Here is a 71,321-nt window from a genome sequence, read left to right as displayed (position 1 = left end):
TTTGCTGTATTCCGATATCAGTTCTAGTAGTTTTGGGGTGGAGTCTTTAGGGTTTTTTATGTACAGTATCATGTCATCTGCAAATAGTGACAGTTTAACTTCTTCTTTACCAATCTGGATTCCTTGTATTTCTTTATTTTGTCTGATTGCCGTGGCTAGGACCTCCAGTACTATGTTAAATAACAGTGGAGAGAGTGGGCATCCCTGTCTAGTTCCCGATCTCAGAGGAAATGCTTTCAGCTTCTCGCTGTTCAATATAATGTTGGCTGTGGGTTTATCATAGATGGCCTTTATTATGTTGAGGTACTTGCCCTCTATTCCCATTTTGCTGAGAGTTTTTAACATGAATGGATGTTGAACTTTGTCAAATGCTTTTTCAGCATCTATGGAGATGATCATGTGGTTTTTGTCTTTCTTTTTGTTGATGTGGTGGATGATGTTGATGGACTTTCGAATGTTGTACCATCCTTGCATCCCTGGGATGAATCCCACTTGGTCATGGTGTATGATCCTTTTGATGTATTTTTGAATTCGGTTTGCTAATATTTTGTTGAGTATTTTTGCATCTACGTTCATCAGGGATATTGGTCTGTAGTTTTCTTTTTTGGTGGGGTCTTTGCCTGGTTTTGGTATTAGGGTGATGTTAGCTTCATAGAATGAGTTTGGGAGTATCCCCTCCTCCTCTATTTTTTGGAAGACTTTAAGGAGAATGGGTATTATGTCTTCCCTGTATGTCTGATAAAATTCCGAGGTAAATCCATCTGGCCCGGGGGTTTTGTTCTTTGGTAGTTTTTTGATTACCTCTTCAATTTCGTTGCTGGTAATTGGTCTGTTTAGATTTTCTGTTTCTTCCTGGGTCAATCTTGGAAGGTTATATTTTTCTAGGAAGTTGTCCATTTCTCCTAGGTTTCCCAGCTTGTTAGCATATAGGTTTTCATAGTATTCTCCAATAATTCTTTGCATTTCCGTGGGGTCCGTCGTGATTTTTCCTTTCTCGTTTCTGATACTGTTGATTTGTGTTGACTCTCTTTTCTTCTTAATAAGTCTGGCTAGAGGCTTATCTATTTTGTTTATTTTCTCGAAGAACCAGCTCTTGGTTTCATTGATTTTTGCTATTGTTTTATTCTTCTCAATTTTATTTATTTCTTCTCTGATCTTTATTATGTCCCTCCTTCTGCTGACCTTAGGCCTCATCTGTTCTTCTTTTTCCAATTTTGATAATTGTGACATTAGACCATTCATTTGGGATTGCTCTTCCTTTTTTAAATATGCTTGGATTGCTATATACTTTCCTCTTAAGACTGCTTTTGCTGTGTCCCACAGAAGTTGGGGCTTAGTGTTGTTGTTGTCATTTGTTTCCATATATTGCTGGATCTCCATTTTGATTTGGTCATTGATCCATTGATTATTTAGGAGCGTGTTGTTAAGCCTCCATGTGTTCGTGAGCCTCTTTGCTTTCTTTGTACAGTTTATTTCTAGTTTTATGCCTTTGTGGTCTGAAAAGTTGGTTGGTAGGATTTCAATCTTTTGGAATTTTCTGAGGCTCTTTTTGTGGCCTAGTATGTGGTCTATTCTGGAGAATGTTCCATGTGCACTTGAGAAGAATGTATATCCCGCTGCTTTTGGATGTAGAGTTCTATAGATGTCTATTAGGTCCATCTGCTCTACTGTGTTGTTCAGTGCTTCCGTGTCCTTACTTATTTTCTGCCCAGTGGATCTATCCTTTGGGGTGAGTGGTGTGTTGAAGTCTCCTAGAATGAATGCATTGCAGTCTATATCCCCCTTTAGTTCTGTTAGTATTTGTTTCACATATGCTGGTGCTCCTGTGTTGGGTGCATATATATTTAGAATGGTTATATCCTCTTGTTTGACTGAGCCCTTTATCATTATGTAGTGTCCTTCTTTATCTCTTGTTACTTTCTTTGTTTTGAAGTCTATTTTGTCTGATATTAGTACTGCAACCCCTGCTTTCTTCTCACTGTTGTTTGCTTGAAATATGTTTTTCCATCCCTTGACTTTTAGTCTGTACATGTCTTTGGGTTTGAGGTGAGTTTCTTGTAAGCAGCATATAGATGGGTCTTGCTTTTTTATCCATTCTGTTACTCTGTGTCTTTTGATTGGTGCATTCAACCCATTAACATTTAGGGTGACTATTGAAAGATATGTACTTATTGCCATTGCAGGCTTTAAATTCGTGGTTACCAAAGGTTCAAGGTTAGCCTCTTTAGTATCTTACTGCCTAACTTAGCTCGCTTATTGAGCTGTTATATACACTGTCTGGAGATTCTTTTCTTCTCTCCCTTCTTGTTCCTCCTCCTCGATTCTTCATATGTTGGGTGTTTTGTGCTGTGCTCTTTCTAGGAGTGCTCCCATCTAGAGCAGTCCCTGTAAGATGTTCTGTAGAGGTGGTTTGTGGAAAGCAAATTCCCTCAGCTTTTGTTTGTCTGGGAATTGTTTAATCCCACCGTCATATTTGAATGATAGTCGTGCTGGATACAGTATCCTTGGTTCAAGGCCCTTCTGTTTCATTGTATTAAATATATCATGCCATTCTCTTCTGGCCTGTAGGGTTTCTGTTGAGAAATCTGACGTTAGCCTGATGGGTTTCCCTTTATAGGTGACCTTTTTCTCTCTAGCTGCCTTTAACACTCTTTCCTTGTCCTTGATCTTTGCCATTTTAATTATTATGTGTCTTGGTGTTGCCCTTCTTGGATCCTTTCTGTTGGGGGTTCTGTGTATTTCCGTGGTCTGTTTGATTACTTCCTCCCCCAGTGTGGGGAAGTTTTCAGCAATTATTTCTTCTAAGATACTTTCCATCTCTTTGCCTCTCTCTTCTTCTTCTGGGACCCCTATAATACAGATATTGCTCCTTTTAGATTGGTCACACAGTTCTCTTAATATTGTTTCATTCCTGGAGATCCTTTTGTCTCTCTCTATGTCAGCTTCCATGCGTTCCTGTTCTCTGATTTCAATTCCATCAATGGCCTCTTGCATTCTATCCATTCTGCTTATAAACCCTTCCAGAGTTTGTTTCATTTCTGCGATCTCCTTTCTGGCATCTGTGATCTCTTTCCGGACTTCATCCCATTTTTCTTGCGTATTTCTCTGCATCTCTGTCAGCATGTTTATGATTCTTATTTTGAATTCTTTGTCAGGAAGACTGGTTAGGTCTGTCTCCTTCTCTGGTGTTGTCTCTGTGATCTTTGTCTGCCTGTAGCTTTGCCTTTTCATGGTGATAGGAATAGTCTGCAGAACTGGGACGAGTGACGGCTGGAAGGACTTCCTTTCTTGTTGGTTTGTGGCCCTCCTCTCCTGGGAGAACAGCGGCCTCTAGTGGCTTGTGCTGCGCAGCTGCGCGCAGACAGGGTTTCTGCTTCCTGCCCGGCTGCTATGGAGTTAATCTCCGCTGTTGCTGTGGGCGTGGCCTGGCTCGGGCAGCTACTCCAAAATGGTGGAGTCGCGTTGGAGCAGGAGCTGCTGGGAGGCTATTTATCTCCGTAAGGGGCCTCCCTGCTCCCTGCAGCCCAGGGGTTAGGGTGCCCAGAGATCCCGGATTCCCTACCTCTGGATTAAGTGGCCCGCCCTGCCCCTTTAAGACTTCCAAAAAGCACCCGCCAAAACAAAACAACGACCACAAAAAAAAACAAGAAAAAAAAATTTTTTTAATTAAAAAAAAAAAAAAATTTTTAATTAAAATAAAAAAAGGTGGTCGTTCGTTTTTCTTTATTCTCCGGTGCCAGCCTCAGGCCTCTGCTCACCGGTCTTTCTGCCCTGTTTCCCTAATATTGGGGTCCCTGTCCCTTTAAGACTTCCAAAAAGCGCTCGCCAAAACAAAGCAGCAAAAAAGGAAAAAAAAAAAAAATGGTCGCGCGCTTTTCTTATGTCCTCTGTCGCCCAGCCTCCAGTGCCTGCTCACTGTTCTTGCTGCCCTGTTTTCCCAGTATCGAGGGCCCTGCACTCTGGCCCGGATGGCGGGGGCTGGGTGTTCGGCAGCCCTGGGCTCCGTCTCCCTCCCGCTCTGCCTGCTCTTCTCCCGCCGGGAGCTGGGGGGAGGGGCGCTCGGCTCCCGCGGGGCCGGGGCTTGTATCTTACCCCCTTCGCGAGGCGCTGGGTTCTCTCAGGTGTGGATGTGGTCTGGATATTGTCCTGTGTCCTCTGGTCTTTATTCTAGGAAGGGTTGTCTTTGTTATATTTTCATAGATATATGTTGTTTTGGGAGGAGATTTCCGCTGCTCTACTCACGCCGCCATCTTCCGCCCCTCTCCTGGGAGGATTCTTTCCCAGTAGATCTACTAAGAAATGGTACATCAAGTCCTTCAGGATGAAGAGGGATAATGCAAGTGGTAAACTCAGATCTGTAAGAGGGACAGAGGAGATCTGGGAGCAGTAAATGAGAGGAATATTTCTTAAAGATAAAATGATCAGTCCATAAACAAGGCATAAAAAAATCCTAGTTCTCAAGCACCTACTAACAGAAATCCAAAATTCATGGTGGAAAGATCAATATGATCAACAGGAGAAAAACACATCACAATCAGGGTTGGAGATTTCAACACACCTGTTCTCAGCAACTGACAGAGTAAGTGAACAAAACTCAGAAAAGATGTGGAAGACTGGGTATGTTTTCTCTGGTCTCTCGTGTCCTGAGAAGTGACTGCAGTGGAAGCCTGCGCTGTACCCCCTGCCTTGTTGCCTGGCCTCAGGGCCTTATCTCCGGACCCATGTGACCATGAAAGCCAGACCCCAGGGGACCCATACAATGCCTCCTCTGCCCAAGTGTCGGTCGCTGTTTGTCTCTGGGGTTCCATTTCTTCCTTCTTTTATTCCTAGGGGGTTGTTCTTATTTCGGTGTGAATATCACTGTGCATTCAAACAGAATTAAAAGGCAATTTTTTGCCTTGCATTTCTGGGTGTTTGTATTACATGTCTTTTCAAGTTGGATAGTGTCCCATCCTGCCAGAAATACAATGCACGACAGTGTTTATATATTCACACACAGAAATCCAAACGTCCTGGGAGAGAACCGTGCTCTAGGTTTGAATGTGAGTTGGCAAGAGAGGCTGAGGTTGGATGCAATGGACAGGGAGGATGAGAAAACAGAGAGGAGGTCCTGGAAGCTGAGATGTAGGCTAAGTGGAGCCTGTTGGGAAGCCATGGAAGACGGAGAGAGAAGAAGGGAGACGCAGGGTGCGAAGGGAAGAACACGGGCTGGGAGGCAAGGGAGCGCAGCGGGACACGGAGTGTCAGGGCCAAAGTGATGGGAGAAACACTCAGTTCCTTCAGCCCACTTTACAGATAAGGACATTGAGCCGCAAACTGATCTGATTTCCCTACTTCACAGCGTCCAGCAGGTGCCCCTCAGGAATTCATCTGGACTCTTGGTCCGAAGCTCCTTTTAGCACAAGAGAGTTGCTGGGGGAGGTCAGAAGCACTGAGCCCCAGTGTGTGAAGAGCTGCTAGCAGCCAGAAAGCTGGGGGAAACTGGGCAGAGGAGGCGGGCAAGGAGCAGCTCAGCCAAGGGCACGTCGTTCCGAGAGGCAGTGGGTGTCTCCGACAGGGAACTCGAGGTTTCGGTGGGTGGGAAGGGAGGTGTCGCTCACAGGTGAATGTGTGAGGCTGAGTGGGGCGGGAGATCCCATCTGGGCTCTGAGGACATTCTTACAGAGGAGGGACACATGCAAGAGCCGTGATGGCACTGAGGGGGGCACCCAATACCAGCTGCTGGAAAGAACATGAGCATGCTCGTGGCCTGACCACCAGTGAATCAAGAGGGACCCCCAGGGAGGGCTGGTGACACAGGAAAGCATGTTGGACTCTCCTGCAGCCCTGGGACACCCTCTTGGCTGCACACTATCCAACATGAACGGACATATAATCCAGATCTTCCCCACTGACCCCAGATTTTCCTCTGGGGCTTCCTTGTCCAGGGAGCTCCTGACCGTCAGTGACCCAGGCAGCCATCCCCCCCCTCCTGGTTCTTCTGTCTTGGTCCTGCTCCCCTCCTGCACCCCTGCTCTCTCTCTCTCTCTCTCTCTCGATTGTCACCTCCAGTTCTGCTCTTAGTTCCCGGGTTCTCAGCACCCCCTCCGCCACCTCCTCCCGCCTCTTCCTTCAGATGTTGTCTTCATGCTCAGGAGCCCGGTGGGTGCAGGGGTGGGGGGCGGTTGGGCGGTGCAGGGACGCAGTGGGGCCGCCGCTCAGGCCCAGGAGGGCGAGGAAGACGGAGGAGAGAAGCGGCGGCCCAGGGACGCTCCCCTGCCCGCGCCGCCCACCGCACGCCGTGAGCGCCCCGGCGCGGAGCGCGGGCGCGGCGGCAGCGGGGGCGGGGACCCGAGCCCTGACAGGGGCAGGGGGCCGTCTGTCCCTGCTGGGGCCCCGCAGGGACGCGTGCGCTGCCCCCCGACGGGGACGCTCTCCCGGAGCAGCAGGGCGGCTGGGCGTCCGGGGCGCTGAGGCGGCCCCCAGGCCCTCCTGCCGGGAGCGAGCCGGCGGCGGCGCGGGGTCCCCGACGCGGCCTGGAGGGCAGCCGGGAACCGCCCCCCGGGGCGCCTGTGCGCACACGGGCCCCACCTCTCCCGGGGCGCTGGGATCGGCTGCGCTGGGACCCGGCCCGGCGGAGGCCCCGGCGATGCGCCGTCCCCGCGGGGGCCACAAGGCGGCGCTGCGGGCCTTTCCTCCGGAGGCCGGCCGAGGACTGGGTCTCCGCGGAGCCCCTTCCCTAGACGTGGGGGGTCGGAGGCAGCCCGGGGGAACCGACCCTCCTGTGGGGTCGGCACCCCCGGCACAGAGGCGCCCGGGCCTCCAGGCCTGGCTGCGGACACTCAGCCACTCGCACCAGGCCTCCCAACGCGTCTCCCGACGGGAGAGAAACCCGCTCCCCCGCGCCCTCCCGGCCGCGGTCGACCATTCCCGCGCCTGGGACCCTCTGGGGGCGAAGCGCCGGCAGGAGGCCAGGCCGCGGGGCCACGGGGCGCCGGCACCTCCCTCGGGAGCTTCCCGGGCCGCGGCGGGCGCTCGGGCCTGGCACCAGCCCCCGAGGGCGCGCGCGGCGGGCCTTTCTCAGCGCCAGGCCCGGGCCGCCCTCTCCTGCGCAGCCCCGACCGTGCCGGCGCCTCGGACGGCAGGGACCCGATGGCGGCCCCCTGGCGTCCCCGCGGCCCGGCTCCCCGTCCTTCCTGCCCCGCCGTCCCGGGCGCCTCGCCCCCGCGGTGTCCGGGCTCTGCCGCCGCCTCCTCAGGACTCGGGACCCAGACACAGGCACCTCAGAGGCCGCCGTGCTCGGGTGCAAAGTGGGCACCGCTCGGGGGCCCGACCAGGCCACTCCCCTGTCAAGGCCCCCCGGGCCTGGGGGGTACAGGCGGCGGTGCGCCCCGTAAATCCCCCACCGCGGGGGTCCTCACTGCGCAGGCGCCGGTGGCTGCGCAGACCGACGCTCCCTGGGTACCTGGTGGCGCCAGGAACTACCAGGGCCCAGGGTTGGACACCGAAATCAAAAGTTCTGGTTTTTATGTTTAGATGGAGTATTTTATTCACGATTTTAATTTCTAATGTTCCAATTTATTCCGATTTTATTCAGAATTTCTAACGCCTAAGTCTCCACTGCATAGTACAGTGCTGTCACATTAACATCAGGACTTCCCTCCTGGAAACGTCATCCTTTGCCCCAAATTCAGTAAAATTGCTGTCTGCCTTCTGATCTGTCAAGGACTAAACGGTAGTGGTGCTCACACTTCCGTTGTGCTTTTTGACCAGATTCTCTGAAACAACTTTGAACTTAAACGGAGAAGTTGCAAGACTGGTCCAAAGAACTCCTGTGGCACTTAAACAACTACAAATGTCCAGATAATCGGTCTAATCTCTTTTGAACTGAGCAAGAGAAAAACACCATCACAGGAATAAAAATGCTTTTATTTAAACACAGCATAGGGAACAAACTGAGGTTCCTTCATGAAACATTCCTCTTGATTCCTTAGATTTTACCGTGTTAGGACTAGGTTCACCTACAGTAACAGAAAACAAAGTAACAATAGCTGAAACACATAAAAATTAATTTTCTCATGTAATAGAAGCTGCGAGGTGGCAGTCTGCGCTTGATACGGCACTTCCTTGAAGCAAAGGAAACCCAGTCTTGTATCTTCTTGCTGTGCCAGAGTTCAAGTCACTTCACCATCCAAAATGGATTTTGGAGCCATGGCCATGTCAGACTCTCCAAAAGAAAAAGAAAAGAAAAGGAAAGACCAAAAGGGTTGTCTTTAGCAGTCTAGCTCTCTTTTAAATGAACTTTCTGGAATCCCTTCTAACAATTCTAACAATCTGTGCTCTATCTCATTGGCAGAACTGTCATGGACACACTCAAGAGTCAAGAGAGGTTGGGGAATGTGGTTTGTTTTTAAATCTGTGCATGTAGCTGCCTCATTAATATAGGGCTTCTCTTGGTTCAAAAAAAAAAAAAGCAGGGATAGATCATGAGCAACTAGTAACATCTTCCACAAACATCCATTCGCATTCTTTCAAACAGACTGGTGGTTGCCAGAGGTGGGCAGTGGGGGCATGGGTGAAATGGGTGAAGAGGGTCAAAGGTAAAACTTCCAGTTATAAAGCCCGCCAGTCATGGGGGCATAATGTACAGTGTGGTGACTGTAGTTCATAATACTGTGTGGCATATTGCTATGTTGCTAAGAGATAAGATGTCAGAAGTTCTATTCACAAGAAGAAAAATTGTAACTTATGTATAGTGAAGGATGTTAGCTAGACTTTTGAGATGAACATTTGCAATATCTAGAAACTGAATATGCTGCACACTGAAACTAATATGTTATAATGTCAATTACATGGGGAGGTTATCAATAACAGATATACACAAAGATGGAGATTTAAAAGCAGTATAGCACTTACATTTTTTTAGCTAACTGTGCTAATATCTTGTTTTCTCATGCCATTCTAAAGTAGATTTGGGCCCAATATAAATATTGGAAAATACTGAAACTATGAACATATTTTCTTGTATTAAGAAAAGCAATAAAAGACTTAATGTTTAGTGAAGTTGGTTCTTTTCATAATTAGTAAAAGCTAGCAAAAAGAAAACACTTCTTTCCCTTTCTAGAAAGTTTCTCCTTTAGCCATACTTAAAGACAAAGACTGCCATAGCTAGACCCTGCGGCGGTTAGAAAAATAATCTACTTCTGAAGAAGGTTACAAATTTGCTGCCAAGGAAACAGAATCTGGCTGTTCCATAAACTGGATAATCACTGTGACTTCCTACCTCTGACTGCAATTGCGCCTTCTCAGCCTTCACTCCCATTAAATTCTTTACTGAAATCAACGCAACAGATTAACCTGTCCATCAAATTTTCTTCCCCCTCATTGGCCTCTGTGACATGGTCGTGCTGTGTATGGTTTACTTCTCTGCCTCTTTTCAATCTCCTTTACCAGAGAATCTTCCTTTATCCTTTATCCACCCCTCAAAAGACAGTCCTCCTGCCTGTTTCCTGGGCCCAATCCTCTCCGCCATGTAGCTTCCGGTGGCACTTTCATCCCCACCCTTCCGTATACCTTCTGTGCATGGCTTCCACAGGTAGGTTCTAGCTAAAGGATGTGCCTGCAGTTCTCTTCATGGCCAGGGGTGGCGCCTCCAGAGGTTCTCCTTCGCGAGGCGGGCTCTCCTTGGGGCTTTGGACCTTGGGCTGCTGGAGACCCTCTGCTGATGAAACTTCCTTTCAGTATTGATACAGGTGTGGTGTCGCCATTAAGATCTCCACTGGAGGTGATTCTGTGACCTACGACCTATTTGGCAATGTGTAGACCTTTCTGGCTGCCTCAGCTTGAGGGGAGGTGCATCCAGGGAGGCCTCTTTCTCCTTCCTCCTCCGCCTCCTGCATCTGCTATGTGCTTGGTGTCCCTGTCCAGCTCCCAGCCCTTTGGCACCAGAACTGCATTCCTCGTTTAGTTAACCCTTCCCCCCTCCAAATGGTCTCCTCCTTGCTTTCCCCATGTCACACTCGGGGTGCGAGCTCCTGCAGTTATGTGATTGTTGGGGTCCAGTGCAAAATAAAAACGTGGGATTTCACATTAAAGAGCAAGAAACAAGTGCATCTGATGGGATGGTACTAAAACATAAAAATTTTTTCCTTTCTTTGAAGTCTTTCCCTCCCCCTCAAACTGCCTTGGTGTTTTTATTGTTGCTACTGGGCTTTCTTGTTTGTTTTGTTTTCATTTCTAAATGTCACTCTCCTTGGGGCACAAGAACTTAAAAGGCAAGTGCTGACCCTCTTAGGTGCTTAGAGGCTCCACTCCACTTGCTTTTTCAGTGTGTATCTAATGAGTTTTAGTAGTATATTCTTTTTCTTTTTGGACTGGAAATGGGCATGCCTTTTTTTGTCTTTCTTTCACTTGAAATGCAGTTGATATACAATATGATATTGGTTTGAGATGAACAATATAGTGATTCAACAATTATGTACATTACTAAATAGTCATCATAAGTGTATTTACCATCTGCCAACATAAAAAGGAAATTACAATATTATTGGCTATGTTCCCTCTGTTGTACTTCCATCCCTGTGACTCGTTTATTTTATAATTGGAAGTTTGTCCCTCTTTATCCCCCTCGCCTATTTCACCCATTCCTCCACAAATATTTAAGAGCCTCAAAAATGCTATATAAACATCATGAAGGAAAAGATCAGCATGTCTAGAAGAGACCAGCTCACGATAAGACAAGCACGGAACATTCAAGCAGGACCTATAAGAAAGGGATCGTGGAAAATGATTCCAAGATAGTCTGTTAACTTCTCATCCCACAAATTCTCACCAGTCTCTTCTTATAAGTAATGGGAAAGTGAGAGTAGGACCCTGTGTGTAAACTTCATGCTTATTAGTGTATGCTTTTATCCTAAATAAAACTGTATAAAAGTCTCATTTCACCAAGTACGTTTACAAATAATACTACCTGATGTCTTAAAATAATTTTATGTTGAAGACCTCCACAACTTTAAAAATAATTGAATGCCTGAGCCAAATTAATCATTCAAAAATATTTAGCAAGCACTTTCCATTTGCTAGATACTTTGTTAGCTGCTGGTGATCCAGTAAAATAGGATTATAGATCTACCAGCTCAACCAACCTCTGAATGGAAAACATAAATTAAGGGTCCCACTTTAGAAAATATCTTTTTAAGTAGGCTTGTTGTTGCCTGGAGTCTCTACATGGTGATAAAACTCATCACACCGAGGTGTACAGTTCTTGGTTTATGTGTTTTCTTCCCTAGTAGACTAAAAGCTCCTGGAATAATGTGATTACATTGTCAACCACACTATATTTACGAGGGTCACAAGATCCTTGGATTTGGGCAGGTGCTATGTGAATGTCTGGTGAGTGGAAATGTATCAATGCAAGTCAGATAGGGGATTTTTCTGTATAAGTTTCAATGTTCTGTGGTGTCTGGCGTGGCAACTGGTACTTCCCGACAAATAATGGAGAGTAGACAGTGGTTTATTCTCTACACAGGGCAATCCTAGAGGATTCTGAAAAAGCAAATAAAGCAGCCAGTGAGAAATTAGAGATGTGAATGAGGTGGGGTCTGGGGAAAGCGGGAGGAGAATGTTTGAAGTATATTTAAAAGGGAAAGAAAGACAGGACAGGGTGGCAGAGCAGGGACATGAGGACAGTAGGTAGGGTCCTGGGAGGCCATTTAGTTTTATGTTTTTATTGCACGAATGAGTGAAAACAGGCCTGAGAGGTAAGGTGACTTTTCCAGGCCACACAAGACTTGTTCCATAGCAATTAAGCTAGGGGACGGTGAACAGAATGGAAGCTGGTGACAAGGAGAGAAGCTGGAAGCCAGAGAGGGGAGTCAGAGCGAGAGGGGAAATGAGAATCTGAGTAGGCAGGGAGCAGACTGTCTTTGTTGCAGACGGTAACTGAAAGGGAGCGTTTGTCTGTTGGTAGAAGGAAGTCAGAGTAAAGAGCGGGGAGAGGTTTGTTTAGGACAGAAATCAAAGACTGATTTTTCTGAAAGACATAACATCTGAAGTGAAATGCTGTTTCTGCAACTTCTTTTGCTAGAGGTTGTCCTCGCCGGTGGTGACAATGAGGACGGTAAGAACCCTTTAGCTGGGTGCAAAAGGGTCTGTGTGTGTGTGTGTATGTGTGTGTGAGTGTGTGTATGCAGTGTGGAGTGTGAGACCGGCAGCCGGGTTCCGTTCTAGTGCCCCTGACTGCCGGCCCCTGGGTTCTCTGCAGGTTGTGGATAAAGCACAGAGCCTGGGGGCAGCTTAACTTCCCTTTCCTTCAGATGCCCGGTTCCTCTCTGGCATCTTTCTCCATTCCCTGTCCTCCCAATGCCCTTGTTCTCCTCATCCTATCTGTTCTCTTGCTACAGCCTTCCAGGAGCCGAACTCCTTCCACGTCATCCTGATCTCATCCTTTCATAACCGTTCCTGGGTACGATATCTGGGCTCAGGTTGGTTGGGTGAGCTTCAGATCCTTGGCTGGGAGAGCAAGTCTGGTGCCATCACTTTCCTGTGGCCTTGGTCCAAGGGCAACTTCAACATGGAGCAGTGGATGGAACTGGAAGAGTTATTTCATATAAACTCCATCACATTATTTCATAAATTTCAGATCTATGTCAGTCAGTGGCAACTTGAATGTGAGTTCAGTTCCCTCTAGGAAGGGGACATATGGGTGGGAGGCATATGTGTTTCCCCACGGGTTTCTTACGCTTCTGGAAAATGCTCTCCACCTGCTTGAACCTCACTTCTCCCCATCATAAAACTGCAGTTACGTACTTCAGGCAAGGTGTATAATCCAGACCCTGATTCTTAAAAAAGCTTCCAGTCTCCTACTCCTTACAAATAACTCTGTCACTGACTGTAGGCTGGTACTTACCATCTTCCATTAGTGATCTTGTGAGACCACCCCTTCCCCTGGCCTCCGTAAAGTGTGAGTTTCTGCCCCCTCCATCCATGTCCTCTGCAATCTCTGGCTACAGCATTCATTGCAACCCACTGAGTCCCATTCGCTGAGAGTATTAGAATCCCCACTGTCTCACACTAAGTCCTTCCTCCTTCTCTTGCTCACAGAATTCATGCCTTCTTTGAACGATACGTCCTTCCCTCACGTCGGTCCTCTCTTTCTCCACCAGCAGCTGCCATCTATTCCTCTTTCTCTGAACCTCTGATCAAACCAAACTTTGCTCTTTTCCCTCCCATCCCCTAAACGTCTCCCTTCTGCCTCTGCTGTCTTTTGCTTGCACTCATTTCATCTTTTTTCACTCCCCCTTTCCTCTAATTCATGACCCCTCTTTCCCCAGACCCCTTTGAGGTGCAGCTGGTGGGAGGCTGTGAGATGCACTCTGGGAAAAACTTGGTCAGCTTCCTAAACGTTGCTTATCAAGGATCGGACATTATGAGCTTCCAGAAAACCTCATGGCTGCCATCTCCAGAGGGGGGAAGCAGAGCTCAGCAAGTCGCCAGACTCTTCAACCAGTACTATTCCACCAATGAAGGCATCCGCAAGCTCCTCAGCGCCGTCTGCCCACAGTTCCTCTCGGGTCTCCTTGATGCAGGGAAGGCAGATCTCCAGCGACAAGGTCCGTACTGCGCCCTCCCTCTAAGAATTTCTATTTTAAAACGATCCATTCCTACCAGTCCCTCTTCAAAGGTGGGGAAAGGAGCCAAGAGGGAGAGGGGACAATGGGTGACAGATTTCTAGAGGCGGGAAAGATGTATCTATGTAAACTGATGTGAAGACCTGAACCTCTGAGCCTGCGACAGAGCCCTCATCTGAGCATCCTTCCTGTCGTCTGCAGTAAGGCCAGAGGCGTGGCTGTCCTCTGGCCCCAGTGCTGGTCCCGGCCGCCTGAAGCTGGTTTGTCACGCCGCTGGTTTCTACCCAAAGCCTATTTCGGTGATGTGGCTGCGGGGTGAGCAGGAGCAACAGGGCGCTCAGCGAGGTGACGTTCTGCCCAATGCCGACGGGACGTGGTATCTGCAGGTGTCCTTGGATGTGGGCGCCACCGAGGCATCCGGCCTGTCCTGCCGGGTGAGACACGGCAGTCTAGGCGGCCAGGACATCATCCTCCACTGGGGTGAGGAAGAACGGGGCCCCGGCTGGGAAAGGGAAAAGGAGGCCCTCACGCAGAGTGGGAGAGCCAGATGAAAACACTGGGATTCTAGGGTCTCCAGACCCCAGCGGAAGAAAAGTACGAAATCCAAGCAACAGAAGAGTCGTGAATGAGGGGCATGCGGATACAGGGGGTGCTCTGAGGAGGGAAGAGGGGAAAACAGGAAGAAAGGAGACTGGCGAGGCAGCCAGTCAAGTAGGCAAAGGAAGACCAAGGGGATGTCCCAAAGCAGGGGTGGGCGTGGAAGGTCACCCCGTGTGCCCCCAAATCCACAGGACACCGGACCTCCCCGGGCTTGATCTTCCTGGCGGTGGTTGCACCCCTGGTGCTTCTGGGAGGCTTGGCGTTTTGGCTTAGGAGGCGCTGGTGAGTCTGTGTGTCCGCCTTCCCTGCGCCTTCCCGCACTCCCGTCTGTCCTTCCGCCTCTCTCCTGAGTCCTTCTCCTGCCCGCCCCCGGCCCTTTGCCCCGCAGTTCTCTTCTCCGCCCCATGCAGGGTCTCCCATCTCTGTTCTCAGGACCCAGGACCGGCGTCCTCACACCGATTTCCCATTGGAACAGTCTTCCAGCAGCCCAGCCACCTGGCTCAGGACTCATCTCCAGACAGCTCGGCAATGACGTCCTCTCAACTCTCCTTGTGCGATGTCGTTGTTGTTGATTTCTGCTTAATGATCAGTTGTCAATATTAGCTAAATGCCATTTTGCAGTATATTGTTGTTCTGACCTGGGTTAGGACTTTAAGACTCAAAATGTAACTCTGCATGGAACGAGGTCCTAGCAACCTCCACCCGTTCAAACACTTGTGAGCATCAGGCTGTTTCCTGTGCCACTTCCTCCAGAGGGCCTTCCCTGATTGCTGAGGGGAGGCAGCCTCTGAACTCCTACCACTTTACCAGTCCCTTGCTGAATCCACTCCCTCCTCGCTTCCTACCCTTTGTGGCAGCTCAGTAGGTCCCTTTCCCCCTTTTAATTGTTAAGCTTTTTGAAAACAAAGCCCTTGTCTTTTTAGTGTTTGTATCTTTGGCAAGGTGTCTTACCTGTCAGTGGTGTGTTTTCAGTGAGGATCTGTGTTGAATTTGTGCCAGATGTATAGTCTTTTAAAATTCTTTTCCTTCCTGATGTATTGGTAGCAGTCGAGACATCTGATTCTCTTCTCCTGAAGCCTTCTCACTTGGCCCAGAGACTTCATACTTTCCCAGTTCCTTAGTGACTTCTCTGAGCCCCTGAAGAAAAACACAGTTTTGCCTCTGACCACTCTTATGATTGAACTATTGGGACTTAGTAGATGCAACGACTGTTCCAAGTGTTCCGACAAAAAGGGGAGGGCAGGGTGTGTCTTCTTGCCATCCAGGGTGGCTGAGGGACAAGCAGAAGTCATCATTTCTTGTCGGTTAGAAATGGAGCATCTTGAACTTCACCTTGGACTTGCTGAATCATAATTTGCATTTTAGCAAAAACAGTAGGAGACTCACAGGTGAGTTAAACTTGAGAAGTGCTAAAATAGGTGATACTTGAGAGGTAGTGGTGCCAGTGTGCCCCTGAAGAGAAAGGGAGGGGGTCAAGGAGAGAGATCAGGTGTGTGTTGGGCCTTAGGGTGGGGACAGGGAGAGGACCTGCAGTACATTCTCCCTGTTCACAGTTTAAGTCACTGTGAGCACTGAGTTAGCGAAAAATGAGCTGCTGCTCCTTGTAGGTGTGCAGGGTCAGATTCCTGTGAGCCTCTGGTCACATTTTAATCCAATGATGAATCTGTAGCCTTGCTTTGTGGGTGTTTCTGCCCAAAGTCACCTTATTTAGTATGTACACTTCCTAATAACATATTTTATTTTTATTTTTATTTTTATTTTATTGAAGGGTAGTTGACAACAGTATTGCATTACATTAGTTTCAGGTGTACAACACAGTGATTCAACATTTATATACATGATAATTCTAGATACCAGCTATCACCATATCAAGTTGTTACAATATTTTGACTATATTCCTTATGCTATACATTACATCCCGGTTACTTATTTATTTTACTATTGGAAGTGTGTTTAAATATATATATATATATATATATATTTTGTGAGGGCATCTCTCATATTTATTGATCAAATAGTTGTTAACCACAATAAATTTCTGTATAGGGGGGTCAATACTCAATGCACAATCATTAATCCACCCCAAGCCTAATTTTCGTCAGTCTCCAATCTTCTGATGCATAACGAACAAATTCTTACATGGAGTACAAATTCTTACATAGTGAATAAGTTACATGGTGAACAGTACAAGGGCAGTCATCACAGAAGCTTTCGGTTTTGTTCATGCGTTATGAACTATAAACAGTCAGTTCAAATATGAATACTCATTTGATTTTTAAACTTGATTTATATGTGGATACCACATTTCTCTATTATTATTATTTTTAATAAAATGCTGAAGTGGTAGGTAGATACGAGATAAAGGTAGAAAACAGAGTTTAGTGTTGTAAGAGAGCAAATGTAGATGATCAGGTGTGTGCCTGTAGACTATGTGTTAAAATAACATATTTATTATATGCAGTATTTTATTTTAAATTAAAGTATCATTGATAAATGATCTTATGTTGGTTTCAATTATACAACACAGTGGTTCCACAGTTACCCATATTATTGAATCCTCAGCCCCTCTAGTGGGGTCACTACCCATCAGTGTAGTAACATGTTACAGAATCTTAACTGTATTCTCCATGTTGTACTGCCATCCCCAAGACCAGCTTACGTTGTGATTGTGAATTATTGTGCCCCTTTATCCCTTGCATCCTTCCCCTTGGTAACCACTAGTCCTTTCTCAATGTCTATGAGTCTACTTATACACAGTATTTCGTTACAATAAAACACCAACCAAGAAGTGTCTAACCTTCTCCCGACCTGGTTAATGTGATTATACAGTCTTTTGACTTTGAGCCACCCGGCTGTTCTATCCACTATGCTTTTAAAAATAAGCAAACAAACAAAACACCATCATTATCTCACGAATCCACCACTCTGGTGCTTTTTCATCTTTTCCATCGCTTCATCATAGCATTATAGATGTGACTCTAACACTTGCTGGAGGGGCTCCACATACAGGTCAGGGAATTTCCTCTTCCTTTTTCTGGATTTGCTGCATTGCTGACTCATGAACCCTGAACGCATGGCCCCCGGTTCTCTAACTCATGCCTGAACGGAGGCTTACGTAAGCAGATATTTCCTCCGTAAGGCCCATCACAGCCTTGTGCTTAGGAGCACCAGACAGCAGTTCAGCACTATAGGGCCATTTCAACAGTGAATCTACCAAGAAAGAGCAGGCCAATGCAGACAGTGGGGCACTAATAGACCATGACAGAGACACTTATTTACAGCATGAGAACTGAAACAAAAAGGCAAAGCAGCTCCTCGTTCCACCTCAGCTGGGGTCCCCTGAGAAACACACACAAACTGCCCACATCTATGAACCGTCATGAAAGCACTGTGGTTTGGAATTACAGATAAATTTTAGCCGGGAGGTGAATTGGCACCTATGGAAACTGAGAAGCATGATGATCAACTCGTTATCTAATGACCCCAAAGGGCAGTGTTGAGTTGAGGTATTCATGGCTTGACTTCAGTTTCTTTAGGGGTCATTCATTAATTCCACAAATAATTCTTCAGCACTTACTATGCAGCAGGGGCTCACTGCGTACAAAGTGGGGGCCAGACATACCATCTCTGCCTTCTGAGCTGGACCGTTTTGCCTTGCTAATTTGATTCTACCAGTTTACCGTTTTCAATGTGCTAGTCTTTCTATCTGAGTTTCTTAGTACAGCAATTTATTTGGGTTGAATTGGGGGAAAGGGACTTGCTGCTCATTTGCTGAAGGGGCCCCGGCAGGGGGGTGGGATGGCAAGGAGAACTTCCAGAGGATCAAGGGCCGTGGCAGAACCTGCACATGTGGACATTTTTGGAAGATAAAACAGATGGGAGAGGGGGCAGAGGCAAAAAATGTGGGATGGGGGAGGCAGACAGCAGGGCCACTGCAATCACCCTGCCTGGCTTAGACTGGTCGGTTGCTTCTCTAGGTTCTCATCTGCCCTGTCACTCTTGCTAAGCAGGTTGATTGACTCCATCCTGATCTGAAGTCTGGGCTCTTGTCATCCCCAGTTCATCATGGAGAAAGCATCCTCGATGATGTGATTGGCTCAGGATGGAAAGGTGGCCTATAGTTTAAACCAATCACCCGAGAGGAACTACTTCTTGCTCAGAGTGGTGGTTCACCGCCAGGCACCTACTCTCAGGTGGTACAATTTAGGTGAAGCCTGATTCTTGTGTCTGTTGTGGGGAAAGAGATGTTCTCTCTTTTCCTGGATGCTATGGAGAGAGATATAAAGCTTGACACAATTGAAGCCATTTTTTCCGCATCGGAGGAGGAAGTCTAAGGATGAAATCATACATGCAACAAAGGCAGAAAAACTGTGTATTTGAAATGTGCTCAGAGGGTAGACCTTAAGGGTTTTCATCACATAAAGGAAATGGTAACTATATGTGGTGATGTTAATTTGCTTGATTGTGATTATTTCATAGTGTATTCATATATCAAAACATGAAGTTGTACACTTTTTTTAAAAAAAGAGCAGTCTTCATGGCCCTGCGATTAAAACTATACAAAAATGTGATCAATGTTGAATAAAATGTTAACTTTGATCATTTGCTTCAATTTATGTTTTCTTGACTAATTCTTCATGTTTCCTTCCAAAATGTTGCATGTCTCACTGGGGCCATGAGGAGCTTGTAAACACCCCAGCTGAGGATGTGGACACCCGTTTGCGGCTACCCGATGCTCCTTACAGGCAGCTGTGCTCCCCGTGTTTTTTTTTCACAGCCATCCTCTATGGGAACGTTTAGGAAAATATTTATCCTGACGCCCTTTCATCTTCAACTCACAGGTTCTGTTGCACCTGGAAGGACCTGGTGAGGGGGCCACGTGGCCGATGGAGCCTCAGGTGCCTTCTCCCTCCTGCGCGGGGCAGAAAGCTGTAAACTTTAAATATATACTATTTTCATGTGTCAATAATACCTCAATAAAGCCTAAAACCACCATGAAACATTTAAAAAGAATGAAGGCAGAGACAACAGACCCACAGAAGAGCCCAGATTAAACTGCAGCTAAAACCTGAATGATCCTGGACTTCATTGATGTCAGCCAATAAATCCCCTTTATTGTTTCCTCCCAACCAGTTGGATTTTCTCTCCCTAGTGACTGGAAGCGTCCTCTCTGGTCTACATGGGCCTCAGGCGACTCTCTGCTAAATTTGACTCTTCTCTTCCCTCCCCTCTTCCTTTCTCTGTGTTGTTTAAAATGAGTTTCTTGCCCTTTGGCTTTTTTTTTTTCTTTCCTTAAGTGCCCTTGTGTTGTTTCGTTGTTGCACTGTCTTGCTCTGTAGCTGGGACATCTGGACACCCCCTCTCCTGGACTCTTCATATACTTACAACAAACCACTGATAGGAATCAAAGTGTTGCCTCTGCCCTTACTGAGTGCCCGGGAAGGCTCTCTCGTCTGCATTTATTTTCTTTAGTTAAAGGGAGACAAGAACACACACCCTCAGGGTTTTCACACTGGGGAAAGACCAGCCAGCACCAGCATTTGCCAAAGCAGGAAATGTCCTGGAAAATGCCAGTTACGTAATCAAAATGCAAGACACTTTCCAGCAGGTCAAAATGCAAGACACTTTCCAGCAGGCCACCATTCCTCGCAAGGCAGTTTGTTCATTCATCACATATTTAGCTGGTCCTGCTGGTACGGTGCACGTAATCACCGAGAGTGGTTCCTAACTGTATGAGAAGCAGCGATGTCTCTGGGTGTTTAAAATTTAAGGAGTCATCTCTTTCCTCCAGGCTTGTTCCTTTTTTGGTGTCTATATTTTATTACCCGCAAACTTCAGCCTTTCTTCGCAAGCTTTTCTGTTTACCAAGTTATCCTCTATAGAACTTCTGAAATTAAAATTATTTCTTCTTTCCCTGTTGGTGGGCTTTCTGGACCTCAGCAAAGGGTAGACAGAGCTTTCCTCTCTCCTAGCACGCGTTCCCATCTGTGTCCCACACAAACAGTCCGCTCTAGCTACACCGTGCTCATGTTTAAGGGCAGAAATTTCTGTTGCTGAGAATCTCCTCAAGAAAGGATTGAGACCCTAGTATAAAATGTGAGGTAGGTTTGTAAACTGGAAAAAAGAGAAGCTGAAATACAAACTTCCCAGGGGTTCACAACTGCAAGGAGTGGCTGGATTGTCAGAGTCTGTAGGCTGACCAGGGATGCGCGTAAGTGAATGATGACCAAGCCCTCCGTGTCAGGTGCTGGGTACTGTACCTCCCTCCACCTGGGTCGCATCTCCTGGCTACTTGATATAAAAGTAATTTCATCAAGTTGAAAGATGAGAGAGTTTAAAATGCGAAATTTGTTGAATAGTAAACAGGGGCAAGTTAATATTTGTTGTTTTCCTAATTTATTCAATTTTAATTATTTTGCTCTAAATTTTTAATGGCATGTAAGAGGTGTTTTTTTTTGTTTTTAAGGAAACCCATACATGTGACCAGATAGATGGCTATCGTCAGCTTTGTAAATGAGAGATTTAACACATCACTGCATCATCACATTTTTAAGTATTTATATTAGCTATTTATAATTGTTTTATGAATTATTTATTGATTGTTGTAATATTTGAAAAAATCCTTTTTATATTGACACATGAAAGTGATATAGGGCAGGGACCTGGGAGAAGCATCATGGTTAACTTTTTCTTCCTATGATGAAAAAAGCTGAGATACAAACAGTGTAGTGAGAACAGGAAAGATTACATCTTAAGGCTAAGATTCCATTTCAAAAGCCAGGAAGTTCGGAGGAAATATTCCTAACATTCTTTAGCAAACAGACAATAACTCAACCCACTTTGGGGGCAGGACTGGTGGTCTGGATTGATACATTCCCAGAGACAAGCTGTTATCCTGGAGAGGAACTGATCAATTTCTTGTGTTAAGTAATTTTGCAGAATTACCTGTAGGATTGACAATAGAAGAAACTTAGTATCTCTCACAAGAGATAAGAATTTTGAGGCCACTTTACAAATCTATACCCCCTGGCCCTTCAAAAAATCCTTAAAAGAGGGAACCCCAACCTTTCAGCAGGCCTCCTCACTGAGGACACCTGCACTTTTTATCTCTTTAAGTCAGTACCTTTAAGTAAAGCTTTCTCACTGCTCTACTTACTGCATTTTGTCTTTTTGCTATTTCATTCTATTTCCAAGTCTCTATTTTATCCCTGGTAAGTAGGGAGGGGCTACTGAGAGCTCAGATTGGGAGCTGCAAGTTCCTGTCACCTAGGTGATCTGGAAGGAACTGCAGCTGCAGGAGCCTGCCTGGACACCTCCCTTCTTTGGGAAGTTCTCAGAACATGATCTCACTCCATCCCCTGCTCTGCGACTCTCCAAATCCAGGGCTGGTAGGGGTTAGTCCCTATGCAGTGCAGATCCGAGTGGACAGGGGACGCCAAGCAATGGCTTTAAGAGATGGCAATCTGCCCCAAGAAAGTGTTTAGCAAACTTTCCCTCTGCACCTCTGCATTTTCCTGCTCTCACCTGCCTGCAAGGCTGCTGCCATTCCTTTCTGCTCTCACTCTAATGAATTCCTTCCTTACCTGCACTCTTGCGACCTGCTCAGGAATTCTTTCAGAATCAAGAACCCTCCCCCTTCCAGGCTGAGGTTTCACCTGGTGCACAGGGTGTGAGATCAGTGCATGCATGTGCAAATAATTTGTACAACTGTAGCTTGCCCAGTATATTTAGTGTTTTGTGATCTTTCTTTGTTTACTTCTTGGCTTCTATCTTGTAAAAAAGGCATTTTTGTCTGTTGCTCATATATTTGCTCCCAGAAATCTAAGGGTCAAGTCATAAAGCAATGCTGCAGGTTCAAAAATGTAGCCCAGGTGATGAGCAGTGCAGAAAGAATGCGGAGGGAGATTAGGTAGCAGTGGTGACAAGATGGAGCTGAGACCCTGGGAACTCAACCGAAGGGTAGGTAAGGAACAATATGGAGCCGCACAAAAGCAAGAAATGAGGCCCAGGCAGCAGAGAAAGAAAAGACTATGTGAATGGAAATGAACTTGAACACAGACCATGTCAAAGAATGTTGGACTTGAGGCAGAATAGAGAATATCAAGCTCTTTCCACCCAGGCATTTTGCAGGGGGTGAAGCTGACCTAGAGCGGCACTCAGTGCCTTCTAGTAGGGGGTCCAGAGAAGAGCGTTCTGGCCCTCAGGCTGGGGTCCTGGGCACTGCCGCAGATCGGAGGAGGAGGAGGAGGAGGAGGAGGGCACAGCAGGGAGGAGGGAGGCTGATGGGGAACTGAAAGGCCTCGTAAAAGGCATGTGGTTGTGGGAGGCACTGGGGTTACTCAATAGGGAAGTGGGAAGAGGGCTGGCGAGGTGTTGGCTGGCACAGATGGCATGACTGAGTGGGAGACTGTGTGGGTGGGGGCTTGACGTCAGGTTCTGAGACGGGTTCTGTCTCCAGGGGGGTAGGTCACCTGCTGAGGTGAACTTCAGGGAGTGCCAGGTAAGGGCCCAGGCAAGGTGACCTTGAGGGCTCCTGAGGCCGGAGCTCCTGTGAGACCCAAAGAGGGAGTCTGGGGGAAGGCTGGAGACTGGGAAGAGCACCAGGCTCCACAGGGTGGCTCAGACTGGAGGTCCCACCCTCCTCAGATGATGCTTTTGGGATTGTGTGTGTCCAGAGGCGCCATATAACCATCTCCTTCTTCCCCGTTGCATTATTTGCACCTTTCAGGCTCTCAGATCTACATACGTGAAGTGCTCACTCCTACAAAAAGTTTGTCAAGGTCCTTTCTCACAGAACCCACACCCCCAGTGCCCCCCACCCCCCTTTTGTTTTGGACTGAGCTGTAACAGCCTTTGTGTATAAAATTGACATACTTAGAAATTTGGAGTATTTTCATTGAGTGATTGAAATGTTTTTGCTTGACATGGGTTTTACATTTTATGTAGACCCTCTGAAGCAGGGTTTGGATTGGGGTGAACAGCTGTGGGTTTGTGGCAGCAATCTAGGTCACCCACAATAAAAGCAGAAGCAAATGTCAGTGGGGTTAGAAAGGAAGAGGCACCTTTTGCAAATTACGGAGGGTCTGAGGGGATGAAAGGGGAATTAGGTTTCCAAAGAATGCAGGTTTCTAGATTTCAGTTTGGATAATTGGAGGGGTATTGTCAAGTCACGGGATGGAGCTGTTACGTTCTCGTCTAGCACCCCTGAAGGGTCATTTTGCATGTGTTTCTTTCCCCACTTTTCATTCTTTCCCATGAAAATAGAGTGAGTTATCTTCCTGGTAAGACCAGGAGAGAAACTGGGTGCAAAATACATCTCAGCACCTTCTTCCCACTCTTTACCTCTGGAGCCCCGTTGCTCTCAGAAATGTCTATTCTGGCCTCCTCCGTGGCCTGACTCACAGGAACAGGCCCTTAAGTTGGGGAGGCTACAAGGTTTTCCGGCATTGCCTGGGCCTGGTGAGTATGTTAGTTGGCCCGGGCTGCCAATCCATGCACCACAGCCTGTGTGGCTTAAAGCAGAGACACTTACTCTCTCACGGTTTTTGAGATTGGAGGTCCAAGACAGTTTGGTTTCTGTTGCAGGCTCTGTTCCTGACTTGCAGACAGCTGCTTTCTTAATATATTCAAACATGCCCTCCCTGTGGCACATGTGGATGGGGAGAGAGACAGACAGAGAGAAAGGGCGAGCTCACTCTCCGAGTCTCTTCATCCAAGGTCCTGCTTTGGGACCTCATTTAACCTCAGCTACACCCTTGGGGGCCCTGTCTTCAAATACTGCCACTCTGGGGCTAGGGCTTCGATATATGAATTTTGGGGGGACACAAATCATCAGTTTATAACAGTAAGGCCACTTCATTTGGGGTTCAATACCTGCAAGAGTACTTGAACTACATACTTCAGGGAACTTCTCTAGAAGCTTTATCAGAAGTAAAATTGGCAATTTGACCCATATACCTTCTGCTGCATATCTTTATCTCATTTGGTTCTAAATTTAGGAGGGGGGGAAAGGGTGCTGGTTACTGGGTTCTCTGTTACTAACTGGTCTAGCTAGGCTGGGTTGCAATTATACATAAACTTGAAAATCTTGGAGGCTCAACACAGGGAAGTTTATTTCCTCTGCAGGCAAACCCCGTGTAGTTCAGGCAGCCCTCCTCTGCCTCGTGGCTCTGCTGTCTGGAACAAGGGATCTCCATGTTGGCAGCACAGGTCAAGATGATCAGATGCGATATTTTACACGGCCATGACTGGAGGTGGCTCACACTTTCCATTGCCCAGAACCCAGTCACAAGGCCCTAACCCAATTACAAGGGAGTAGGTGGATTGATTTTCCTTTAGGCCCACAGAGGAAAAAATGTGCAAAGTAGTTAGCACTGTATCACATATAGTTTCCTAACATCACAAAAATAAGAAGACTTGGGCAAAGATGAGTTCTCAGCCTGTGAGTGACTTTGGTGGGGTTTACACCATGTATAGTTCTCAGAGAAGTTCGTAGCCAATAGAAATTGCCAAATGTCTGTAGCCCTAATAGGAAGAGCTTATTGAGAGAGTATAATTTCCAGTCTCAATGTTGACAAATCTGGAAGAGACGTAACGTTACAAATGATATTTTAAGTGACTGGTTCCTGCATTTAGTGAATTACTTCAAGTTATTAAAGGGATACTATAATAATGAACATATGGCTTGGGTCTTAAAAAGATTTTGTATTCGTGTTTTCACACACCTTAGCCAGTCAGAACCACTGACAGTCTCTAACTACTTCTCAAACGGATGACTTAGATTCCAAAGCAATGCTACCCTTTTTTTTTATCGGATCACCAAACTTAATTCCAACATGGATTTTTAATGTCTCCCCTTGTATGTATCCCCTTGAAAAGGTGTGTTTTCTGACTCCCATAATCCCACACAGTCATACACTGCACAGAAGCTTAACTTTCAGGTTAAAAGCATGCTGCTCTTCCAAGACTTGAAGTTATGAACCCCCGGCGGTAAGGGAATCGGTGTGTCTCCACAGAGCATACTGCGCTGGACAGACTGGTGTCTGGGATTCTAGACACTGAAATGGCAATTATCACAATGCAGTTTGATTCTTGGTTCAATATTCTTCTTCTGTAGTTCCAAGCTCCTGGATAGGAGTGAATCCATTGCCAATATCTGTATGTTCACATACCTACTAAAGTACTTGGTACCAAGCAGGTGTTGAGTGATTTTGGTGAGTGAATGTATGAATTAAATTCAGTAGGAGGGCTTTTAAAAAATATTTTTTCATGGTCCTATGCATTCTGGGATGTTGTAATTTCATCTCTAAGGATAATGGAGAGCTGGCTAGAGTTCATATAGGTGCATGGGGAAATCATGAGTGACCCAAGAAAGCAACTTCTCCAATTCATAAATGAACCACTGAGAATCAAGAAATGAGAATGGTAGAGGAATAAGGGGTGAAGTGGGAAAGAGAATAGTATCAGGGTATTAGAAAGGGGAACAGAAGAAGGGAGTATCCATCACGGCGGGGGAGGGGGCATGCTGGAGCCGGAGGCGAAACTGGGTGGATAGATTGGAAGAACTGTGATGTGTTCAAACAAGCAGAACCCAGGGAAATCATGCAGTTCTGTTTCTTATTTTAGAGATGAGAGGCAGGTCCCAGAGAGGTGAAGTGACCTTTCAGCGTCACACACCACTTTGTCCGTGGTGGCTGAGGAGGGAGTAGACAGCATGAAGGTCATCAATGAGGAGGGAGGCTGGCACCCAGACAGGAGAGAGAGCAATCGTAGGTCAGAGAAGGAGGGGAACTGAGGGGCTGAGTGGGAAGCTGGGGCTTTGGGAAAGCAGCAGATTTTCTGTGCTGCAGTCACCGGTCGGTGGGAAGGAAGTCAGAATAGGGACGCTGAGAGGCAGGTTTGCTGAGAACCCAGAGAAAGAAAGGACCACCTGTAACCGACATGCTGTTTCTGCAGCTTGTGTTGTTAACTGTTCTCCTCTTGGGTGGTGACAACGCAGACGGTACGAACATTCATCAGCTGCCCTGGGAGGCTCTGGGTAGGGTGTGGAGGACTTTTCCAAGACACATCTGATTCTCAGCGTACCCAAAGGCTTACACCCTGAGCATTCCTGTCTCCAGGTCCAGTTTACTGTTTTTGAAACGCTTTGTGTCAGGAAAATGCCATCATTAAGCTGGTCATAGTGTCTCCGTATCTCTGGTAACTGGTTAGCATTCCATCATCTCTCCTTCCTGCTTGTTTCCTTTTTCCTTTAAACTGCCTGACCTCCATAGCAGCCCAGGAACACATCTTGTTCCATGTCATCCAGATCTCATCCTTTGCCAACCAATCCTGGGCACACCATCAGAGTCCAGGTTGGCTGGATGGGTTGCAGACTCACGGCTGGGAGAGTGGATCAGGTACAATAATTTTCCTGCACACCTGGTCCAAGAGCAACCTCAGCAATGGGGAGTTGACAGATGTGGGGCAGCTGTTCTGTGTCTACATCATTGGATTAACTCGGGAGATTCAAGACTACACCAGTCAATTGCAATGAGAATGTAAGTTCAACCCACCCAGTGGAGGGAATCCTTCAAAGGTCTTCTATTTCTGGGGAACATTCTCACACCTTTCTGGGCCATTTTTCATCTCACCATAAAATTCTTCATGTGTTAAGTTCTTGGGGGTTATTCCAGGTGTTTGACTCCTCAAGATTTCCTAGACTTTTGCTTCTTTGAGACCCCTTTTTTCTCTTGGGCTTTATTTTTTTCTTCAGTCTTTCCCCAGTCACCTCCCTTCTATGGCCTAAAACCCAGGGACACACAACTGTTCTACTTTGCTTAACTCCCTTAAAATACTGTTTCTTCCTCCGTTCGATTTCCTTGAAAGTCTCTGTCTGCAGTCCAGCAACCCAGTCTGACCCATTTCATGCCCCCTGGAAATCCGTGCTTCCATCTTCCTCACCTGGGCCCCTCTCCCAGCTCCAACCTACATCATGCGCCTCACCTATCCTTCCCTCCACCCAAGGTCTTCAAACCAAAGTCTTATTTTTTGGCATGTATTCCTTATACCCTGTTTCCCACCCCACCAATTCTTCTCTTGCTTCCTGATCAAATACTTCTTTGGCTCACTCGCATGCCCATATAAAATCTTCTTGTGCCACTTTTTTTTTTAAAGCCCTTGGTTCTTGGATAGTTCCCTGCATTTTTTCATGAATCTCTCTTTCTCCTTCCTCCTTTGTCCCAGGTCCCTTTGAATTACTGATGACAGCTGGTTGTGAACTGCTTTCTAGGGCCACCACAAAAACCTACTTCCAGGTAGCTAATCAAGGATCAGATTTCCTGAGTTTGCAAAACTCATCTCCAGAGGGTGACAGTAGGGCCCAGAGTGTTTGTGATCTAACCAATCAGTGTGAAGGCATCAAGGGAACAGTGCATAGGCTTATCAGGAACACCTGTCCTCGATTTGCCTTGATGCTGGGAAAATGGATCTCCAGAGGCAAGGTTAGTTCAGCCCCTTCCTCTACCCTTTTTCTATATAGTTTGCCCTTTCTCACCATCCCCTTCAAAGTTAGGACACAGAAGAGTTCAGGAGGGAGAATGGTTGCTGGGCAAAAGCCCCTAGAAGAAAATACTGCATGCATACTAATGTGGGTAACTTACCCTTAAGCTGTGTGTTAGAGTCCTCATCTGAGAGCCTTCGTGTCCTCTGCAGTGAGACCAGAGGCCTGGCTGCCCAATGTTCCCATCGTTGGGTCTAGCCACCTGTTGCTGGTGTGCCGTGTCTCTGGTTTTAACCCAAAGCCCATGTGGGTGATGTGGATGCGGGGTGAGCAGGAGCAGCCGGGCACCAGGGAGAAGAAGTCCTGCCCAGTGCTGATGGGACGTGGCATCTTAGGGTGGTCCTGGACATGGAGGCTGAGGAGGAGGCTGGCCTGTCTTGTGGGTAAGGCACGGCAGTCTAGGAGACCAGGACATTGTTCTCCACTGGGGTAAGATGGATCTGTAGGTGTGAGAAGGTGAATCTTGAGCCTTTAAGGGTAGGGCAGAGGAGAGTTTCGTGATGCCAGAATTAAGTGAGGGAGATGTCCGGAGGGAATGAATGCAGGTGCTTTCAGGACTGTAGGACTGGACCATGAGGGACGCTCAGACGTAAGAGGTCTGGCGGGAGATGAGGAACCCTTCCCCGAGCAGGCATGAGAACAGAGTGCCTAAGCGGGATGACTGATGGGACGCACGCCCAATGCACACGTGAAGGTCGGGACCTCAGAGGAGGGGGCAGAACTGGCAGTGGGTTGGAAAACGACATCTACGTGTCTCTTCAATATCCACAGGTCATCACTTTTCCATGAAATCGGTCCCACTGGCAGTGATAATGCCCCCACTGCTTCTAGAAGTCCTTGCATTAGGCTTAGGAAGTGCTGCTGAGTTCTTTGTATTTCCTCCTCTCTTCCCAATTTCTTATTCATCTTCCATTTTTACCTCTCTTGCCTCTTGCCTCTGGACCACTTCCCCGTATCTGCAATCACTCCCTCCAACTTACCTAGAGTTTCTCCCCATTCCTCTTCTTTCACCGCTTCTATCAAGGCATCCCGGGAGAGTCCCCACCACACCTCCCGTTGTCACGTCGACGGCCCAGGAGCCCAGGCCCACAGAGTTTCTACTCTTCATTAAACTTCTTCTTCTGTTTCTGCTTTATAACCGTTTGTTAATACACACTCATTTAATTTCTGTAACTGTATGGAAAGCCTCCCTTGCACCCTCTCCATTTGTTCAGTTCCAGTAGTACTTAACCTTCACAGCCCATTTCTGATGCCGTATCCTCCAGAGGTCTTCCTGTTCCTTAGGAGGGAAGCAGTCTCCCCCTCGTTTACACCCAGACAGCGCTTCAGCTGGACCCAGCCGCACGTTCGCACTACTTCTTACTCTGCCCTGCAGTTACTTAGGCTTTTCTTCCCCTTCCAATATTTAAGCTCCTTTGGACAATGATCATGGCCAAGGTGCCTTCCCTGCGTGGAATGGGTGCTCAGTGAAAATCAAACCAGCGGGCAAGCTGGGTGACCTAACATGTTGACGGTCTCTTCTCAGTGTGTTCATTCTTGACATCATCGTCCTATTTGAACCACTGATGTTTCCCGTCCTGTTCAAATGTTTTTTCACGTGGCCAAGAAATTCCACATTCCTTTATTAGCTCCCTCATTTCTCTCTGAATTCTTAAAGAAGAATACAGCTTTGCGTCTTCTGAAATACCGTGAGTCAACTCTTTCCGACTTATTCCAAACAAAGAGAGAAAGGGTGCAGGCTATGGGTGAAGGGTCGTGGGGGCAGATGAGTCACTAACTGGCTAACAAAAAGGAGCAAGAATTCTGGTCCTCAGGATTAGGGTGGGATCCAGGCAAGGGATGTATATGGAAGACAAATCCCCCGAGGGTGGTGGTGCTGTCTGAGGTACCCTTGCCTAGACTTGGGTTCCTGTAATCTTCATTCGCTAATTCAAGTGGTATTTGTTAAGCACCGAACATGAGAGAGACACACAGTTTGCACATTGGTGGGGGAGAAAACAATTGAGATTATACTCGCCTTCCTAGAGTTTCATTCTTTAATTCTCCTGACTGTCCATTCCTTCTTACTGGTTATAGGTTTTTGTTCTTTTTACAAAATTTGAATCAGCTTTATGGATGTATAATTTCCATACAATAAAATGCAACTTTTTTAAGTGTACAGTTCCATTAATTTTGACAAATGTGTGCATCCAGCTAATCATGACCCCAATCAGTATAGAGACCACTTGCATTACCCCAAGGCTCTTCCTACCCATTTGTAGTTAAATCTACCTCCAGCCGGGCACCCCTACAACTACTGGTATGCTTTATGCTAGTTAGGCTTAGATTTGTCTTGTCTATAATTTTGTTAAAATGGAATAGACTGTATATACTTTTTGAATTGGGTGTTTGTTTTCTTTCCACCGAGCATATGGCTATAATTCATCATGTTGCTTATCAATGTCTCCGTAGTCTATTCCTCTTCATGGTGCAGAACAATTTCATGTATGAATATACCACATATTTTTTCTCTTTTATTCATCCACTCTTTGAGGGTCCTTTGATTTGTTTTCTTATATGTGATTTTAAGGCTAAAAATCTCCTTTAGGCACTGCTTTAGCAGCATATCAGAGAGTTTGAAACACTGCATTGGCTTTATCGGTTCAATATGTTTTCTAATGACCATTTTGACACATTAGTTATTTAGAATTTGTTCTTCTGGCTTTTCAGACATGGAAGAGTTTCTGGTTCTCTTTAAATCCTGGATTTTTAGCTTGATTCCACTTTTCAGAAAAGAATATTTTGTATGGTTTCAAACTTTTGAAATTTATTCACATTGCTTCATGGACAAACATGTCATCATTTCTTTTTAGCTTTATTGAGGTAAAATTGATAGACAAAAAAATCACACACAATTAATGCATATATACTTATGAGTTGGGACATATGAGTATATCCATGATATCACCACCACCACCAAAGTACTAAGCACAGCCAGCACCTCCAAAAATTTCCCTGTGTTCCTTTGTGTGTATGTGTGTGTGTGTGTTTGGTAAGAACACTAAACATGAGATCTATCCTTTTAGTGTATTTTAAAGTGCACAGTACCACACAGTTAGCTATATGCTCTATGTAAAGCAGACCTCTAGGACTTACCCATCTTGCATAACAGAAGCTTTATACCCATTAAAAATAATTCCCCATTTTCCCCTTCTCTAGCACCTGGCAACCACTATTCTATTCTCTGCTTCTATGGGTCTGACTATTTTAGTGACTTCACCTAAGTGGATTCATGCATTATTTGTTCTGTTCTGACTGGCTTATGTCACTTCACATCATGTCTTCTACGTTCATCTGTGCTGCTGCAAATTGCAGGATTTCCTTCCTTTTCAAAGGCTGAATAATATACCATTGTATGTATTATAGGTGCCAAGGGCAGGCCACCCCAACATGTGGCACTTTGGCATGATGATTATTTTGGGTTAAAAGTTACTTAAGCAACAGCCAGAGCAAGAACACTCTGAACCTCCTCTGCCCCCCTGGAAGCAGGAAATAATTCTCCCAGGTGAAAGGTGCCCTCCCTGTGTTAGATTAGGTCAATGGTTAGACATAAGCAGGAAGAGGGACGGGAACTTCAGCAGGATGCCTGCTTACATTTTACACATTGTATACAAGCTGTACCGCCAGGGACGAGGGGTAGGAGTATAGATAGCACACTAGCCCAAACCAGCTGGTTCCAACATCTAGGAGAGACAGACTCAAACCTCACCCCCAAATTCATCAACATAGCAAAAACCACTCCCCCATCATTAGCATAGTAACAAACCACCCCTTGACAGTTCTGATGGGGGCCAAATGTAGTCAAAAACCCCTCTGTCCCAAGTGAGTGTGGAGCGAGCCTGAACCCCAAAAATACTCCACCTGCTCTCTTTAAAACCTAACCCTACTTTATGAATATTCATTCCATTCATATAAAGAGACTCCCTGTTGTTCTCTTGGCATGACCCACTCTGGGTCTGCCCGAGCCCCACTTTCTGGGCATGTGCCCTTGTCTTTGTCCAAACCTTATTCTCTAAATACACTTAGTGCTCAACTGCTTTTTTTGCAACCTTTCTGAATTCCTTCTCCCAGTGAGACCACGGATGCATTTCTTTAACACCTGTGCTAGGAGGTCAATAAACATCTTACCATCACAGGGTGAGTCAGAGCCCAGACTTTATAAACAACCTTTGTTACTTAATAACTTACTACTCCAGTCCAGAGGCTAGTTAGAGTTCTGTACTAATTGAAGTTCCAAACATGTTTCCTTTGTCCTATCCATTCCTCACAGATTTTTTGTCTCAAATGTACAAAAACTGCTGGCCTGTGTCATTTCTTCAGGTCTCAGTTTCATAAGTGGGCCTCCAGTGGGCACCTGAGTAGGCTTTGCGTTTTTCTCCTGTTAACCTGTCTTACGTCAGTTTGATGCTTAGACCAGCTAGAAGAACCTGGAAGGGTAGAGGAAAATTCCTCCTCCCCAACAGTTGTCTTAGGCAGATTAACTTCCACTGGATATTTGCTTTGAAAATGTTGCAGCCTTGGGATCCAGGGCCATCTGATAGCCAGCAGGCAGAACGTAAGATTTCTGACCCTGTCAGCTTCCAGGAATCTCTGCAGAATCTGGTGGAGAGGAGTAGTGAGAGGTCCTTCTTCTTTTTTTTTTTTCTTCTCTCAATTTGGATTAGCAGAAGAAAATATTTGTCACACTAATTCCTTGGGCCTAGAGACTCTTTGTAAATTTGGTTGAGTGCTTTTGTCCTGGTGATGCATTTCTTCCCAGAGATGGTCTTTGTTTCTCTTTGTCTGTGTCTTTGTGTTGTTTGTCGTAAAAATCACCAGAGGGAAAGAAGGCAGACCTAGGCCCTATCAGCTGCTGCTCCAGTCGGCCTTAGACTGGGAGTTCACGGCTCTCACCAGAGCAGCATCTGTCTAGACAAACTTTCTTGTGGGTGAATGTACACGTGAGGTAAATGGGCTGTCGCTAAGGGACATCTTGGAAACTTAATCCAAAATATTGGTAGACATGAGTAGAGCACTTAGAAGCTGTTAGAGAGCTTTCCACTAACCCAAGGCCTACCCTGATAGGGTAAGTTGCTGTTTGGGTTGACCCTTGGTCACCTGCCAACCTTAAGAAGACTTCCGTGCAACGAGGCACACCATAAGACCCCACACAGCCCTGAGCCCTCAGCGAGTCCTGTCCCTTCCAGGTTTTAGTTTGGCTTCAGGATACCCAAGGCTTAGCTAAAGCTGTTAGTGCAGACATAAACGTGTGTGCGTACACACACACACACACACACACACACACACACACACACACACACAGAACACATTCAAAAACCCCCAAATGGATGAGGTTTTCCTTCTTTCTTACATGTCTTGAGAACTTAGCTTTATGGCTGGTGAGAAAAACGCGTGTACCAGGGTGTACATGTGGGGGACAGCTGAAGAGGCTCCGCACCCCAATGTAGGGAATCTAAAAAAGAAAAAGTGTGTGAACTTTGGTTTAACGCGTCACCCTATTCTGTTCAAAAAGGGGGCAAAACATGTCCCTCCCTGTGTTTCGGAACAGCTGTTTAAAAACAGCGCCCCTCGCAGCTCTCGCCTGATTGTGGCAGCTCTCAGGGGGTTTGTCATAAGGGATCCCAGCCCGTAAGGAACTTCTGTCGTCTCAACACTTCATTACTTCTTAGTGCTGGAAAAGTCCCATTCCAGTAGCGCCTGCCCGGTGCCACAGATCAGTGGTCTGGACAGGAGGCTTCTCACGTTCTCATGGGCACCTGAGCCACCATTGCCACTACACCATCCTTACTGCCTGTGCAATGAAGGGCTTTGCTTTCTTATACTATTTTGGGAGTGAACTTAGGATCATAAAGCCTACATTGTCTATACCTTCTCCGGAGATGCCTCTTGCTTCCAGGATCCTAGCCTAGAAGTTGCCTCTGGGTCTTTCCTTAAAAAGGCTTGCTGGTTTGAGTCTCTGGAGATTAGTAAGAGCCTACTCATCACTGGCCGGAGAGTGGATCCTTTAGATTGGCTGTATTTGAGGGAAAAACGTTTGCAGAGAGCTCTCAATTATCTTATTAGTGTAAGGGCCAGCCTTAGGGACCCCCTTAATAAGATGGGAAAGCAGAAATGAGGTGTAGGACAAAAACCAAAGTCCTCTCAGACCCGTTTTTATTTGCCTTCAGACATTTGAAGATACTGTAAAAATTCAGGACACTGAAAGTACAGTTGTCCAGCACTTAAGAAAATTAAAAAAAGGAAAAAATTTTTTGAGAGCCACTGTACCTTAGGCCTCTCCTAACAAGCAAATATGCCCCCAAAACTCCATCTTGGAGAAAACACAGATGCTTTCTCCATTCCTTTGTGATGTAAAGTTTCTTCCCCCATCTTAACTCGTGCCTAAGAGCCATTCTGTAAAATGCAAACCTTAGGGAGACATTTCTCATCAGAAGGGGGAAAAAAAAGAATTTCATGTCTCCTGGACAGCAGCAGATCTTTTAAATTATAAAGCCATTTTCCCTCCACTTCCAGAAGATCCTGCCAAATTTAAAGAGAAATTAGAAGATTAGTGGGCATTCCCAACCCCCCAGGCCCCAGAGGAAACAGATGACCACAATTCCTCAGATGCTCAGCAAAAGGTCGATGTTTAGGGGCTCATAGAAGCCAAGGTTAAATTGTGCAACAGAAAGAAGGCTTTATTAAAAGCACTTCATACCGACTTTACACGGGCATACATCCTTTAATTCCCATTTTAGCTGAAAATCTCCCTGATACAACAACAAAAAAGCACGATATCATGGGCTGGGTAGCATGGGTGGAGAAGAGAAGGGGGTGTGGTGATGGAGCCTCCAGACGCCTTCAATGAGGCACCATAGTCAAGTGTGCACACGTGCCAGGAGCGTGGGCTTGGGTGAAACGGGGTCCACCTTCAGGGTTCAGATACCGAGGGGAGTCTGGACATGTTTGAATTATAGAAAGCCGTAAGGATATGGATAAACACTGAAGGCCACTATTTTCAGTTCAAATGTTACGTAAAAACCTGGACTGGATCGCTGACGCAGGAACCAAGCAGCACTCGGAGGCCTTGGAGAGCTGAGGTTTTATTCTACACTGGCGGGCTCAGAGGGGAGTCATCTCCCAAGGTCTGAGCCCTGAGCACAAGCAAGGGGAGCAATTTATATTATTTTGCTATGTGGCATTTTGGCATGTGCAGGGCAAAAGGGGAGCCTGGAGGAGGGGAGGGGGAGCTGGGAGGGCTTTGCCAACCAGAGGGAAAAGCGGTTTGCTGACCTTGACGGCTGTGTTCAGTATTTTCCTTATCAAAATGAACAACCTATTTTTGCAGCTCAGCAAACTAGAAAAAAAGAACAAAACAGCCAAGGTTAGCAGAAGGAAAGAAATAACAAATATGAGAGCAAAACTAAATGAAATAGACTAAAAAGACAAAAGTAAAGAAACTAATGACTAATAACTAGTTTTTGAACAGGTAAACAAAATAGACAAAACTTTAGTTAGACTCACCAAGAAGAAAAGAGCAAGGACTCAAATAAAACCAGATATCTGATAAGGGATTAATATCCCATATATATCCAAGGGATACATATAACTCCATAGCAGAAAAAGCAAATAAGCCATTAAAAAGTGGGCAAAGGATCTGAACAGACATTTTCCCACAGAAGATATACAAATGGTCAACAGTACATGAAAAGGTGCTCAGCGTCACTAATCATCAGGGAAATGCAAAACAAAACCACAATGAGATACCGCCTCAGACCTATTAGGGTGTCTGTTATGAAAAAGACAAGACAAGAGATAACAAATGCTTGTGAAGATGTGGAGACAAGTGTTAATAACATGTGGGTATAGTTGATAGCAGTGTTTCATATAATTGAAATTTTAAGAGTAGAACTTAAATGTCATCGCCAAAAAATCAAAAATAAAAAATAAATATGTGAGGTGATATTTATTTTAATTAACTAAACAGGAAGAATCCTTTCACAATGTATACATATATGAAATCACCACATTGTACATTTTAAATATCTCACAATTTTGTCAATTGTTCCTCAGTAAAGCTGGGGGAAAAAAGACAGAATGTTGGTGTATGCTTTCATTAAAATATTAATTCTTTAACATTTGTATTAAAATGTTTTCAGAAACAAAACATGGACATGAACAACAAATGGACAGTCCTATAGCCTCTCCTGTAAAGAAAGGCTTTCCTTTCCCCACAATAGAAATCTGATATTCACATCAATTCAAAGCAAAAGAAAACCATGACTTCTTTTTGAGGTATGCAATGGGCACTTTTGCAGACCACTTAACTGGAAGCAAAAAATTTAAATTGTTCTCCTTAAAATCAGCACTCTGGTTAAATGTAACATTTTATAGAACACTTCTGGGATTCTTCATTTTCAAGCATATATATATATATTCCGGGTCTTGGGGATTGAACCTGCCAGCGAGTGAACCAGCATTGCTGACGGTTCCGTAGGAACGGCCTTGCCAATGATAATTGTGAGCGGCAGAAGTGGCCATCAGCGCAGAGTGAACCAGACTTCTCCGCTTTTGTATGCAAACCAAACCGTTTGACTCTCCTTTAAATGCGTGAACCCCAGGATTTCTGTGAAATTCAACCTAGATGGCCTCAAGAAGGAAATAGGCAATTTCTTGCTAACAAGGTGTGTGGAGGATTTGAACTAGAACTTGGGAAAACAAGAGTTGCAGCTGCATGTGCAAAACTGTAAATGCCTCTTGAGTCAGATAGCACTTCAGAGAATTACATGGCCTTACACAGCATTTAAGGAAAATCAATCAACGATACAGGCACCATTTTAGCACAATTCACTTTTTTTTTTGCTTATTTTCTCTATCATCCTTAGAAGAAAATATTTTTGCATACTTGAAAACATATAATTGAGACCCCCCTCACCTGACTCAATAGGGTCAGGCAGTTGGTTGATTAATTCAACAAGCCTGAGAAAGTAGAAAGTCAAAAGAATGGCTCTCATGTAATTGAACTTGAATGCTAAAATATTTATAAATATTTTCATTTAGGGAAAGGATTTTACTTTGAGTATTGGAGTATGTGATTGGAGTGCCTTAGAGCACATCTAACATAAACCAATCTATAACTCATTAGAAAAATTCTGATGAATTTGAAGATGAGCAGGAACTTAGAGACACTTGCAAAACAATCTAAGTAAATAACACCCCTAGATTTTTATGATTTTTTTCTTCTGTGATTTTCTTTCTCATATTCCGTCTTTCTGAAGCACTCACCTAGCTGTATTAGGAAGAAATAACCTTTTTTGCAGTCATATTTCTCCAGGCTACATAGTGCAAACTTAGCATTCACGAATAAAATAATTAGAATAATAAATACAACTGTCATAGATGGTTTTGAGGACAAACATTTACTATTTAACTTGTAAGGGCTGAAATACGGAGGCACACTAGTAAGTAATAATCTGTTAAACCCGAAGTGTACCTTGTGTCATAGGTATCAGTGTTCTGCAGAGGGAATACCATGTGCCGGTTAATCTGTTATATAAAAAGGTTTTCCTTGTGTATAATGTAATTTTCAAAGTCATACATTTAATGATAACAGAGTTTTTCTTTTATGTGATGCAACATAATCTTAATACATCAGGAGGTTTTTATTCTAGTATGAGTTGGATCACTGGGCTGAAAAAGAGTCTAATTAACAGGATCTGACTCCCAGGCAGGAGACGAGCATTGTGCTAACTAGGTAAGGCACATATTCCCTCAAACAAAACAAAACAAAATCTCAGTTGTCCAGATGAAAAAACTTCAAGGCATATGAGTTTTAATAGTTTTAAGTGTCTCAAATTAACATGGCTTCAATACAGTAGAGTTGGGATTTAAAATCAATTCTGTTTAGTATTTGTAGCTCAAATTATAACAATAAAATGTTAGATTATGTACATTTTACAGTATGACCATTGTAGGGTTGGTCCACAGAAAGATGAAGGCAATTTCTGCCTCTTTAGAACGTTATGTTCCACATTAGCAGCTAATGTAAAGATGTCATTTTCCAATGTTTTAAGTGCATTATTAAAATAACATTATGTCCACTGAAAACTTAAACATATCACTATGAAAACAAAGCCCTATTACAACAAAAAGTGGAATGTGTTTAATTTATAATTAAGATAATAAAAAAACAAGCATTCAGTTTTGAGAAAATCTACAGTTCTGGTAATATTGACCAATGTTTTTGTCACCAGAAAACCAGTTGTTAGTATTGAAATCCTGTTTCCCATTTTAAGGACCAGTTCAAATTTTCTTTCCCTCTTTTGTTACTTATTCCAACTTCAAACTTTTTTTTTTTAATTTGAAAGGCATGAGTACTTGTTTTTTAGTTCTCATAATCCCTGTTTATATCTTTTTAATAGGTCTGATTACCTTGATTATCACGGTTTGTTTTTTGTTCATCTTTCTACCTACCCATTCCCCTACCTCCATAAACCTTTATTTTTCCACTTTTCATGAACCTGGTCCAGAATGGGTTTGCTACTAGGTGAAGGCCTGTGTCCTATTCTCTCTATCCAACCAAGAAAGCAATCCTCAGTCACTTTTCATTTTGAATATTGTGTTTTGCCTTAAGTTATTATTATTTTCTCTCTTTGCCATGTGTGAGGTTTTCTTTGTTTATTTATGTTTTGTTTGTTTTTGTTTTCTAACCAGGCATTGGACAATGTAGCATGTCGACTGACTTGCCCTTTTCTGGAGTACAAGGAAAGAAAAAAAGGCAACCACTAATCTCAGTCCTTGGATAGTGTCCAAGTCACGACTGGACTGATAAAAAGGATGGAGTAAATTTCACACCTTGGCTTCTGCTACTTTCTTAGTTAATTTAGGAGTTGCGTTTGTTGGCTGTCTTGGCGGCCACAGGCACTCCCAGGACTCTCCTCAGCGCCGTCTTCACCTCCTGGTTCCTCAGACTGTAGACAAGAGGATTAAGCAGGGGGGTAACCACGGTGTAGGTCACGGCTACCAGCTGGTCCTTGTCCGAGGCAGACTTGGACTTGGGCCGAAGGTAGATGACAGAGGCGCAGCCATAGTGGACGAAGACCACGGTGAGGTGCGAGGTGCAGGTGGCGAAGGCCTTCCTTTTGCCCTCAGCTGAGGGGATCTTCAGGATGGTGTTAACGATGAAGCCGTAAGATATGAGAATGAACAGGAAAGGCACCATGATTACCAGGATGCTGAGGCTGAACAGAGCCAGTTCTTTTACATGAGTGTCCGTGCAGGCCAGCTTGATAACAGGTGCCATGTCACAGAAGTAGTGGTTGACCCTGTGGGGGCCGCAGAAAGGCATGTCACAGATGAGGTTGGTGGCCACCAAAGCGATAAAGAAACCTGTGACTCCTGACAGGGAAACCAGGCCCACCCCTAGCCTTTTGTTCATGATGAGCGTGTACCTCAGGGGGTGGCAAATCGCCACATAGCGGTCGTAGCCCATCACAGCAATGAGAAAGCAGTTGGTGCAGGCAAAAGCAAGGAAGAAGAAGAGCTGGGTGGCGCAGGCTGCGAAGGAGATGCTCTTGGTGGCTGACAGCAGGTGGACCAGCAGCTGAGGGATGATGACCAAAGTGTAGCAGGACTCGGAAAAGGAAAGGATGAACAGGAAGCCGTACATGGGGGTGTGCAGGGTCCGGCTGAAGCGGATCACAGCCATGATGGTTGCATTGGCCACCAGGATTGTCAGGTACAGAAGAAGGAAGATGGCAAAAAGCAGCAGCTGGAGCTCCCCCAGGCTAGAGAAGCCCACCAGGGTGAAGTGGGCAACTGCAGTGGTTCTGTTGAAACCTGGCATCTGGACAGCGTCTTCCTGTGAATGAATCTGAGAGACCAAACGTTAATTGTCATTGTGATGTGAACATTTTCCCATTGTCATCCCTGAAAGTATTGTATTTTTACCCCCGAATGTTGATAGATCACTGTCTCTCTCTCTCTCTCTCTCTTTCTTTCAATCTATCTAGATATAGATATTCCCTTTGATGATTTTTTATAAGAAATTAATAATCTCCAGTAAGAGGAGAATAATCAGCTCTGTTATAGAAATATACAGAGATTAAAAGAAGCAACACTTGGATAATTCCCAAGATGATACGAACTAAGAAATTTCTCCTAGTATAGTAAGAGAAAAAGCAAGACATAAAGTTGTTATAATAAGGTTAGAGGTGATTTTGGTTTGCCTTCTGATATGTTTTATATTTTTCCAAGTATATAACAATAAGCATGTTTTAATTTGATGATCCTAAATATACTTCACTTTTATGCAGCCCAGAATATTTTCACCTCTTTTTGGGCTACTGTCTAAACATAAACAAGAATAATTTGTTACTTCCAAAAACGATGCTATTATTTCTCCAAAATAAAAATAATTATGTTTGGAATATCCACATATCTAACTTATGCATGACATTTGTAACATCTGTTCACACAGACGATTGTTGGTAGCAGGGCACACATGTCCTCCAGTCACTGGCGATCACACTGGATGACCTGCTGGGAGGAGGCCAAGGGAGAAAAGCGTGTATTAGGTTTGCACAGAGTATTTCTGAAAGAAAACATGAAAACTGGTAACAGTGACTGTTTCTGGAAAGGGCGGTTGGATGGCTATGAAACTGGGGAGTCTGGGCAGGGAGAGAGAGACCCAGTTTTCACTGTACACCTTTTTACCAATTTGAATTTTTCATCATATGCATGTAGTACCTTTTCTCAATAAAAATACTATTTACTTTAAAAAGAGAGAGAGAAAAGCACACATCCGTGACCAAGTACAATCAGCACACAGAAACAATGATAAAACCAAATAGTTATAGTTTTTAAGTTCAACAACAATTCCTGGCTGAGAATAGTGAGAGAATCCAACTCATCATTTGATTTACAGCAGAGGGCGTCTTAGAGGATTCAGGATGGGAGTGATAATTTGAAAGAAAAGAGATTTCGCATGCTGTAATTAGTAAACTCATGTCCATTATCCCTTTTCGAATGGGGATGTTTGTGTCCCTTTTGTTTTTAGAGAACAAAACAGTGACCTCGCGGATGCTGGTTTGCCTTAGGAAATGGACCGTGTCTCCGATGTTCTCTCCACATCACACCCTTGAAAATTTTTCTACCCATGCAGAGTTCAGTTAAAACATCAGAGGAAGCAGGATTAAGTGCCTCTTGAAAGCACAAAATTTCCCAGGAGCTAACTTCAAAGATTTCCTTCCTGTAATTTTATACAGTGCTATTTTATCATTTGTGTTTTCATTTAGAGAGAGATTGCTGTCATGTCGAAGCTATAGCACTGTAACTGTTAACAAAATACAAATAACACCCATTTCATAATCAAATAACATTCAGAGCTCTAATCATTTTTACGTTTGGAATTAGATTAAGAAATTAAGGAGAAACCCGGTGCAGTACCTTCAACTTCTCAACATCTCCCAAATTTATGGCTGTAAAATATAAGGAGTTACTTGACATGACACATTTAATGACATATCATCCATCATTGTTCCTTTGCCTAGATAGCTCCACACACCTGCTGCAGTTACCTTTTCCCGTTGCATCATATTTTGCAGAAAACTAGATGCTTTTATGTTAGCTACCTCATTTTGACCCTCACAACATGGCAGAAAGCACAATGTCTTTATCTCCAAGTCACAGGTAAGGGACCTGCCATTTCCTGAACAGAGTAACCTAGGAACACCCTTTTCTTTGCACTTAATGTGTTAAAATGAAGTAATTTCTTGTTTGGCTCGGCTCCTTCTATAGAGTGTAAACTTCTTATATGGGGACAATGCTTTTTATTAATAGCTGAATCCCTAGCACCATAGCATAGTTTCTAGTTCATCATGAGCTCAAAGTTTTTAAATTGAATAGAATCTAAAAAAGAAAGCCAGATAGTGTGCTCCAGTAGAGCCAGTATCAGATTTTAAATCTTGTAACTTCCAATCCACTTTCTATCTACCGTATCTTATGCCACCCATTCTTTAACTTGTCAGAAAAGTGTCTGTCCCCCACTTTTTTCAAGGGACCACAGCAAGCACGGGTCCATGCTGCTAGATTAGAGAAAACTCATTTTACTGCTTCTGACTTTTCTTGGCCAATTTAACTTTATAGTTTTCTTGAATTATCAAATTTTATAATATGAGATTCATTACTTTTAAACTTCAGATTAGGGAAATGGGAAAAAAGAACAAAAGGTAGACGGAAGCATAAGGATATAGGGAAGGCACTCAAAGGTAGGGAAGTTCAAGATGTCGCTGAATTTTAATTTTGTGAATCCAAGTGCTTTCAACATCCTCCTAAATCATTAGTTTCTTTTTCAGTGATCCAAACGAGAATTTGGTTATCTCTAAGATACCTTCCATTCTTGGCCACAGTCCTAGTATTGCTTTAAAACCTTTCCTCATGCTGTTTCATAGACTTGCACAGCCTATTATTTTCTGTATCCATTCCCTTCATGTCCCATATTCTCCAATACACCTTCCCTGGCTACTAGAGTCCACACAGATACTCTTTGAAATCATGTTTGTATGGTGACTCTTGTATCATTTTATAATCAATTTGTATATATATGTATAACTATTCCTCCGGAGATGACGTCTTTGGGGCAGGGACCATAGCAATGTATTCTACATGATCTGCAGCCCCAACCACAATACAAGGCACTTAGAAGACTATACAAAAACTTATTAAATTACCTTTTAATTCTCCTTTTTGTTTCTGAGTTTTCTATATATTATAATTTTTTCCCTAGAACATGTTCTCTGCTCTTTGACTGCAATCCTCATCGTTCTTAAGTTTTTTTTTATTACTCTCAAACTCACATTTTTTTAAAGGAGAAATTCACCTTGATTAATTTATGTTTATGAAAATAACTAAGCTCCCTCATGCTAAAAGAATACTTTTAGTCTTCAGTTACGTCTACTACTTGATTGCTCAGCATTCTCCTGTCATATAAGGTGTGGGATATGTATATATGTGTTTCTGACTGTGTGTGTTTGCACACTCAGACTGCAAGCCTTTCATTTTAAGATAAAGCCAATAAAGTGTTACTTTGGTGCCAAATCTCTTTAATTCTAGTAAAAATTATTATGCAAGTGTATTCGAATTTGAAATCCTGGGTGGAAAACATTCCCTTCTTCAGACAGTAGCTGACAAAGAAAATACACTCACCCACTTATATTCAAATCATCAAGGAGGTTGACATATGACTTTAAGTTTAGGGATTCACAGTCTTGCAGGTCTTTTGAATGTTGAAAGAGGCAGTAGGAGACAGTCATTTGTAAAAATAATGACATTTGTCCTGAAAGATTAAATGATGGGGAAAAAATGCCCGGAAACATTTCACAAAGAGTTTTACTTGGATGCTTAGATGTCCAAACCTTTTTAAGTCTTAAAAAAGAGGTTGAAAATAGCCCCGTCTATATTCATATGTCATTCAAAATTCTATAATTAGGTTTGAGAGTATTTATAGCCTCTGGGATTCTAAGGAGTAGGGCCCTCTGAGACTTAATGGGTCGCTAAATGAAGAAAGAAAATAAATGACTAAATTTGGATAAGGACATTTTATTTAATATCAGAAGAGAATAATTCACATTGCAAAAAAACTTTCCATATCTCTAAAGCACTAAAAACATTATTCTTATAGCATGAGGGAGTTTAGTTATTTTCAGATAGAAAAGGTTGCGAAGCATTGAGACACCAAGAGAAACCAAGTTCTCAAACCTGGATATTTACATGAAGGCTGACCTGACAAAGCATGAGAAGTGAAGGCAGGGGTTGGTGAATGGAGGTATGGTTGGCCCTTTGGGGTATTTCATACGTAATACCTGTCCTATTTCTATATGCAAAGTCTGAATATAAAGTCAAACAACTGGATTTCTTAATTTCCTCCAGGGAATTATTCTAAGGGAATGACTTTTATTCAGCAACTATTCATAGACTGTGGGGATTTAGAAAGCACTGCATTAGGATTTACAGTGATACAGACAAATCCCACGAATCAATCTGAGCTAGTAGGGGAAGCAATACAGGCATAATGAGGTGCGGCAGGAGGCATGCGCCGTTAACAACAGGATAGGCAAGAAGATGAGCACCCCACAGTGAGGATCGTCTTGAACAAAACCAGGGCTGAGATTAGGCCAACGACTTGACAAACAAGAACACTCGGAATGAGAAAGCTAAGTAGAAGCTCCTGTTTTGTGCTTAGGACATTCAAAGGAAACAGCGAGGAGGAAGGCTGACTACTGGTTATGGCTAGTCTGGTCACCAGAGCAAGCCATCTTTCTGAAAACAACTAAAATTGCTGGGGAAATATTTTCAAGATCTTCATAGATACGTTGATGAACTGAAAGTATAGTAAGAATTTTCAAGTCAACATCTGAGAGAAAGCAAAGAGATTACTGGAAGTTGCCTCTGAATAAATTGGTTTTAAACCCAAAATGCAAGGGACCTTTTTTTTGACATTAGGAAACTTTTAATGTGATTCTCCACTTTAACTGATTAAAGAAGGATGACAATATGATCATTCATAACAAAAACTTTTATCAGAGTAGAAATGGAAAGCTATCTCTTAATCTGATAATATTTATCTGCAAAGAGGCCAGAGCGAGTATCAAATCTAATAGTAAAATATTGGAGGTTTTCCCCTTGAGATAAATACCGATAACCTATTAATACAACTTCTATTTAAGTAGTCTTAAACAAGTATTTCACTTGAGGCTCCAGAGAGTACAATAAAAGATAAAAAGAAATAAAAGGAGTAACACTGGGAAAGAAGAATCAAATTGTTACTACTTGCATATGATGATGTTACTGCGTGTGTAGAAATTCAAAGGAATTTACAAAGATCTTATTTGAAATAATCAGAACGTTTAGTGATTTTGTTAGATAAGAAAAGTACTATAGACCAATTGCATTTCTAAATATTACAAGAATTTTAAAAACATGAAAGATGCTATTTATAAAAGCCTCAAGTTAGAAATCTACATAAAACAGTGGAGGAACCTGGGCTGCCTTGTGGGGGGGGCGGGGGGGGCTGGCGGGGTATCCTCAGTAGCAGACACCTGGGAGCCTTAAGAAATGGCTAGAGGGGAAAAACCAGGTGGGTTTATCCAGGTGGGTGAGTGAGTAGAAGAGAACAGAATTCATCAATACACTTACCACCTGGATATCACTTCTGTTAACATTTTGCCACACAGCTTCCTGACTTTTCTATATGCTCACTGTGCAGAAAAGAGTTAACACAGCAGGCCTGCACTGCTGGTGTCCTTAAAAACCCTTCTTGCAAGTTTGGCCCTTGGATGGCGTCTGGAAAGGTGGCTGGCCAACACCTACACAAATTGTCACTAATTGATAAGGATGGCTCCCTGTACCTCATCTATCTGTACAAAGAATGTGGCCTGTTGGGTCATACCAGGCTGAGGATGGCAATGTGACTGATGCCCAATAAAATCCCTGGGCATTGAGTTTCTAATGAGTTTCCCTGGGCATGAACGTGTCAGAGATGCTGCTGTAATTTCATTGTCGAGAGAAAGATACATTCTGTGTGATCCTTAAGGAAAAGAGACGTTACGAGGAGGTCTGCGCGTGGATTCCTGCAGATGCCACCTGGCTCTCATGATTTCCTCCGTGTATATTTTCACTAAACTCTTGCAATCAATCCTAGCTGTAAGTCCTCCAAAATGAAACTTCTAATGTGGACCTTCAACAAACACATATGATATTTTTCAGAAAGTGAGATCATATTATATGTGCCATTTTATTTTATTTTCCTCTACTGATGACTTTTTATTACACAGTTTGAAAGCAAACATGCTCATATGAAAACACCAGGAGTTTGATACAAATGATTGGATTGCTAAAGAATATGAGATAAGTCAAGAAAAAAAGAATTCGAGGTTCATTTTAAAGACTCTTTATCTCCTTCTTGAATAGCTTTACAACAACTCAATGATTAAATGGCCTTCTATTGCCTTTAGTCTTTCCTTAATGCCTCTTATTTGCCCCAACATGTCTCTACATGACTTACTGTCTTTTATTTTCTGGTCAGCACTCTTTGGGTTGCCAGGAACTAAAATCTACTCACTGTGTCATAAGAAAAAGTAAAAGTACATGTTCATATGTCCGGGGTATGGGTGGATATTTTAAAGATGTATCTGTCTTCTTGAGCCCAAGGAAAGGAAACAGGGTCCAGTCAAATTTCAGTGATCTGGGGACATGTCAAGAGCCGATGTTCTCTTGTCTGTCAGAGGCCACAGGCTTCTCGGTTGATTGTTTCCGGAGCCTGTTAGCTCTATATTTCTCTCTTCACACAGATCACCTTCTTTTCTTCAACTTGTGTTTGGCCAAAAAGTCATGTCAGCCCTTCAGTGAGCATGGTTTTTTAGCCATATTTTTCATGATGAACTTCTTTAGTGATTTATCCCAATTCAAAAACTCCAGTCAGCTGTGGCTTGAAAAGGAGAGTTTCAGTAGGCAGCAGGTATTGTGGGTGTGAACAGCCGACTCCAACAGATGGCGGTGACTGACATCTCTCAGTGAATTACTACCTGTGCCTGACACATAGGTAACACTCAATAAACTTATAACAGGTGAAAGACTCTTTGATGAGTATTTCGGAAGGTCTCATGGTCCACGCTGACTGTTAAGGGAAGTGACGAGTTTAGAATGTGGTCAAGGGTCACTTTTCATGTTCTTACAAACCAGCTCTGTCTATACCCTCTTGATAAGTGAGTGACTGTTCTAGAGAGTAGCCGAAGACTTACCCTAAGAGCTACCCATATTTTAGATGCTGTAGAGAGGTATTTTCCAAATTTTAGTCATTTGTGTACCTTCTCATGTTTTTTGTGATCCCCATATCCCTCTTGCACTATTAACTTAATCTTGAAAAAGGTGAGCTAACAAGCTTTTTATTTTTATTTAGATGTATTTACTAGCTTTATTCCCCTTGACATAGTTCTAGGATGCTGTAGGTCACAATGGCTTCATCTGTCCAGTAGAGAAGCTAACTTTTGTTCTACCAGTTGTATGTATACCACAGTTAGTCCATAAGCATAGGGAGAAGTATATGCACCATTTTGTAATCTGTCTTTTCACCTAGAATGTGCAGTGAATCTATTTCAATATCAGTGAATGCAGATCTACAATGACATAAATTTTTACATAGTATTATAATTTTGCACTTTTGAGTTTTTGTATTTTTTTTATTGCACTGTCACTTTAAAAAACACTTTGTGATGTGGCTCTTAATCCTTGTTCATGATTACTTTTGGGGACATTTTAGAAGTGGTAGTTTTGGGTCTATTAATATTTTAATTTTTGATGCATATTGTAAATTGACTTTAAAAAATACATACCAATGTCCACACTGACAGCATGTATAAGAGAAAAGCTTAAAGCTTATTTTCCTCTCTCAGAACAACAAAATCATTAATTAAAAAAATCTGAATGATTCAGCTATAGTTCTTTTTAAAATTGCTTTCATTCAATTGCTTGCACAAGTCAACATTTTCAAAAGTTTTTCTGTTTAGTGGCTGTATTTTCTCTTCATGATGTACTTGCCCATATTTTTCATTTTTTAAATTATTTGGCTCTATTTTTATGATATTTAAATTTCTTTATATATTTTATTTCTATAAAGAAGTGACTTTTTAATGTTTTTAAATATTATTCCTTATTTTGTCCTTTAATTAATAGGTAATTGATATTGTTATATAAATCATTTGTGCATTCAAATCATTTCATTTATGATTTGATTTCAACTTGTATTTGGCCAAAAGTCATGTCAGCCCTTCAGTGAGCATGGTTTTTTAGCCATTTTTTCCATGATGAACTTCTTTAGTGATTTATCCCAATTCAAAAACTCCAGCCAGCTGTGGCTTAAAAAGGAGAGTTTCAGTAGGCAGCAGGTATTCTGGGCATGAACAGTTATAATTCTTTTTTTAATTGCTTTCATTTCAATTGCTATTTTCATGTTTAGAAAGCTCCCCTAGATTGGATGTATTTATTTAAATTTTCTTTTAAATTTATTATAATTTAAGAACTATTGTAACATCAGATTGATTTTATTTTAGAATAAATTATGAAATAAAATCTAATCAGCACCTTTTAATATTAAATGATGTGAATGACTCCATTTCTTTTAAAAATAACCCTTACTCAATATTTTACTACATAATGATATTACTTTTGGATTTTCCTTTCTATGCTTTGATCTGTGGGTTTAATATTCCACTATTATAGTTAATGCAATTTTATAATACATTTTGCTTTCTGGCAGGGCAAGGGGCCAGCAACCCTTATCACTGCTCCTCAGAATATCCTGGGATTTTCATGCACAATTAGTCTTCCATCTGAAATTAGAAACATTTATCAGATATGACAAAATGGATATTTGCTTACAATTTATTTGAATTTAAAGATGAAATAAGGACTAATTGGTATTTCTACAAAACTGAGACATCCTGTCGGTGTATAAAGTCTCTATTTCATGCAGATGTTATTCTGTAGCCCTCAGAAGAGTTTCTTTACGGCTTCATTTTAATAAAGCTTGACTAGAAGTTGTTAAATATATTGCTACATGTTTTGTGAAGTCGATAATTTAAATTCCCCATTTTTGCACTGACCTTTTCACACAGATGTGTTAGCTCTCAAAGGTACTCATATAACTTATATTTCCTGTTGATATCCTCTTTTGCAGGCTGTTCAGGGATTCTGTCTTACACATGCAGCCCTGTGGGCACAGGCAGGATGTTTAAACATCTCCTTCCTCCCCTGGATAGTGACTCTGTAGAGCTCACTTCTAAACTCATTCTGAGCTGTTGCACCACTGATCATCAGCAATGATACCTCTTGCCAAGTACAGATGCAGCAGCTCCTCGGTAGTTGTGTTACCACATCCCCTGGGAATGAATATTGTACTGTGTTTTTATACAAGTTCTTTCCACCTTGCTAATAAAGATTCATCAGGGGAAATGAGCAACTTGCTTGACTCAGATGCAAGAGTGAAGAAGCAAAAAGTGAAATCTGGTTCCTAAAGGTTTTCCAGAAAGGAAAGTTCAAGATAAAGTGGAATGGTTGGGAAAATCATCTCAGGAAGTACAGTAGTTCTGGGGGAAAAGAGATAGGAAGTCATCCCACTGAGCATTGAATGAGTTTGAATGAACACATGAAAGTTGAGTCAGTGAAGAAAGGATAATTTGCTAGAAAATGGGGATTTCTCGAACCCTATTTTTGTCTTGAGCTGATCACTCTCTTCCTATTAGACATATAATTTGACTGCACCTCTGGTCATTGGGCTCAGTGCCCTATTGAAGCAGGTAGGCTTGTACCGCGATCACATTCTCATTGCAAGGCGAGCAGGAAGAGGACGGCTCCATACATAGAAAAATGTGCGTGGGTGCTTTTCTGAGAAATTATCTTCTCAAATGAAAGAAGCCCTGGAGAGATGTCCAGAGCTACGCTAGCCAGGTAGAATTAAATCTCTTATTTTACAGTGGTTGGTTTCCTGAAAATGTATGAAACTATCAACATATTGTTAAAAATCATCAGAGAGGATAAAAAAGTCATCAGGAATTTAGAAAAAATAATATACTGAATTCCTTTCTCTGAATGCATCTACTCAGCCTAATCAGCTCTTGAATTTTGTAGCTGTTAAGATTGTTATATATTAATAATTAGGAAATCAAACCTTGTGTGTTATATCATCTTTCACTGACTTATATGGAATATGTATCCCTGAGGAAGGAGAATCTTTGTTGGCTAAGCACAAATGTACTCATCTTTCTCAGTGTAAATGCCTCTGGGATTGCTATTCAACTCCTCTCTCAGCTGCGATTCACTCTTCTCCACTTTGTAGATAACTTAGGTTGATACTCTTCAAATTACATTCTCTGGAATTGTGACTGGTCTTCTCAGTGTTAAGAGTACCTTAGAAAATCAGTGCTCATCCACAAGGCCAGCCTGATAGGTTACAAATCCCTTGATATTGCTATTATATCATATATGGCCAAGGTCACAGAAATCCTCTAACGTCTAATTCTGCCTTGGTTTAGCCATTCCTATGATATATTCAAAAGACATATATACACAGAAGACAATGCTGGATGGGAAATAAAAACACCAATTTATTATCATTAGCTGAATTGATTCCTGAAACTCAAATGCAGATTTCTCTGTAAAGTCAGCCAGAACACACAGCCTCCTTTAAAGGTGCCTAATGGCCTTGGCTTTCTTGCTAAAGCCAACCCCAAATCTAAAGGGCGTATGCTTTCCTGAAAGTTACATATGACTAAAGGAGGAGCTAAAATTAACCCCGGATGTGTGTGCAGGTGTGTGAAAAGCAGAAGAAGGAGAGCAAGATGTTCAGGTCTAGCCCAAGAGGGCGGCCCAAGGTCAAGTTCATGATTTGGTTACATGAAAAAAAAAAAAAAAATGGCAGCAACAAATGCACCAGGAAAGTCATTCTAATATCCAAGGTTTTCAACACATGGTGATCCCACCCACTTGTCAGCATCCTAGTATCTGACCCCAAGTATCCACAAGTCTTGGGAAAGAACAAAGCAAAAGATGGCAGCTTTTCTTATTGTCTGTATTATGTTAGGATGGGGGTTAACTGCACAGTATGATATGAATGCCATTTCTCATTTACCTAAGAGTGTATCTTTTCCACAGATGTCACATGGCTTGGTCCTCTGCTGTTGAAGATGAATACTCAAGCATTCTACCCTGTATTAATTAAAAAGAGTCTTCTCAGAGGGTCAGGTGAGAGCATTAATAAAGGAAGCGGATGATGTGGGCTCAGTATCAATTCTACTCACGAGTAGGCAAGACATTTTAATTCTCTGAGTCAGTGTTCTTATCTATAAAACCTGGGTCATAATATATATGTCCTAGGGATGCTCTAAAATGCAAAGGAAGTGACATCTTTCAATGGTATCAATCAGAGCAGGTTTGAGCAACTAGCATATTAAGCTGATTCACATCAGGGGTTAATAGTTTATTTCCTTTTCATGAGACAACGTGATAGGCCGAAGGCCTGGGCTAAGCAGGAGAACTTGGTGACCAACAGAACTGATCTTGCTTTAGTCTCTGCTGATCCTCAGGCCCTTCAGCAAGTCTCAAGCCTCAAAGAAATGGAAGAGATGCAGCTGACTTACATTCCGAGCAGACAGGCCCAGCATCCCACCATAAAGCAGGGCCTGCGAAGGAAATATAGTTTCTCCCCACTTGCTTCAACCCCTGGAAGGTATATCTCCTTGATGAGAAGACCAGGGGAAGAAAACGAAGAGACTTAGAAACAAAATGATTCTGTCAGAAAACCCTTACTGACAAGTGGATCCTGAAAATAAATATAAAGCAAGGAGACCGGCACCCTGTCTGCTCTCACTTCTGCAGGAAGACGAGATAGAAAATAAAATGTCTAACTCAAATTCTGGCCTCACGTACATGCAGATGGCTGAGCCGTGCGCGGAAGAACTGTTTGCTCTTTACACAGAATTTTCTATAAGGTTTACACTTAGCCTGCCTTTCTTGGCAATTCGATGATTTTACATCTTTTCTTTAACCTAGGGCCCCGGGAGTCTCCTAAAGGAATGCTGACCAAATTTAGATGTGTGCTAGTACATAAGAAATTAGGAAAAAACAGCTCCATTAACACATTAGAAACATAAAAATGGACAATTTTCTTTCTTGAACATGAATTCGATATATTTTATGCACCAAACATTATAACAGGCACTTTGCAAATATTTCCTCATTTAAAAATTGTGATCTGACTATACTGAAAGGCTGTGACTTAAGAAACACTCAAAAAGGGAGAGATATAGAGACAGGAGCTTCCTGGGTCCCTGAAACAGGGTTAGGTGCAATATTTCCAGGGCTGGTTTCCAGTCTGGCTAAGATTGGGTAACAGTATCTTCCAGAGCCTAGAATTCTGAACCCGGATATGTTTTCCTACAATAACCGTCCATTATTTTCCCTGGGTTGAAAATGTCAGTGGGCAGTAATTTATGTGATCCTGGCAAGAAGCTGTGTTTTTTCTCAATTTAATATTGGAAACGAAGGCTAAATGATCTCTGATCTTGAACACTAAACTCAGTTGCTTGATCATTGCTGCTCTGGGACGTTCTCCCTGTATCCTTGTGCTTTACTGCTTGGAAAGAGCAGGGTCCAGATTAATGTTGTCGCAGGGAAATAGCTCTCCCCACAACTCTACGAAGAGCTGATCGCAACTCTTTATTTCTCAAGCTGTAAATTGTCGGATTGAACAACGGAGTGAGGATAGTATAGGACACCGATATAAGAGCATCTTGGCTTGAGGAGTAGTTGGACTTAGGCCGTAAGTAAATAAAGGAGGCACAGCCATAATGGACAGTGACAACAATGAGGTGAGAAGCACAGGTGGAGAAAGCTTTGCACCTGCCTAAGGGGGAAGGAAATTGGAGTACGGCAGAGATGATGCAAATATAGGAAACCAAAATCAGTAACAGGGGGATTACCAGGACCAGGGCACAGAGCATGAAGATGACAATCTGACTGAGGTGGGTCTGGTGAGAAGCCACCTTGAGGACAGGACGGATGTCACAGAAGAAGTGGTGAAGTTGGTTGGAGGAGTGGAAGGGCAGGTGAAATACCAGGGACGTGATGATCTGTGCAATTGTGAAGCCACAGGCACAGGCCGCAGCCACCAGCCCCACGCACGCCCCACGGCCCATGAGCACTGAGTAGCGCAGGGGGTCACAGATGGCCACGTAGCGATCGTAGCCCATGGCTGCCAGCAGGAAAGAGTGGGAGCAGCCGAGGAAGAGGAAGGCAGACATCTGGATGGCACAGCCCAGGAAGGAGATGGTCTTCTTCGGGGCCAGCAGGTCGACCAGCATCTTGGGTACAATGACGAAGGTGTAGCAAGTCTCGGAGCAGGAGAGGACGGCGAGGAAGGAGTACATGGGGATGTGAAGGGCTCTGTCCAGCACGGTGGTGGAAACGACGATGGCATTGGTGCCCAGCGTGAACAGGTAGAGGAGCAGGAAGATCACGAAGAGCAGCGGCTGCAGCCTGGCCAGGGATGAGAAGCCAAGGAAGATGAACTCTCTCACCAGGGTCTCGTTGACCCGCTCTATGGCAAGTACATCCTCAGAGACAATCTGAGAGAAAGGAGGCGATAGTGCCAAGAGAAATCCCTGAAAATTAAAATCACAGGAAAGCGATCATCATAGAGCATGCACTCAGATTTTGAGCTCTAAACTCATTATTCCTCTTCCTTCCAGTTTTTTAAGACATGAAGAAGGATCTAAAATCAGGCAAAATGTCTACCCAACACTGTCTCCACAGCAATTCTGACACAGCAGGCAAACCATTCTTGACATTTCTCAGATTCAAGTGTCCCTTCATCTCCATGCACAGGATGAGGCAGTTATTCAAATTCTTCACCTCTCATTTTTGTGCATTTGACTTTCCTGCCCATATACCCTCCCCCTTTCCCTCTAGTTGTAAAATAAATCATTGGAATGCACTACACTTACATACGACTTTATATATATCTTCAATACCTTTTCATTATCATTCTCTTTGTATCCCCACCCCCTAGACCTACTTTCTCTCCAACTGGGCTCCGCCCCCTTACACTCTCATCACGCCCACTCTTGCTGCTCTGTCTTTATTCTGTTCCCAGATCCGGGGAAAGTTCCCCAAGGTGCAATCTATCTACACATCCTTCACTGCCCATCTCAGAGGCCTTCCTCCTGCAGAGAGGACCGAACTTTCTTCAGGATTCTTGGCCACGTTCATCACTTCCCTTAACTCCTGCTGAAATCACACCATGCTGATCTCGCCCATCACCCCCACCCCGTCTCCTCAATCCCGTCTTTTACCTCAGGCCAGACTAATCGTCTGATCACAATATATATATAATATAAATTGTATTATATTCCTTCCCTTTTCAAAAAATTTACTCATAGCTATAGCATAAAGTTCAGACTCTTCATGGTTTTTCAAGTCCTGTTTTGGGAAACAAAGTATCTTCTGTGATCATCTTTAGATCTCTACAGGAGGGATCACGACTGTGCAGTTATCACATTCTTCCTTGCTTCTGTTCTTCGTTCATGTTAGTTTATTTACTATTTTTTATTTATAAATATTTTACCACTATTCATACTCACCCAAATCTACTTTCTGGGGTGCGTCCTCATTAAGGAATTGTTTCTTCTTCAGAATTCACATAGGTACTGATTGCCAATTTGATATGTCATTTATTTAATTTTGAAATTTTATATTCTCTCTTTTCCACTAGATTTTGTGCCCTTGAAGGGAAGATGTAAAGTGTATGGATCTCAGCCTGAATTCTCTTCAGCATCTAGAACCATGTTAAGTACATAATAGCTTCTCAAAAAAGAAATCTCAGTTTACAATAGGAAAATAATCCCGAAGCATCTTGGCACTGGAATTCTATGAACTTAGGTTTATTTCCAATTCCTAGCGTACCTGTTACTCTTTAGAGCATTTGGAATGTAAATACCAATGGAATGTAAATGTAAACAGGAGGGAAATCATTAGGTAATCTTGTGTTTATCCCATTTTAAGAAGTATATCATTCAAAAGTATTGTCTTAAGTACTATTAATAACAAAAATTAATGACAATGTACCCTACCTTAGCTGAAAACCACTGAATCAAGAATATTAGGTGCTAAACAAAAAGTATTTAGCAGTGTGATCACAACCATGTGTCAGGCACTAGGCACTGTATGTTAGGGATACACACATAAATAAGACCCAGCCCAACGCCTCAAGTTGCTCCAGTTCAAGGTGAGATGTACTCAGAAGAAGGCATTATACAGTAATGTGGGGATTGAAATGGTAGATATGCATTTGCAATTGTGAGAGCACAAGGAGACAGATCTTTTGTACATCATTGGAAAAGAATATTTTTGTATTTATCTCTGAGTTTCTTCACATCTGTTATCAAAATGTTGAGCTAAATAAAGCATTCTTGGGAAAATACCATGAGCCTAGGCACATTGTAGTTTCTACTACTTAAATCCAGATGTAGAGGCAGCTACAGAAGAATCTCCTGGCTTCTGGGAGCACTGTTTCAACCTGGTGTTTTCTGCTTCCATAGTTAACACCCCCTACCCTCAACTCAAACCTTGTGAAAGAGACAAATCTTTTCTTCCTCGATCTTATTCCCCTGATTCTTTGCTCAATTTTTATTGCATATAAGATACCCTTATTAGTAATATGCTGTTGTCTCCTCGAATTTCAGGATCTGACTACTAATGGATTTCTAAATATATGATCTTGGAGTTTACCTTTATAAGCATGTATACAGTTGAGTAATGTAGGAATAAAGTGGGTTTTGAACTTAGATATAGGCTTTACTCCTGACTCTGGCATGTTCTAGTGGTAAGATCTTAAATTCTCCACGTCCCATTTTCTCATTTGTATGGTGAGAAAAGTAATTCTTGCCTCTCAGGGCTATAGTGAAAATTACCTGCAATCATGTAAAGGAAAGTTTCTAATTCAATAAACAGTGAATGTTTATTAAATACTTCCTTTTATTACATTATTGTTGTTTTATGGGGACTGGAATCAAAAATATTTCATCAGTGATACAGTGAGCATCTGACTCATGGCAAGCTGTTGCAACTGCTTTTTCTGCACTTTCCCAGAGATAGAAAATTTTAAAGGGATTATCATTCCCTGGGGATCTCCAAGCCTGACTCTAAGTAACCTGCTTTTCCATGGAGATTTGTTCTGTACTGGAAGGGAGGTAAGGGTACCATTCTTGAAGTACCATGCAAATCCTTTGGCGTCTGGCTGCCCTGTAGTCAGTCATCCATGCAGGTTACACACACCTGGTAGAAAACAAAGGAAGTTTCCTAAATCTTCTGTTTATTTATTTTGGGGGGGTAGTGGTTTGGGATAAACTTAGAAGATAAAATTGTAGTTAATTTTAGTCCCATACAAACATAAACTTAGGAGTTTCTTATTATGGATGTTTTATAATTACTGATGATACATATTTTATACAACATGTTTTATCTACACATTTAGGTATCTAATGTCAACTATTTATCGAACTGTTAAAGACTGGAATAGATTGTTTCATAATTATCATATTTTATGGTTTCATGATTTCTATTATGTCCTAAGCACTACACATGTAAATATAAATGAAATCATTTTTCCTTTCTCAGAGAAGAATCAAATAGCTAGCCAGATCACAAGACAGACTATCATAAACATTATAAAAGAAGTACAAGCAAAATGTCCTGAAATTCTTGACAAAGCAAATTATTTCATGGAAGTCTTTGGAGAACAAATGGTATTTGAATATCATCTTGCATTTTGATAAAAGTATGAACCGATTCTTTGTGGCATTATGTATATAAACATTGTGATTGAGCTGATTTCTTTTTTTCTTAAATACTGATTAGCCCTTCAGAATTTAACAAGTACCTGCTATTTTACTGAATAAATATAAAGAGACATCCTGTTTATGAAGGAAACGCATGACTTTATACATGTCTGTGAAACAAGACACTCATTTTCCCCCTTTCCTTTCTTCTGTTTCTTGACCATAAACTTCACACTGGGGTCACAAAATAAAAATACTCACCCCAACCTAACTCAGTGAGGTTTATGGGGACCATCACTCCAGCCTATTAGTCAATCCCTATTACTTTTGATGTTTCCAGGGAGAAAAAATACATCACGATTTTGGTATTAGTTCGTTAGCAAAAACTTAAATCCATCCTTTAAAAGTTTAATGTGAACTAATACTTGTTACATGTTCTCCATATTCTCGATAGAGTGAAAAAACTATTATATGTTTTCTCATTTGGTCCTCCTAATGGCCCGATGAGGTAGATACTACTTTAAATATCTCTATGATGAAGATGTGACTTTGAGAATCAAAGAGTTTAAGGTATCTCTCAAGTTCACACAGCTGGTAAAACTAGCACTAGACAGTAGATCTTCTGATGGGTGTAGGAGGGTGTGTGTGTGTGTGCACGCACACGCACATGAGCACACATGTGTTGGTGAGAAAGGGAAAGCAGTGTTCTGTCGCCCTCTTTCCGGATGAAAGTATTTAAAGAACGGCACTTCTGCTCTGGGTTTAAGTCCCAACTCCACCATGTGCCAGTTCTGGGACCTTGCTCTTTCTGAATCAGTTTCCTTATCTTTATAATGGGGGTCATTCTGATATCAGCCAACTTAACTTTCTAGGTTTCTCCAGTATGAATGAGAAAATATTATTACAGTGGTTAAGTGTTACACAAATGTTACTTCTGTGGTTGTCCTTTGGAATGGAAAAGGGACAGACAATTTTGAGAATATTTACTTTGACACTTGCTGGTACCCTCCCTTGGCTTCAGAAAGGATTTAACAGGATATGATGATCTTCCTGGCAGGACTGAGAAAGGCATGTGTATTAGTCCTTGTTTCTTACCAAGGAGCATCCCCAGAAAGCCAGAATTATGAAGGTGATAGCCATAGGGGGTCTCAAAGACCCAGCTTAGTAATTTCATTTGACAGATGAAGAAATTGAGCTTCAGGGGGTAGTATGAAGATCACAGGGAAAGCAACAGAGAGGATGTGTTAGCAACACAGGACAGAGGTCTTTTGTCTTTCAGATGAGTGTGAGTCCCATAGAAATAACCTGCCTCCTGGAGATGTTTATTACAGATAATTACCTCCATTTTGGGTACAGTGGCTATTCTTTTCCCAAGCCTACCTGTTCTCTGTGAGCTTGTGCTAGTGTTTCTGTCTCTGATTTTATTTTTTGATTCTGATTTTTGCTCTGAATTCTCAAAGACCACAGTTTCCTTGTCTTATTAACAGTTAACTTTTATTATTTGCAGAGCACTCACTAAGGTTTTGTTTTAGGTGCAACTTTGTCTAGATCCCAGCTAACACAACCATTTCTGAAAAAAATGTTAAGATTTTATAGGTATATATGTACAAGGGAATATTATTCAGCCTTAAAAAAGGAAGTCCTGCCATTTGCAATAGCATGAATGAGACTGGAGGACATTATGCTAAGTGAACTAAGTCAGACAGGGAAAGATTATTCATGAATATCAAGTATCTAGAAGAGTCTAACTCGGAGAAACAGGAAGTGGAGTTGTTATTGCTTGGTGGGTGGGTGGATAATGGGAGTGGCTGTTTAATGAATATAAGGTGTCAGTTATGCAAGATGAGTATGTCCCAGAGATTGCTGTACAACACTGTGCCTTCAGTTAGTAATATGGTATTGTGTACTTCAACATTTATAAGGAAGGAAGATTTCATGTTAAGTGTTCTTACTATAATAAAATGATAGATTTTGTGATTAAAATATTGTTGAATGCCCTATTAAAAAACTAAATCAGAACCAAGACAGTGTCTTTGTAAATTTGGGAAGAGCAATGAGTCAGTTAATTTAGAATATATATAAAACTTACCTGCATAGTTCTGCATGAATTCACTTTAAAGCTTAAATAATCCTGGTTAACATATTTGGAGCCCACGTTGTTCGTTAACAGCTGTCGCTGTTTCTTACTGGCATTGCATTAGCGTGGGCCCATCACCCTTTCCTGTCTCTTACCTGAGATGTGGGAACACAGGCTCCCCCCAGGGGATAGATGTTCACTCTCCTTCCCTGTCCACAGTCCAGTTTCTCAGTGTGGTAGGTGCTCCGTCCAGGATGGATGTCTGTTGTTCACAGATGGGCTCCCATTTGCCTCTCACTCTCCCACCCAGGAGGAGCCAGAGGCGCAAAGGCTACAGGACACAGAATCCAAGCTGAAGTGGAGAGAGGGGAAAGGTCACAGTGGACAGAGGCTACCGACCTCTACCCAGGAGTAGAGGTGGGATGACGGACTTAGACCCAGACCACATGTGACCAGTTTCCTCCTGCCATTTTGGGCCGATTGACCAAAGGCCACAAGTCACATCTAACAGTGACTGTGGAGCCGTTGGCACTTTCACTGCATTTATTGGTAGCAGGTGGTTCTTGTGTGGGTCTCCTGATGCCAGAGTCATTGTCATGGAGATGTTACACTGGGTTTAATTAAGAGCTGAATTGATTGTGGAAAATAGAGGTAAGTCATCAGATGCCCGATTGCTCAAAATTGGGCCCAGGCATGAGGGCTTAGGGAGCAGAACGCTCAAGCCACCCTCAGATGCAGCAATTTTAGAAAATTTCAGTTATTTTAAGTTCATTTATTGACATGTTACTGAAAGGACAACAGGAAAATTTATGCAGATAGTGATGATGACAGATACATTATAAAACATGTTTGTTTAACTTCCAAGATGGTTTTGTACTTACAGTTGGGGAAGAGGTTTCCTGTCAGGCTGAGAGGGTGGATCGAGCAATACTGCTTTTCATAGTGAAGGCCCTCATCAGAATTAGCTGAAAGGAGACACATTTTTCTCCCTCTCTATTCCATCACCCAGAAACTAATAAATGTACTGCCGTATGTCAGAGACACTAAATAAATATGTGCTGACTGTTGGGTGACTAAATGGTCAAAGACAGCATTTCCCCCATGATATAAACAACCCCCCCATTTAAACAAAAATACTATCACTCATTTTCTAATCTCCAAAATTTCTGATTTTACTTGTCTATGGCTAAGCAAGGAATGAATGTGATTTCAACATCACTTTTCAGCGGTAAGTCACTGAATGTTGAAGGCCCCTAACAATGGTTGGTGCACAGCAAGAAATCATCCAATATCTGATAGATGAAGAAATCATGATACTGGGAATAAAAGGGAGACCCAGAAGTTATTGAGAACAGAGATAATGCTCATGAAGAAGAAGGAAGGAAGAAGAGTGGAATTTAACATATTTAATCTGAATGCCAAACATTCTTGTGGTGATTGACGTCCATCATTCACTCACACTACTCTTTAGAACCAGTTGATTAAGGTTATTGACACTTACCAAGATGTACATACTAGATGTCTGCAACTGGATGAGTTGGGGATACATGTACACCCATGAAACTATCACCACCACCAAGGCCATAGGCATCTCCACCACCTCCCAACATTTCCTCCCACCATCTTTATTTATTATTATTATTACTGTTTTGTGGTAAGAACACTTAACATAAGAGCTATCTTATTAGCAAATTTTAAATATATAATATCATTAGGTGTAGGTACTATGCTGTGTAGTAGATCTCCAGAACTGACCTGGCATAACTGAAATTTTGTATCCTTTGACCAATATCTCCTCATTTACTGTTCCCCCAGTGCCTGGCTACCACCATTCTCCTCTCTGCTTCTATGAGTTTGACTATTTTAGAACCCACTCAAAAGGAGGTCATACAGTATTTGTCTTTGTGTGTCTGGCTTATTTCCCTTCACATAATGTTCTCCAGGTTCATCCCTGTTGCTGCAAATGAAAGAATGCCCCTTTCTTAAAAGGCTGAATAATATCCCATTGTATGTACACACCACATTTTCTTTATTCAATCATCCTTTGATATGAACCTTTGTTTCGTATCTTGATTATTGTGAGTAGTGCTGCAGTAGACACAGGATTGCAGGTGTCTCTTTGAGATCCTGACTTCAGTTTCCTTGGATAAATATCTAACTCCTATGGTAGTTTTATTTTTAGTTTTTAAGAGGAGATGCCATACTGTTTTTCGCAATGGCTGTATCAGTTCCCATTCCCACCAACAGTGTACCAGATTTCTCCACATCCTCACCAACCCTCATCTTTTGTCTGTTGGCTAATAGCCATTCAAACAGGTGTGAGGTGACATCTCATTATGGTCTTAATTTGCACTTATCTAATGAATAGCATTGTTGAATACTTTTTCATACACCTGTCGGCTATTTGCATGTCTTGAAAATGGGGAAAGGTCAGTCTCTTCAGTAACAGTGTTGGGAAAACCTGGATACCCACATGCAAAATTGCAGAATCACAAAGATGATTTAATATTTGAATGATCTATCTACATGTTTACCATGTAGAAAGAAATTGACCATTATATCATACACAAGGTCAGCTCAAAATAGATCAAACACTTAGAAGTAAGGTCTGAAACTATAAAACTCCTTGAAGGAAACATAGGGAAAAAGCTTCCTGACACTGAGCTTGACAATGACTTTTTAAATGTGACATCAAAAGCAAAAATCAGCAGGTGGAATTATATCAAACTAAAAAGCCCTGTACAGCAAAGATGCAATCAACAAATGAAAAGACAATCTGTGGAATAGGACAAAAATTTTGCAAACAATGCACTGCATAAGGGATTAATATCCAAAATACATAAGAACCTTTACAACTTAATAGCAAAAATAAAAAAAGAATTGATTTAAAAGGGTAAAGTACCTGAACACACATTTCTCCAAAGAAGATATACACATGACCACTCCACTGCTGACAATAATAATACCCCAATTTTATTGTTGTTTGTTTTGCCCTCACTCTCATCCTATTGCCTCACCCTAAAGTTCCAGGGAGGGGAGCAGGTAGCACATACTAAGATGGTCTGAATATTGAATTCTCTTGGCTGTAGTTTGGTTCAGGACGGGCATGTGATCCAAGTGTGGACAATCAGGAGCGGCAAGATTCAGTCTCCCAACTTCTGTTTGCACATCTGAAGAAATGAATTCTCTCTTCCTCTGGACTGGATTTTGTGAGCTGACAGTGTCAGAAACTGCTGCATTTAGACTAAAAATTGTCAGAGATTTAAGAAGCAGAGCTTCGAGAGGCATCCAGGTGGCTCTGAACTCTGCACCGGCCTGCTCCTGAAACCACTGCACCGCTCCACTTTTCCACTGACATGGACCAAGATTTATTTTTTGCTAATGCCAATTTGAATCGGATTATCTTTTGTTTGCAATCCAAAGAATCTTAAATTACAAGACCCCATCAATTCCAGTTTGGATTTGAGATGACTTAAATATGTATTATTGAGGCAAGCATAACTCTACTGAGTAATATATATAAGAAACTAGAACAAAGAGAAAGTAATGATATATTAATAAGGTGAATTTGGGAGGTGTCATTACATAGATATGCATACCTTGAAGCCAAATAAAATGTAATAAATTAAGCCTGAATATTAAACACCAAATTTCATCCTAGCTAATTCAAAAGACAGCATGAATAATTAAGAGTCGTGTTGTTCACAGATGTAAAATATGTGAGGGATGTGATTCCCAGTGTAGAAGTACTAATCAGATTAATGAAGCCATAAATAATTCTTGAATAACTAAGCCAAATAGAAAAAGGTCTATAAAACAGTGTGACTGCATCATACCTTAAGACATGAGATTTACAGCTTAAATGAAGAACATAGGTTTATTTTTCTCATCTCAGCCTACCCAGATCTCTAGTTTATATTGATCACTGGTCTGGATTAAGATTGTCCAGATCTTCTCCTGCTGCAATTCCCCCTCTACACCTTCTTCAAGGCCCCTGGGATGTTGGGATGACAAAACAAAACATTTCAACCCACTTACTCATGTCTCTTTTACTTCCCATACAATGGACAAGAGTTGTAGCTCTCTGAGCCCTGGACATTTTTACTTCAGTTTCTGTTATCTTGCTCCAAAGTGCACTTGAAGCACAAAAACACCCCGTTTCCCACAGTCTTTCCCTTCTCTTCTCAGTAGCTCCTTCTTCTCAGTTATTCTCAGAATGCTTCGGTATCTTTGTTGCATCTTCCCTCTGGCAGTCTGAATTTCAGAAATTTATTTCCTTTCCTTGCTCTGCAGGCATCTCTCTAACAGGGTCCAAGAGGCAAATATGTTCTCCTGTCCTCAGTTCTTCCTCACCCTCTAAATCCTTCCCCTGTGCCGTTAGGAGGATACCCCTCAGCCTGAAAATGGGGGATAGTTATGAAGGAGGGGAGGGGAGAAAGGTAGTTAATTCTAAGTGTCAGATCTGTGTTGCCTCTGGGCCGCGGCCAAAATAGCCCCCAAGCAGACTCCCAAGCAGTGTATTTGCAGGTAGAGGGCAGGTTGTGAATGAGAACAGGGAGAAATGCCCAATGATTGCATACCAGTGGGTATTCGTATAGGTTCATTTCTCATAATAGGAAGTAACTGATACATGGAAACAGAGTACAAAAAAAAGGAAATCAAATCCATTGCATTTATTGAAGAGAATTTTTCTATACATAGACCAGTCACAAATTTTATTAAAATATATTTTCTGAGTAATTACTGCATGGCTTATATTCTTTAGATGTTCAGAGTATGTAAGGAATAATGAAGTACAGTTCTTGTCATCACGAGTTTTAATATATTCATGGAGTATGAAACAATTAAGAAACAATAGTATTCTTGTATTAAAATATTGAATAATTTATGTGCTTATATTCTAAACTGTCTACTATTCATTGCTCATGTCTTTTCAACTTGATTGTTTCCTAAATTGTAAGTGCATTTTATTAAATATACATACACAAAAATGCACAACTTTTGAGTGTTCACGTGAATTCACAAAGTGATCCACTCATGTATCCACGCACCAGATTTAGAAGTAGAATGTCGCCCACTTCCCTGCCTGAGGAGCCCTTATTGTAACTTCTACCATTACATATTGACTGCCAGCTTCAAAAATCTACGAATGGAATTACAGAGTATATATTGTGCTTGTTTTGGCTTCTTTCACTCAAATGAGATTTGCAAGATTTACCCGTGATGCTAATTGTCGTAGGACATTTTCACTCCTCTGTAATAGTATAACATACGGATGCAGTTCAATTGATTTGATTCTTCTGCTGATGGTCTGGGCTCTAATAAAAAGTGTGCTAAGAACATGCTTGCACATACCCCTTGGTAACACGTGATTCTTTCTCTCTAATCTACACTTCCCAATGAATTGCTGGGTCACAGTTTACTAAGGCAGACTGAAGTTTTAGCCACAGCTCTTTATCCTTCCCAGTTCCTCTGTGGTGTGACTTGGCAGTTGCTGTCACTGTAATTCAGAGTATAATTCCCCACCCCAAAACTTCAGGCTAGTTAATGGGCTTTATGTTAGCCAGTGAAATGTGAATGGAAGTGATTGCCGGCCAGTTCCGTGCCTTGGAGAAGCCTTGCAGGTTTTCTGTAATCACCATGAGACCAGCCCTCTCTAAGTAGCTTCTGCCCTTTTAAATTGGCCCTAAACTTAATATAGTCAGCTTAGATCTGAGCCCAACCTACCCGAAGGGGCCAGACCCGAAGCACATGCGGCTTGAAGCAGTCATCAAGCCAAGCTCAGCTTGGATCAGCCAACCCCAAGTCAGCCTGCAGATACACAGCAAGAAAAGAAAAAAAAAGAAAAAAAGTTGTTCTAAAACCACATATTAAGTTTACCATTTTAGCCATTTTTAAGTAAATAGTTTGGTAATGTTGAGTATATTCTTATTATGAAATGGGTCTCTCGAACTTTGCATCTTGCAGATCTGAAATTCTGACCATTAAATAATTCTCTTTATGCGAAGTGAATAAGCCGGTCATAAAAAGACAAGTAAGACTTTTACCTCATTATGCTTTGGGGTGCTTTGTTGCACAGCAAATATTAAATGAAAGTATACAAGTGTTCCATCTTGCTAGAATTGGCCAAATAGTTTTCAAAGTGGTTGTGCCAATTTGTACTCCTGTTGATACTGTATGAGAGAGTTCCAGTGGCTCCATATTTGCAACGGTGGGTGAGTCAAATATGTTCTCCTTTCCTCAGTGGGTCTCCTTCCACATCCTCTAGCTTCTCCCACCTGGGCAGGCTTTCTAGGATGGGTGTGTAAGTGAACTTGCATTTTTGTGATACCAATGAGATTGAGTACCTTTTCACAAGTTAAACGGCCAGTTGGATTTTCTCTTTTTTGAAAGTATTGTTCAATATTTTGCCCACTAAAAAAGGGGAACATCTCTTTTTTAAATTGATTCACAGAAATATTGTGAACATTATGGATATCAGTACTTCACTGCTTATGTGTACTTGAAATATCTGACTCTGAAAATTACATTTTCACTCTATTAAGGTATCTTTTGATGAATAGCTTCTTAATTTTAATGAAGTATAATTTATCGATCTTCTTTGTGAGTAATGCTTTTGTGTGCTATTTAAGCAACTTTTGCCTCCACAAGATCATAATTTTATTTTTAAATATTCTAGAATGTTAATTGCTTAACCTTAAACATTTAGCTCTAATATCCATATGGAACTGATTCTGTATATGGTATGAGATAAAGATTCATTTTTTTCTCTTGTGGATATCCATTTGATGCTGCACTATTTTTTGTAAATATCATCTTTCATTCCAGCTATTTGAGGATGAACTTGAACTTCGGTGTTACCATTGTCATAAGCACATGAGTATACATACAGTGGCTTATTTCTGAATTAACTTTTCTGTTCCATTGTTCACGGCATGTATTCCTGCACCAACGTTATATCTTTTTTACTGTAACTTTCTTTTAAATTTGGTCGTTGGAAATGTAAGTTCTTTAGACTCGTGTTTTAAGATTAGTTTAGCATTTCTTTCTTTCATTCTTTTTTTTTTTTGCACTTCTAGATTCCGTATTCCTAGACATAGAGTTTTTATTTTCTGTTGATTCACAGAAATAAAATTTATTTTTGTATTAATGACTTTGTATCAGGTAACCTTGTAAATACATTTCATTTATTAATTTTATCTTTACCTGTATATTCTTATATAGTTTCTATGTTCTTAATAATATTTTTCAGTGACCAGAGTTTAATTTCTTCCTTTCAAAATACTTTTATTTTATTTGTTTTCCATATAGTAGGACAGACCTCTGGAACAGTAGTAAATTGAGTAGAGATATTGGGCATTGTTATCTCATTCCTAATATCAAAGGGAAATTTCACCTTATTTCATCAAGTGTGATATTTGCTGTAAGTTTTGAAAGATATGTTATCAGATTAAGAAAATCTACTTTTAATTTTATGTTTTTAAATTTATAATTACATGTTAAATGTTATAATTTTTTTCTACATCTCTGTTGCCAGGCAGTTTTCCCTGAGCACTAGGCGAAACCTCAACCCGGACTGGGGAGGGTTCTTGACTCAGATCAGGAAGGATTTCTCAGTCAAGCCGAACAAGTGCCAGCAAGAAAGGAATTCATTAAAGCACGAGTAGAAGCAAATGTCAGCAGCCATGCAGACAGTAGAGAGCGGGAAAGAACAGAGGGCGAAAAGGAAAGTTCATTGAACTGTTGCTCAGCGTAAGGCAAGCCCCTTGCCAACTCGTAAAGCCAGGGTCACCTGGCATCCAATGTCCACTTGATCTGCACTGTGTGGGAATTTTATATCCCTACTGCCCCAGAATGTTGGGGAGCCACAGAGCACTGGATGAAGTGAGTTTATGTTCTGAGGACTTCCACTTCCCTGCTGGTCTGAAATAAAACAGAGAGAGAGAAAAGGATTGTGTTAAAACTAGAATGCTGAATGAGATAGCACAGTGACAAAGACTTTTACCACTGGAGGTGGAGGTCAGCGAGTTGTCTTTATCATGAAAAAGAGTCCAGAGACAAATGTATTTGGCTCATGCAGCAAGAAGTTTATTTGATAAATCAGTACACACTCAGATAGGAGTGTGGGAAGCCTCACAGAGGAGGTGCTTAAGGGTTTAGGGTCTGGGGTTTTATAGGGCCTTTTGAGTAAGGACCAGCATAAAGCAGGATATATACAGATGATTAATATATTCCTTTGAAGTTTTGCCTCAAGAATAGGGTTATTTAGGTGACTGTGTTGATCCGGATCTCAGCATTCTTTACCCACATAGGTTCAATTACACATTGGAGGCCTGTGTCTCATCCTGTTTACAAAGTTACTTAATTGATTAAGGAGCTGGAAGAAGAGGAAGAACAGCACAGAGATTAAATTAAAGAATAAGCTGGGCCTTTTTTGCAGGCTAATTAATTTTACAAGGGCATGACCCTTGTCCCATTTCCCTGCTCTATCTCACATACCAAGACAAACATTTTAAATACGTAAGTCATATATTTAAAAATATACATGTGTATGTTTGTCTTGATAGAGGCAGAAAAAATATATCATTTATATCCTGTATGTGCCCCATCTGTTCATTCTCTCTGCCATCTGTCTAGCAATCATCTATCATCTATGTAATTTATTCAACAAAGCTATCAATCTATCTATCCTCTTTTCCATAACTATAGGAATTTTGAAATGTGAAAAATGTCAAACCAAGCAACCCTTGGATAAACCCTATTTGTTCAGATAATTGGATTCAGTCTGGCTGCCTTAATTTAACCCATGAAGCATTTCCTAATGGAATTATGTTTTTGCCTGAACTTTGTCAACTTCCGTCTGTCACCCTGGAGGCCAGTTTCCAAGCACACAAAACGCTTACATTTACTCCTCTAAGCTATGCATTCTTGCTCTCAGTCTGTACACCTGCTCGAAACACTCTTTACCACATTTCACCACGTTTGTTTTTCAGATATCGATTTTAAATATTACTTATTCCACAAAGCCCTTTTTTTGTTTCTCCAAGACTGAGTTGGATCCTTACACATATACAGCCATTACATCCTGAGTAATTACTCATCACACTACATTGCAATTCTCCTTTTTCTGTCTGCAGTGTTTTTTTTCTCTCTACTTCAGTTGCTCTGGCTGTCCTGTTGAGGGATAGATGCCTTAGAGAAATTAATGAAAGTAGAAAACACAATCTGGGTTGCAAGCATAGAATAAGTCTTTAATCAGTTTTTTGTAAATCAATATTAAAAGAAGCACTGAAGATCCAGAAAAATATATCCATTTAGTTTTGTGATAATTTATATCAACATATAAATGATAAGATCTCAATGACCTACTTTCTGCCATCATTTTTAAATTTAAACAAAGACTTTTGAAAGCCTCGTATGTGCCAGGTATATATCTTCACTGATATCACCATCTCTACCACGGTCGTCCCAAAATATAAATCCAGTGTTAGTCTGTGTTAGTCTCTGAAAAGAGTGGCAATTCATCTAAGGAGTGAGGATCTAAGACAGATTTATGAACAATTTCATATTGTAGCAAACAGAAAGAAGAGGGTTTATATCTCACATAAATCAGAAGGAAGTACATTTTACAGATGGTGTGTGTGTGTGTGTGTGCTGAATAAGAGCAGTTGGGGAAAAGTGTTCTGGAAATTCTGTGGCCACAGACAATGAAAATGAAAGCTACCTGTCAGTCTCTTCAGCTCAATCTTTCCAGTCGTTTCCGGAAGGGATACCAGAGCTAACAAACTCCTCTTCCCAGGGAGTAGTGTCCGTTTATCTCAGCAAAGAAAGCTTAAACCTCTGAATCAGGAAGATGTGTAATATAAATGTGCATGTTCCCAGTCAGCCATCATACTCAAAGGACTGTCTTGAGGCTGTTTTGGGCATTGTATTCTGATGAACAAGGGAGAAATTAGCGAACTAACCTTACCCCTGGGGCCCTCATTGCCAAACCCCTGGGTGTAGCATGAAAAAAAAAACTCTAGATATTCAAAAAAAATCAGTTGGCATAAATTCTACTAAGCTTGCTTTCATGCTTTTATTCCTCTTTTTTCCTGTTTTTTCCCTCTGTTCTTCCAAGCCTTGCTTTTCTTTCTCCTTTTCTCCTGCACTCTGATCTTCTCTTTTATCCCTGAAGATTATGTATAATGACCATGATATTAAGCCTTACAATTTGTCAGATGCAGATTCTATGTTTCAAAGCAAAGTGCTAGATATACCGTTAGGCATTTCCTCATTCAACCCTTCTGACAACCTGCTTTTAATAATTCCCTAATCCTTGAGTTAAAGTAATTGGTACATCCTCACACAGCTATTATGTGAGGAAACTTGCTTTTAAATCTAGGTTATGTGATTCCTACTCTGTCCAAGCAAAGAGCTCCTCAACTACATGTTGTCCAAGGGAAAAGGGGAGAAATGAAAATTCATGAAATTAGTACCATTTAGTTTTTTATTGAAACACACCTTTAACAAAAGCTGCAGTAAACTCAGCCAAATATATATGATACACCTATATAGGCGACTGAAATTTGGTTATTTATTATAGTGAGATGTGAAATAAAGAGGGGACTGTTCTTTACGCTGCCTGCAACTCCTAGTTTAGGGCTTTGCGCATAGCAGCAGATCCATGAACAGAACCCTTCAATGGCCAGCTTACTTTCACATTGTATCTGATATTAGTAGAATCCTAGTTTATAGAAAGAATAAAGGTAATGGAGGGATGAAAGGGAACTAATAGTTTTTTAATGCCTTCTATCAGGTAAGTTGGAATTGCTTTACATCTATTAAATTTATTTAGTTCTTAACAATGCCCCTCTTACGAGGCATTCAGAGTCTCATGTTACATAAGGGATAACTGACTATAACCCAGGTTAAGGCTGGCCCATGGCCTTTAGCTGGAAAATGATCCAAATCAAGATTCAAATCCAGGTCTCTGTGCCTCCAAAGTCTGTGTTTTCTACTTTACCATCAACTTCTTAGAACTTTAATTGCTTCTTCATTTATCCTTTAGTGAATTCATATTCTTCTTGTCTGTAAATTAATTTATATATTGTAAAAATTTCTTTTTAAACCTCAGATAGATAGAGAAGCAGTCAGAGACTTATATAGCATTCTATACTGTTTCCTCCAGTGTAGGAAGAATATGAACAAACTGGGCATGCACCAGCTGTGGTGTTGATCTGAGAAAACTGACGTTTTCAGTACAGGAACATAGCATGGCTTGAGTTCTTGAAACTTTCCACATTCAGAGAACGTTCTGGAGACCAGCTGATGTAACCTGTACAGTGGATATAGGCTAAACACAAAAAAGGGCTTTCCAATCAAAAGAATCAAGTTAACTTGAAGTCCTTATTTTTTTTCTTTTTGGCAGAAAATGGATAGATTTATTTATAGAATTGAAGCACTCTCGAGGTCACTTTCATGAAGATTACTTTCCTGACTTACTGACTCACTTACACAGTTTTTGGAAATGAGTATTTACTGAGGACCTTTCTCAAAGCCATCCTCACTTCTTTATTTCTCAGAGTGTAGACGAGGGGGTTGAGTAATGGGGTTATCACAGTATAGGTCACTGACACAAGCTGGTCTTTATCTGAGGAGTACAGGGATGTGGGCCTCAAGTAGATGAAGGAGGCGCAGCCGTAGTGGACAATGACCACTGTGAGGTGGGAGGCACAGGTGGAGAAGGCCTTGCGCTGTCCCTCCGCTGAGGAGATCTTGAGGATGGTGGAAACGATGAAGACATAGGAGATGAAGATCAATACCAAGGGAAACAGCAATACCAGAATGCTGAGGAAGAAAATGACCATCTCCTTCAGGCTGGTGTCTGTGCAGCCCAGTTTTATGACAGCGGAAATGTCGCAGAAAAAGTGGTTGATCCGATTGGAGGCGCAGAAGGGTACACTGAACACCAGGACGTTGACAACCACAGAGATCAGGAAACCACAGGAGCCGGCAGCCAGGACCAGCTGCAGGCAGGCGGCTCGGCTGACGATGAGTGTGTAGTTGAGAGGGTTGCAGATGGCAACGTAGCGGTCATAGCCCATCACAGCGATTAGGAAACAGTTGGTGCAAGCCAAGCCCACGAAGAAATAGAGCTGAGCGGCACACCCAGAGAGAGAAATAGTCGGGCTTGTGGAAAGCAGGTTGCTCAGCATTTTTGGTACAATGACCAAGGTGTAGCAGGTTTCGGAGCAGGAGAGCACGAAGAGAAAGAAGTACATAGGGGTGTGCAGAGCCCTGTCCAGACGAATGACGGTCATGATGGCGCTATTGGCCATCAGAGTGGTCAAGTAGACCAGCAGGAAGATAAAGAAGAGAAGGATCTGCAGATCCCCCAGGGTGGAGAAGCCTACGAGGATGAACTCAGCAATCATGCTCTGGTTCTGTCTCTTCATTGGTCAGTGGGGATCAGATGCAGACGTTTTAAAATCGAGGACAGAAAGAATTTGACAAGAGTGGAATGCCCCCCCCCAAAAAGACCATATTTGTGTTTCTGTACAAAGCTGGTAATCTGGTGATAAACAAACAAAAATAGCGTAACCAGTTAATCCCACTAATCAGGGGAAGGGGTAAAGCAGGAGGCATGAATTAATACCCCAGTCGTGGATAGTGGCACAAGTAATACCCTACTTCAAAGATAACTGAAGAAACTTACCTTTATTTTTCTAACTTGGCTCTACTCTTTGTATTCTTATTTGCATAGAAGGTTTGTACATAGTGTGTTAAATCAAGGCAGTGATTTAGAGCTCATTTCATGTAATCCTGTCACTTTATGGAAGAAGGAAATGAAACGCAAGAGGATTAGACCATTTGCTTAACCCACATGAGAGTGACAGTCCTTAGCAATCACTTATCTGTAAAACCATCTTATGAAAACTTGATTCAGAAAAAAACAAAACCAATGAAAAGTGATCTATCCAGACCCTCATATACTGGACTCACATCCTGCTTGTGCAGATGTGAAGAAGGTTTTTCACACATTTAAAAGTGTTGAGATCTATTTACCCATGAGCAGTTGGGAAGCCTTTGGGATGAGTGCATGGGAATTTGTG

The 71,321-nt window shown here is 42.4% G+C and overlaps 5 protein-coding genes across 6 annotated transcripts; 2 read left to right on the top strand and 3 right to left on the bottom strand.

Moving 5' to 3' along the window:
* The first annotated feature begins 11,439 nt into the window (after positions 1–11,439).
* On the top strand, positions 11,440–15,938 carry LOC118930750 (T-cell surface glycoprotein CD1a). 2 transcript variants are annotated; one of them, XM_036922645.2, is made up of 6 exons: positions 11,440–12,097; positions 12,381–12,647; positions 13,311–13,589; positions 13,809–14,087; positions 14,399–14,489; positions 14,640–15,938. In XM_036922645.2, the coding sequence occupies exons 1-6, from the start codon at positions 12,037–12,039 to the stop codon at positions 14,737–14,739; spliced, it is 1,077 nt and encodes a 358-aa protein (XP_036778540.2). In that variant the 5' UTR covers positions 11,440–12,036; the 3' UTR covers positions 14,740–15,938. The 2 variants fall into 2 exon arrangements, with proteins under 2 accessions (XP_036778540.2, XP_036778541.2); XM_036922646.2 differs by lacking the exon at positions 12,381–12,647 and having other exon boundaries at positions 11,441–12,097.
* Positions 15,939–26,147: 10,209 nt separating this feature from the next.
* On the top strand, positions 26,148–29,130 carry CD1C (CD1c molecule). Its single transcript, XM_036922899.2, is given in 9 exon segments — positions 26,148–26,208; positions 26,480–26,746; positions 27,432–27,650; positions 27,653–27,688; positions 27,900–28,040; positions 28,043–28,126; positions 28,129–28,176; positions 28,519–28,619; positions 29,032–29,130. Coding segments are annotated over 9 exon segments (1,056 nt in total).
* Positions 29,131–38,647: 9,517 nt separating this feature from the next.
* LOC118930875 (olfactory receptor 10T2) lies at positions 38,648–39,610 on the bottom strand. Its single transcript, XM_036922900.2, has one exon. The coding sequence runs from the start codon at positions 39,608–39,610 to the stop codon at positions 38,648–38,650; it is 963 nt and encodes a 320-aa protein (XP_036778795.2).
* A 12,361-nt stretch (positions 39,611–51,971) lies between these two features.
* On the bottom strand, positions 51,972–58,245 carry LOC118930910 (olfactory receptor 10K2). Its single transcript, XM_036922932.2, has 2 exons — positions 58,240–58,245; positions 51,972–52,940 (listed from the first exon to the last, which is right to left on the bottom strand). Exons 1-2 carry the CDS (start codon positions 58,243–58,245, stop codon positions 51,972–51,974), a joined length of 975 nt encoding a protein of 324 aa, XP_036778827.2.
* Positions 58,246–69,719: 11,474 nt separating this feature from the next.
* LOC118930567 (olfactory receptor 10T2-like) lies at positions 69,720–70,664 on the bottom strand. The gene has a single exon (XM_036922081.2). It carries the CDS (start codon positions 70,662–70,664, stop codon positions 69,720–69,722), a length of 945 nt encoding a protein of 314 aa, XP_036777976.2.
* Between the last annotated feature and the right edge of the window lie 657 nt (positions 70,665–71,321).

This window comes from Manis pentadactyla, chromosome 19 (assembly GCF_030020395.1).
Source record: "Manis pentadactyla isolate mManPen7 chromosome 19, mManPen7.hap1, whole genome shotgun sequence".
Classification (NCBI taxonomy): domain Eukaryota; kingdom Metazoa; phylum Chordata; class Mammalia; order Pholidota; family Manidae; genus Manis; species Manis pentadactyla.
This window is presented reverse-complemented; position numbering and strand designations above follow the sequence as displayed.

Excerpts from the sequence above, each read along its gene's own strand:
- LOC118930875 (XM_036922900.2), bottom strand. The coding sequence starts at position 39,610 with ATGCCAGGTTTCAACAGAACCACTGCAGTTGCCCACTTCACCCTGGTG.
- LOC118930567 (XM_036922081.2), bottom strand. The coding sequence starts at position 70,664 with ATGAAGAGACAGAACCAGAGCATGATTGCTGAGTTCATCCTCGTAGGC.
- LOC118930750 (XM_036922645.2), top strand. The coding sequence starts at position 12,037 with ATGCTGTTTCTGCAACTTCTTTTGCTAGAGGTTGTCCTCGCCGGTGGT. Across the intron at positions 12,648-13,310 it reads CAGTCAGTGGCAACTTGAAT|ACCCCTTTGAGGTGCAGCTG; the intron begins GTGAGTTCAGTT and ends CTCTTTCCCCAG. Across the intron at positions 14,088-14,398 it reads GGACATCATCCTCCACTGGG|GACACCGGACCTCCCCGGGC; the intron begins GTGAGGAAGAAC and ends CCAAATCCACAG.